Below are 72,089 nucleotides of genomic sequence, written 5' to 3'. Positions count from 1 at the left end.
TGCCTGCTGGGTCTTCTCACAACGGTCAGGGCACAGAAACGCAAGTGTCCAAATGTTGGTTGTAGTAAAGCGGTGCCGACCCTTAAACAATGGCTACGAGAGATGGCCTACTGCAAAGATAGATTACTTACCTACGAAGAAGAATTGCCGGCTAAATCACGCCCAAGAGACTACTGGTGTTATCTCACTGACTTCTTGCAAAACACGGACACAGACACAGACTCGATACCATAAGCTGTTTACATATACATAACACACATGCATGGATAATGAATGCAGTACTGTACTGGCTTTATTAGTTTTTTACTGTTTTTTCCGTTCTCTGAGTTTGTTTCATAATGGTTCTAGAAAATGAAGTTCTCTACCATTGCCTTACAAACACAGCAATTGTTGGTGAATCATATACACACGTCTCTCCCAGTATTTGCCGCCGAGCCCCCGGGATGTCGACATGATGGCTGTGTTACCCTAAAATGACAATCAACAACTACTCGCTGCTGGGCCCCGGGTTGTAAGCAACTGGCTGTGTTGGATATACTTGCTTCAATAAAGGTTTTTGAACGTCAAAAAAAAATAAACCTTCATTTACCTCCAGACATTTCCACCATTAAATTATTTCTCCCTTTTCAGACATTCCATTGATTGCCTCAAGAAGAGCGGAGTGGGAGCTGACCCCGCAATGATGCCCTGGGCATTCTGACACCTTCCATCGTGGTATCAAGACAACATCCCCGACCGGAGACCTGGTCTACCGTACAAACGTACCCGGACTCGGAGCTTGCACCAACACGTTGTGGTACACACCAGTGGTGGCAGGTGAGCAGTGAAGCCTCGGTGTGCAAGACCTACAATTGAGCATAGTGCGGGTGAAGGTGCTGGGGTGGAGCACCCTGGGTGCACGGGTGCATGCAAGCGGTTTCCCGTAGCTAATAATGTATGACTATATTATCAAAGAACGACGATAACATTATCATCACTTTATCGGCAGAAAACTGCCTCGAAAGCGCCTTTAATGGGCTTGATAATATGCCCTTGTGAATTCCCATAGAAGCCCAGGTTCACACCACAATCTGGGCTTCTATGGGAATTCACAAGGGCATATTATTAACTTCTTATCCCCGCTTTAGCGGCAGTTTCTGGCCACTAAAGTGGCGATAATGTTATCGCCATTCCTTGATAATATGGCCCATATTCTCATGCCTCATATGTTTTATTTTAAGGACTTGCTGAAACACACTCTTTCTCGTGGACCCCAGCAGAAAGGTTAAGACCAAGGGCTGGGTGCAGTAAAGACCCCAGCGTCCTAGACCAAGAGGTGATGGGAGGGGAAACACTAAGGGCTGGGTGCAGTAGGCCGACGCTCTGTCTCCTCCGCCCTCTCCTTTTGACTTTCCATCCCCTTCTCCCTTCGACCCACTCCCCCTCCCTTCCATTCTCACTATTGTCCTTTCATTCGCACTACCTTTCTTTACCTCTTCCACATACTTTTGTTTGATTTTTGTCTTGCAGGTTTCCTACGCTGCTTCCACTATAGTCCAACCCACATTTTTTTTATTATACTGTTTCTTCTATTAAAGTTACGTTTCTATTTATTTGTATTTTAATAAAGGTTACTTTTTTTCAAATAAATAACTGAGTGTATAGGTCTTCTTTTGCTGACAACACTTGTCTATTATTTATTGTGAAAATCATCTGTTTATAGGAGATTTTAAGGACAAATTTATCTAATATTAGAGTGCACCAACCAAACATAATCTAACTGACTATTAGACAAATGAAGCCTGGGTAATTGTACAACTGCAAGAGCTATATGAGAGTCTCACTTTATAACACACATAAGTACTGCCCGTGCGATTACCAAACAAATAAGGCACTGGCTAGGACCACCGAGGCTTCAGGGACTGCCGAGGCCCACCCTGCATGCATATTTAAATAAAGCCCCAGAGTGTGGCGATCCCCGGACTTTAGTTGGTCTCAAACCCACAATTAGTAAACAATACCCGGGAAGGTGGTGGTCCCCTAGGATGACAAACGTCTCTGTGCCCTTCTGCGCCTAATTTACATGTGACATTAAGATCCCCAGTCCTACAAGGACCCCTCAATATTATAATTGGATTGGACACAGAACATTACCCACCAGGGGCCTCATTTAAAAGAAAGGGTGAGACCCCGCTTTTATTTTTTGTTTCTCTTTTTCTCTCCATTTTCACCATCCGCATTCCCCTCTATTAAAGCGATACAAGGTTTTCCTCCTCTCGCTTCAAGTAGTCGAACAAGTATTTGCTATCACAGGGTGGAAGCCATGCACCAACCCTCTAATAGCAAACACAAATGTCACGCAAATGCACACCACCGGGACAATGTATACCTTGCGCCTGACATGTCACCCTCCCTAAGACTATGATGCATTTGTTAGTATAAACCCATACTACCACTACTTACACACGTGTAGTACAGCGATCAGAATGTAGTGAAGAAGCAGAGGAAACGCAAAATATAAATTCTACCAGAAGTCGAATGACAGTTCAATGAGCTGATGACCTTGGCTTGAGTAGAAACAGCTACACGGAAAAAACGGGTCTTTAGAGCAACGCAAGAACCCTCGAAATATTGGTGAGTGCAGCCTTCTTTTTACCTTCTCCCGCTAGTCACCAAATGTATGTACTGAAGAGGCAGACAGCAGTGGATCGGATAAGTAGATTTATTGCAGGAAAACAAGACAGCTTAAACAACCACCAACAGGAGCAGACAGCAAGGCAACCGTCTTCTCCAGCACCGTGTACAAACTCTACAAGGTTCCCCTCATGACAGCCCTACATTCTAACATTACATACTTAGATTCTAGTAGAATTACATACTAACATTCTACTATGACTTACATTGGAATACTACACAGAGCACATGACTTTACATCAATGAGTTCATGGTTTCATCCACAAGTCTTGAGACCGGTAGGGGTAAGTATTTTGCTTCCCACTCCCTATATTGTATAAACGTAAACTAACACTTCTTCCACAGGTATGCTAAAGCGCCCAGAGCACATCATTTTACAGCAATGAGCTCACAATTTAGGCTCACAGTTTAATCCCCGAGTCTTTACACCAGTAGGGGTGAGTAGTTCGGTTCCCACTCCCAATATACTATAAACGCATACTAACACTACTTACACACTTATACTACAGCGGCTAGTATCCTACCGCAGCTAGAGCCCATCACTTTACAACAATCAGCTTGGTTTGATCCTTGAGTTTTAACACCGGTAGGCGTGAGTACTTCACTTCCCACTTCCAGTATAGTATAAACGCACGGTACCAGTCAGTAGTTCGCTTCCCACTCACTGTATGGTATAAACGCCTACTAACACTACATATACGTGTATACTACAGTGCCCAGAGCTCATCCTTTTACAGCAATCACCTCGATTTCATCCCCAAGTCTTCACACCGGTAGGCGTAACTACTTCACTTCCCACTTCTGGTATACTATCAACACACAGTAGCGGTCAGTAGTTCGCTTCCCACTCCCTGTATGGTATAAATGCCTACTAACACTACTTGCACACGTATGTTACAAACACCAGACCACATCACTTTACAGCAATGACCTCAAGGTTTAGACTCTCGGTTTCGTACCCGAGTGTAGCACCATATCATATCACCACCATGCCATTCTGAGCAACACCGCACTTTCAGACCGGTAACAGTGATAACTGCCTACTGGTGACCGCCTGTAGGTAATAAAGAGCAAATTCGAATAGTTCCTTCATTATTTTAGCTTTCAAAACCTCTCTCCATTACTGTCTTTCTAATTTTCCATATAAACAGTTTTATTAATATTCAAGTACACATATGAGTCAGAAATGCAACGTATTCTATCAACACGCTTTCTAGAACATTCTACAACACGTGGAGGTTAAAAGTTCATCAATTTTTTTTAAACCTGACGATATTTTTTTGCAGCATTTTCTCGAACATTTAACGGCATGTGCAGGTTAAAAGTTCACAATTGTTTTAAGTTTGAACAGTGCCTTCCAAATGCAAGTAGCAGGTGTGGTTGAGTTGAGCAAATTTTATCCTATAATATGTACTGCACATGCAAACTGCTTTTTCTTAACCAATCACAAAGATGAATTTTCACAAAACGAATGTGCACCCTACTTCTAAAAAACTTTTCATTTCCCAATCAGGTACCGTTTTGTAAGTGAAAAGAAACTAGTTCCACATCTTTAAACATATCTCCTATTCTACGAAGGAACTGCTTGAGCTACAGACATCTTTCCATACCTTCCAGCCATACCTTCAAAATGCTAGTGTGGATCATAGGACATAGCTATGTTTTCTGGTGCAAGAGGTATGCAGAACAGAGACTTATTGACTTAGATTTAGGTTTACATAATGTGGATATTAAATGGTTTGGACAGAGAGGATTGAAGTGGCGCCAATTGTTGCCTTTGGTTAAAACCTGTTTGAATCTTCCTGACCTCATGATTGTGTACTGTTGTGGAAACGACCTAGGCACATTGACTGAGGTAGGTTTGGAAATGCTTATGAAGTACAGCTTTGGACAATTGATGTTACTTTTGCCTCAAACTGTCTTTGTATATTTCAATATATGCCAAAGACAGAAGTGGAAATGGTCCAAACAATTTTGTCCTCAGATTGAAAAATCTCAGAAAAAAGTCAACAAAGCTGTCTCTGCATACCTCAGAGACCACAAAATGGGGTCCATATACAACAACAATGTACGTTTTGATATGGCAGATATATACAGAAGTGATGGAGAACACTTGACCAATCAGGGAAACTGAGTTTTCCTGAATAACTTGAAGATGTGCATCCGTGCTTATATGTAGCTCCAACTAATGAACACTAGGCCTCTTTTTAGAGCCACCCTATAACTGACAACTTAGGCCCGCTATTTTAGAGCCAGATAACGGCAACTCCTGGACCCTCACCAAAATGTATTCTTCACACAGCTGTGGCGCAGCAGCCAGACTATCTCACTTTGCAGCACAGAGCTCTCGCTTTGAACCCCGGCTCTACTCACCCATAAGGGTCAGTAGTTGGCACTTTACAAATACCATATTGATTTACCTTTGCACTCTCTATACAACATCACCTAAGCACCATATACAAGTTGAACACGTGTGGCACAGCGCCCAGAGCACATGACTTCACAGCATACCACACACAGTTTAGGCTCACGGTTTCATCCCCGACTCCAGCAGCAATTCCATTTAACAGCATGACACTCTAGGAAATGCCTGAATTAATTTCCGTACCCCGCACTTTCAGACCGGTAGCGGTCAGTAGTTCAGTGACTTTACCCCGAGTCCGTTAGCATCTCAGCTTTCGCCCCCAGTGCCATCACACCCGTAGGAGTGAGTAGTTAGCACTTCACAAATACCAAATTGATTTGATACACACAAATTTACCTTCGCACTCCCTCTATAACGCCTCCTAAGCACCATACACAAGCGACAATGTTCAAAACAAAAGTTCATCCAAGTAGCTATAACTACATGCTCACACTACTTGAACAGGTATGGCACAGCGGCCAGAGCACATGACTTCACAGCATAGCACACACAGTTTGGGCTCAGACTTTAATCCCCGAGTCTGGTAGCAGCTCAGCTTAGCAGCATGAGACTCTAGACAATACCTCCCATATTTTTCATACCCCAGGACTTTCTGACCACTACGAGTCAGTAGTTCGTCCCAGTAGTTATAAACACATGCCAACACTACTTCCACAACTGTAGTGCAGCGGCCACGGCACATGACTTCACAGCATAAGACACACACTTTGGGCTCATGCTTTAATCCCCAAGTTGCACACCAGCTCACCTTAGCAACACCACACACTAGGCAATACCTCACTTAATTTCCGTAGCCCAGCACTTTCATACTGGCAAGGGTGAATACTTTGCTTCACACCCCCTCTATAGCACACCCTAAACAGCCCACAGAGGTTACAGTGCTCCTACCTTCCTCTTTCCCACTTTTTTCACCCTTTTTACCCCTTACTCGCTTCCACGGAATCACAACATGGCGGCCAACACATCCTAGTTGCAACCGCTTGCAGCCAATCAGCAGTAAGCTCGTGCTCGTAACGCCTCAGCCACTCATATGGCAGAATTCCCAAATACAGATATCTGTAAATTTCGATATTTCTCAAATACTACTGAATGGATTTACGCAAAATAAACAAGTGTGCTTTTTAGACCAAGACCCTTCTGCCTCCCAAATTTGGGGTAATTCCATTCACCCGTTCGACCTGTAGCCTTGTCTAAAGTTTCCTATGGAAATTAACATTGAAAAAAAAACACATTTTGGGACCCCCCCTTTTTTCTCGCCCCCCCCCTTGATGAATCAGCCCTAAACTTTCAACATAGGAGCTGATATCAACAAAAGATGAGTTTTGAAAATTTGTCGAAGATTCGTCAATCGGCGCCAAAGTTATTGGGAATAGAATGTTGCCATTTTCCTATGGTAACTAGGTCCTAATTATAACTACCTAATGGCGAACGCTTAATGCACGTGGTGTTTGTGTAATAAAGAAATTTGAAACTTAACTCAGCTGCTGTGGTGCCGTGACTTCTGTGGTGACTACGTGAGCCCAGGGGATCCGAGGTGGTATATATATATATATATATATATATATATATATATATATATATATATATATATATATATATATATATATATATATATATATATATATATATATATATATATATATATATATATATATACCTACTGGCGGTCGCCAGTAGGTATATATAGTTAGGACGGTTTCCCATAGGAAATCCCCAACATTCTATTGGGAATAACTTTGGCCCTGGTTGATGAATCTTCGCAAATTTCTCAAAGAAGATGGCTCGCTCCGCTCCGCTCCGCTCCTTCCCTGAAACTTTGGGGGGGATTCGTCAAGTGGGGGCTGAGAAAAAAGGGGGGTCCCAAAACGTGTTTTCCCCATGTTAATTTCCATAGGATCTTTAGACTCGGCTACAGCTTGAACCACTGAAGGGAATTACACCAAACTTGTCAAAATAGTAGTGTCTGGTACGCAGATCACGCTTTTGGTAAAATCGTGTAAATCCCTCCAGTGGTTCCTGAGAAAATTAAAAGAGAATCAAATTATATATCTGGGCGGAGCCTAACGACATATCTCTGATCGTTCGATCTGATTGGCTGTCAGCATCTCATCGTGAGATTTGATTGGATGTCAGCAGTTCATCCATGAAGTGTTGGCACCCCGCGATTTTGCGCTGTATTTTGCCACTAGCGCTTTGGGAGCGCTTTATGCTTTATGCATCTTTCAGGCCGGTGCCCACCGGCATTGCCCGCTGAAATTGTCCCGCTGTCCCCGCTGTTGCCGCCCGGCCGCGACCAGGAAGTCAGGCAGGCTGGGGGCGGAACTGCGGGACATCACGTGACCTTATTCCCCGGGCCGCGCTCTGATTGGCTGCCGGCCCGGGACACGTCAGGAATGAACAGTAAAAACATCGCGCATTATAAGGCGACATTGGCAGGTTAAAAATCAGTTGTATTTAAACAAAATAAAGTAGATTCAAAGGCTGCAGAAGTCAAGTTTTAAGTTAAAATGTCTAATTCTTCAATAGAAAGATGAGCGTCTCCAACCCAAAGTAATATTTCATAGAGAACTCATGGAAAAGATTACGTCCCGTAAATTCATGTATTTCTTCGAATAACAATTGTTTAATACAGATTTCAGTCGTGGGAACTCGCGTGTCCTTCCAGTGGGAATGAAAGGGGAAGTCGCTCGCTGGTTTAAAGCAATGTCTGCAGAGAGTTTTGTAGGCGCGTGACCTTATTCCCCGGGCCGCGCTCTGATTGGCTGCCGGCCCGGGACACGTCAGGAATGAACAGTAAAAACATCGCGCATTGAAAGGCGACATTGGCAGGTTAAAAATCAGTTGTATTTAAACAAAATAAAGTAGATTCAAAGGCTGCAGAAGTCAAGTTTTAAGTTAAAATGTCTAATTCTTCAATAGAAAGATGAGCGTCTCCAACCCAAAGTAATATTTCATAGAGAACTCATGGAAAAGATTACGTCCCGTAAATTCATGTATTTCTTCGAATAACAATTGTTTAATACAGATTTCAGTCGTGGGAACTCGCGTGTCCTTCCAGTGGGAATGAAAGGGGAAGTCACTCGCTGGTTTAAAGCAATGTCTGCAGAGAGTTTTGTAGGCGCGGTATAGGGTCGGAGTCTCTTATCCAAATTCACTCAGCCTTTCATCCGCTGCACGTCTGATGAAATTAGTAACACGTAGATGAGGAATCTTACTAAAGCTTCAGATACAATTCATATTAAAACGAGTGCTGTTGCCGAGAGAGCCGGCTCAGTAAATGAATACAAGCGTGTTGTGAGCAGACCTTGAGATGCCCACCGATGTCCCCTATACTTTGAAAGTTGTGTTAACCCACTCGCCATTTGTTCGTATCAATCCATAAGCCTCACCTCCCCTTTCCCTCCTTTTTAGCTGGAGAAGTTCTGTTCTTACCCAAATTGTCGATGCTGTTCAACCTGTAGTTTGCAAGTGCCATGCATGCCAATGGGCAGATATATCAGACGCCCTTCCATTGAAAATGCGGATGTAATGCAACGGGTGCTCATGTAAAGCGCTTTGATCCCTACGGGTCGTATTCACGCTATATAAAACAGCCCAAGAAAAAAAAAACACACACAGACACATGCCTGTCTGCTGCGTGCCCAGAAGGCAATATACACGATTTACACGTTCCTATGCACTCCAAAAGTAATTAATTATTTGTTTATTAAAGTTCTTCTCCTTGCACGCACACCACCAGTTTTCGATGATGGACAGAGTGAATGGCCTGACAGTCCTGCACTAACCGTATTTCTTCTTGGCACTAGTACACGCACGTGCAAAACCAGACCTCAGTGATGGACCTTGTGCATATGTGCACAGCCTTGCGTAAAGCTTATTTATTTATATTTATGGCACTTGTGAGCGCACATAGAGCACCAGACATCGATGGTGCACAGTGTGCACAACCTTCAGTCTTGTACAAAAGCTTATTTGTGTATTTATATATAATATTTGTGAGAGCACACACAACACCAGACTGCAGTGATGGTCAGTGTGCATTACATTTTTAAATGTATTTATTACACATCTATATATATATATATTCAATGAAAAAACCATAGGTTATAGGCCATATATAGTTAGGAATTAGCATTTACAAAACCTTATTTTACTCGCATAAAACCATTGAAATTCCATATATAGTTAGCTAACTATAAGCGCTAACTATATATCGCGCACCCGCAATCCACTGCTGATGATGTCACATATTACATCATTCATGACATGGTCAGTGACATCACTGATGACATCACTGATTACAACATCCAGTGACTGTATGTTTCTGTAAAGTTAAAATATGTTTCACATATTGAAGAATGAGTGGATGTATAAGTGTCTGGATGAAGAATTTAGTAGGTGCATGACTGACTGTATGAGTGAGTGATTAAATGTGTCTCACTGAGTGCATGGGTTAGTGACTAAACTGTCTTAATTCGTGCATCAGTATGTTTGTTGTTGTGTAAACTGCTGCTTGTGTTGATCAGTAGCTATAAGAGTAGCCATATGGGTTATTGATTGGTTGCCCAAATATTTGAATGGGAGGCTGAGTGTGTGTGTGGGTGGCTGGGAGGTGCGTGACTCTGTGCATAGATGTGTAAGCAGTTGATTCACTAGGAGTATGAGTTCAAGAGTGCATGTGGAAACAGCTATATGAGCGGTTGACTGTGCATGGGTGTGTTGGTGAGTGAATGGATTTCTCATTGCTACATGTGCAAGTAAGTACGTATGTAAAACACAATACATGTGAGAGTTGAGATATATAAATAACTGAACATAAGAGCCAGTGAATGTGTGAGTGGCTGTATCGATCACTGTGAGCTTGTATCAGGGATTATATAAGAGAGTAAATATGTGTTATTATATGTTTGAATAAGTAAGATGTGTATAACTGTATAGTTGAGGAAATGGAGGTGTGATTGATTCTTTGCATGACTGACTAGGTGTGTGAGTAAGTCCATGGATGAGTGACAGTCTGTGAGTGTCTGTTTATACTGAGTGTATGTAAGGTTATATTAGAGTCTGAAGAGGTTCATTGTATTATCACATGAGTGATGTGATCAGTGATGACAAATGAGATGTCATCAGTGATGTCATTTGAGTTGTCATCAGTGATGTCATTTGAGATGTCATCATTGATATCATTTGAGTTGTCATCAGTGATGTCATTTGAGATGTCATCAGTGATGTCATCAGTGATGTCACTGACCATGTCATGAATGATGTAATATGTGACATCATCAGCAGTGGATTGCGGGTGCGCGATATATAGTTAGCGCTTATAGTTAGCTAACTATATATGGAATTTCAATGGTTTTATGCGAGTAAAATAAGGTTTTGTAAATGCTAATTCCTAACTATATATGGCCTATAACCTATGTTTTTTTCATTGAATTTTCAAGGTTTTGTAAATGCAAATTCCTAACTATATATCCACTATAACCTATGGTTTTTTCTGTGAATTTCATTGGTTTTTTAATAGCAAATATGAAAAGCTTTAAAATGTCAAGTACGTGATAGATAAAAACATTTTCGTATTTATGCACGCTGATGTGCTTTGAACGCTGCCCCCCCCCTCCCCTCTTTTGCCTTTGTTAGTACTCTCTCTTTGCAGATACAGAAGGGTAGTTAACGCAGGCCTTTACCCCCGTTGTAATCCGTCGTACCTCCTTGTCTCTCCATTTGATTGATTGTTGTCCAAGCATTTACTGTTTTAGAATTGGTTCTCTTTGGATCATTCTCTATTTACAAACAAGCACAAAGTCGCAATACTCTGTTTAGTCTTTGCAGATAGTGAAAAATCGTGTAAAAAAATAAAAGTAATCGAGCAAAATCAGTAGGCCACTAATTGGATCTCTTTTTGACCTCGCTAAAATAGAAATATTAGGAACAACCCTTCTTGAGAAATACGAAAATAGTGAGATGAACTGAGCTCCACACCATGAGGGCTGCAAGACAGCTCGGCTCCATCACCCATCCCGCACAAAATAATGACAAACCCTATGCAAATATTAAAAATATAGACAACACACCAGCAAAGAAATAGGGTAAAACATTTTATTAAAAAACTATTTACATAACGTTGGTTTATAAGATGATGTCAGTAGTGGACCGATGTGTGAATAGATCGAAAACAGCACAAGGCTCCAAGATCCGGATAGCAAGCTCCTGGATGTTGGGTGCCATAGTTTAGAGTTCTGAATTTCAGCCTTTTTCAATGCCTGTGCTTTGTTGAATCAAAATGGCGGCTTGACACAAAGCTGACTCAAGCGTTGTTACTGATGCTATGCAGACCAAAACTGGTTTTCAGTTTGTACATTTTTCTAGATTTTTCAATCCAAGTTTGGTTGACTTTGTAGAACGATGGCTTCAGATTTTCAACATACGGTGTGGTGGCGCTGACTGGGAGGGGGCGCTTCGCTCCTGCCCCCTCCCCAAGTAAGATTTTCATACGTGAAAGTACGTTAATGGTTTTGGTCCCCGAGATGCTTCGATGTCACTACCATTCTCAAATAGCATAAGTTCTGGATGTTGGGTGCCATAGTTAAGAGTTCTGAGCAGCGCTTGTAACACTGTCTGAAGCTTATTTCCTCCTACTGCAGCTTCACTATTCTCAAAGTAAGTGAGTGTCGTTTGTGGACCTGACTGCATTAGAAAACAATATGATATGTTACCTTCCTAAACAGCTTGACGGAGGCCCCTGAGGGGCGCTGTGATGGCCATGGACTCGGAGAAGACGCTTGGCTCCGACACCCTCCCCAAGTCTTATAGCACTGGTGTAGCCTGAGATCGCCCCCGACATAGGCGGCCGGCTCCCGGGGTCCGGCGGTACTTTTTGCCTTTTGATGACTCTTCAATTCTGGACCTTGTCCCACAATCCGTTTGACCTGAAGACAAGCTGTAGTGAGGCGCCCCTTTATCGTTTTAGTTGCCATTCCGCCCGCTTTTGCTACACTGTGCCTCTTCCGCCATTCAGCTGTTTTCCGCCCGCTCTTGCGACTACAGCGTCTCGCTCACCATGTAGTTGAGATGCGCCCGCTCTAGCGGTGCAGCGATAGGCGGCTGCCACAGGACTCTCAAAATGGCGGCCGGCTCTTCGGTTTTGGGCCTGGTCCACTAAAATGGCCCTGGGACACCTTGGAACTCGGACGCTTGTCTGCTAGGGCTTGGATCCCATTCTCGAAAAGCGTCCCCTCAGCCGTGAAGATTCTACAAAAGTCATGGGGGCCTCCGACTCCCGCAGGCTTCTGGTGGGGAGCGGCTGCCATGATTGCTCGTGGAATGGCCACGACGGAGCTACGAGATGGTAGTGGTCTCATGCTGACGCCAGCTTTAGTCTGAAACATCCAGAAACACTGTAGACTACCAATTCGATCAGTTCCGGTAGCGCCCCAACATGACCCGGAAGAGAAGAACTTGCCCTCCCCTCTTTGACTGATGGTTCTTGTTGCCTGTCCCCTCTGTTGTCATTTAACAGAACTTTTTGGACTGCTGAAAGGGGTTGTGTTCTGAACGCTGGTTGGTGGAGACATTTAGACTATATTCTTGACCTACGTTGTCGCGTAATGCGTTTTATGACACGCCGCGTTAGCGCACCCGGAAGTGATCCGAGGCGCGGCGCGCAGCACGTAACGTAAGCATAACAGGTCATGTGACTTGTTAATAAAACTTTTCATTGGTTCATTTTACTTTTGTTAATTTAATGATGAAAAGCTTGGTCATATGACCTAAAAATTACGCTTTTTATTATTTTCGAACAATATTTTTTTTTCAAACATATGTTATAATATTCCAGGCTAATGTACTTTCCCGGAAAATTTACAACTGTCTGGCAAGTAAAATATATTCCTTTTTCGAGAAAAAGGGCGTTTCTTCCTTCCAAGACGGAGCCGTTGAGTAAAAGAGATTCGGCCTGCTGTCTTAGTCGCCGATGCGCCTGATTATCAGATTCTTATCGATCACTTTATGTTGCAGACATGAAAAACACAACTGCCCTTGACCATTTATCTTTACTGCGTTCCTACATATTATACCTTTTATCCGTCATGTAATTGGACTGCTTTATTTCACTTGCCTTTTACTGATTCGAAAACAGTCACTAAAAGTAAAAACTTTACAAATGAAAATACTACTACCGTGTTTTGTTTTAAAAACCTTTATTGTGAAAATGTCAGTATACAAATACGGGCCTATAACCACGTGGGCCGGCCACGGAGCAAACTCAAATCGTATATGATGAGGAGACATTTACACTGTAGAAGAACGTAACGAGCGGGCCATTAGGTGACAAGAACAAAGGTGTCTAACAGTTGCGGTATCGGTGGACGTACATTTTGTAATTAAAATACGACAGGGCCACTTACAATAACATTTTCTAGATATACATTTGCGGGCAAAGAGTTACGAGTCCCATTTATACCGGCGCCATTTTGGGCGAGGCCGGGCAGGTCCAAGATATAGTCAAAATGTCTCCACCAACCATCGGCCAGACCAGAACCCCTTTCGGCCCTTTATGTTACAAGATGATGTCTTCCATTCAGAAAATATTGGTGGCAGCATTTTGAAAGGAAACAGAAACAGCCGTTCTCCTAGTGAGTTTCACATTGTTACATTTAGGAAGAATGTTGAAGAGTAGTATGTGGAAAATCTGAAGCCATTTTTCTACAAACTCTCAATCAGACTTGGATGGAAAAAAAAACCTGAAGAATGTACAAACTGAAAACCAATTTTTGTCTGTATAGCACCAACAGTAACGCTTGAGTCAGCTTTGTGTCAAGCCGCCATTTTCATTCAATCAATAGCGTCCCCCTGCACACATTCAGGGACCTGGTCGTGTCTTCAGATGAAACGCATTGTAGGAAAAGAAGCAGAAAGGAAAAGGAAAAAAGTTCCGCCGGACCTAGTGAAGCTGCAGCAGGTGCAAATAAGCTTCAGACAGTCTTACAAGCACTGCTCAGAACTCTCAACTGAGGCACTCAACATCCAGGACTTGCCATTCGGATCTTGGCGCCTTGTATTTTTGTTTTGTTTTTGATGGAAGGGAAAGAACAAAAAACAGACATTGAAAAAGGCTCAACAGTGCAGGGCGCCTTGTGCTGGTTCCGACCTATTCACACATCGGTCCGCTACTGACATCACCTCATAAACCAACGGGGCACCCCACGCCGACTTTCGGCGCAGCATTGTAGGATGGACACACCAGTGCGGCAATTTGATGGACACCACCTCGGTGCCATCCAGATCTCGGCGCGTTCATTCATTCAATAGCGTCCCCCTGCACACATTCAGGGACCTGGTCGTGTCTTCAGAAGAAACGCATTGTAGGAAAAGAAGCAGAAAGGAAAAGGCAACAAGTTCCGCCGGACCTAGTGAAGCTGCAGCAGGTGCAAATAAGCTTCAGACAGTTCTACAAGCACTGCTCAGAAATCTCAACTGAGGCACTCAACATCCAGGACTTGCCATTCGGATCTTTGCGCCTTGTGCTGGTTCCGACCTATTCACACATCAGTCCACTACTGACATCACCTCATAAGCCAACGGGGCACCCCACGCCGACTTCCGGCGCAGCATTGTAGGATGGCCACACCAGTGCAGCCACTTGCTGGACACCACCTCGGTGCCATCCGGATCTCAGCGCGTTCGAGTCACTGTGCCGGAAGAGTGACCGGAACTCAGCTGAACACGCCGTCTTTCGGCGCAGCATTGTAGGATGGCCACACCAGTACGGCAATTTGCTGGACACCACCTCGGCGCCATCCGGATCTCGGCGCGTTCGAGTCACTGTACCGCAACAGTGACCGCAATTCAGCTGGACACGCCGTCTTTCGGCGCAGCATTGTAGGATGGCCACACCAGTGCGGCAATTTGCTGGACACCACCTCGGTGCCATCCGGATCTCGGCGCGTTGTGCTGCCTTCGGCCTATTCGCACATCGGTCCGCTACTGACGCCGCCTCACGTGCCAACGGATTTTCTACGCTTTTTGTAGCCCTATGTCGCATAACAGGTCATGTGACTTGTTTATAAAACTTTTCATTGGTTCATTTTACTTTTGGTTTCCTAAAGATGGAAGGCTTGGTCATATGACCTAAAAATAACACTTTTCATTGGTTTAGAACATTTTTTTTTCCCAAACGATGAAAGCCCCACCTTGTTTCTGGATCATTCAGACTGAAGCTGGCGTCAGCATGAGAGCACCACCATCTCGTGGCTCCGTCGTGGTCATTCCGCGAGCAATCATGGCAGCCGCTCCCCACCGAAAGCCTGCGGGAGTTGGGAGCCCCCAAGACTTTTATACAATCTTCACGGCTGAGGGGACGCTTTTCGAGAATGGAGCCCAAGCCCTAGCAGGCAAGCATCCGACTTCCAAGGTGTCCCAGGGCCATTTCAGTGGACCAGGCCCAAAACCGAAGAGCCGTCCGCCATTTTAAGAGTCATGTGGCAGCCGCCTATCGCTGCACCGCAAGAGTGGGAACAACTCAACTACATGGTGAGCGAGACGCTGTAGTCGCAAGAGCGGGCGGTAAACAGCTGAATGGCCGCCACCTGGGGAGGCCCGTTCACGCCGCCTCCCCCCCCCCCCCGGGCCGCCGCACGCCAATTTTTGGAGCAGCATTGTAGGATACCAAAACCAGTGCGGCAGTTTACTGGACATCACCTGGGTGCCTGTCGTACATGTTGTGTCAGCCATGTGACACTGGACACAGACCGCTACTGACGAGGCCTCCCCCCGCACCACCCGGGACGCCCCACGCTGTTTTTCTGTGCTGCATTGTAGGATCCCTAAACCAGTGCGGCACCCAGGCGACATCACCTGGGTGCCGTCCAGAACTCTGCACGTTGTGCTGCCTTGGGACTATTCGCACAACAGACCGCTACTGACGAGGCCTCCCCCCGCCCCACCCGGGACGCCCCACGCCAATTTTCGGAGCAGCATTGTAGGATCCCTAAACCAGTGCGGCACCCAGGCGACATCACCTGGGTGCCGTCCAGAACTCTGCACGTTGTGCTGCCTTGGGACTATTCGCACAAAAGACAGCTTCTAACCATTGTTGCTTTTTGTGTTAATAAATGTTTAAATGTTTTTAGTTTTTGTTCTGTTCATTATCGTTAAAAGTTAATAAAGTTTTATAACCTTACTTTGTTGGAGTGTTATCTATTTTTTGAAAAACGGGTGAATGGGGCCTTGAATCGGGTTATTGTCATGTGTGGGCTTTGGAAGTGTGCTGCTGCAGGATCGGACATTTCAAACTCAAATGCACGTTCTTTTTCTTACCTTTCCGAAGCATGGAGCGCAATAGCAAGCAGAGAAAGGGTGATGCACGTGTTGAACACTACCTGACCTGGCAAGTTGCTGGCAGTGCCCCCCCGCCCGCTCCTGAAAGAGGGCACACACACACCGCCGCCCCGAGTACTTCAGAAATCTTTAAAAGACCATGCGCTTGTTCATGAGGCTTAAATGGTTTATCACCTCTTCTAGAACCCCTACATCGACCCTCTGACGTTTCATGGAAAAATTACCATGTAACACAATACCAAGCCCTATCAGCTGAAACCCCCAAGGAATCGTGGGGCATATTAGCAAGGGGGTTTATCTCCGCTTTTTTGGCTTTAAAAACCATGAAAGCGGAGATAAAATTATTTCCCTATTATCAAGCTGTCGCTAACACCAGTTAGTGACACCTAAAAGGAGATAGCGACCATCTTGGGCCCGGCTTTGCATGTCAGTGATACTTATCACTAATGACATGCAAAGTGGCGTGCCAAGATGTTAGCGACTGGAAACAGTCCCTAACATCGCTACCTTCTATTACCAACTTTTGGAGATATTCGCACTAAGCGCGAATATCTCCAAAAGCTAACACCTGCCCTGAGCAGGTTTTAGCCATGTTATCCAATGGGAGGTGGATAACATGGCTAAGAGCATTAGGTCGATAATACATGAATATCGCTGACTTTTCTGCGATAATAGCAAGGTTTATCTGCGATAAAAATCGCCGATGTGCGGCGATAATTTTTGTCTCTAAACAAGTTATAGACAAAAATTATCGCTAGTTGTTAGTAATATGCCCCCGGGTTTTTGCTTGCAGAAATCGGGAGGCGGGAGACTAGCACTGAAATCAGTACTCACACGCCTGAATCAGGAGGATTGGCATGTCTGAATTCTCTACAGCTGGGGCCATAAACTACATCCGCAGGGGTAGGTGATAGCCTGGGACCAGCCTGGCATCTAAAATGGCTGCCGTGCACGACAAAATTGTGGCATTCGAAAAAAGGCAAGATGGCGCAGCCGCTGGAAGAGATATATCAACATATATCAGCCTCCTCAGCCACCCTCAGGAAACATAGGGGATTAGGATATGTCTCCCGCACCCCCTTATACCTAGTACTTTAATTAACGAAGCACAAAATGGCGAATTCCCGTTTCGCTACCAGTTTGCGGCCCAGTTCGCGGCCCGTGAAGCGCTTCTACCGTGAAAAATCATTTTTTTTTTATTTTCCCCACGGGACCCTTTAATAACCCCAACAACATTCCTAGGGGGTCAAGAGGGGGATACCTTGCCCCCTTTCATTAAATTCCCCCTTAGTTTTTCACCTTTTCTTCTCTCTCGATCCTACCGAGAGACAAGATGGCGGCCGCTCCGGACTGTCACGCAGCAAAAAAAAAAAAAAAGCTCACGCACAGCCGCTGGAAGAGATGTATCAACATATATCAGCCTCCTCACCCACCCTCAGGAAACATAGGGGATTAGGATACGTCTCCCGTACCCACTTATAACTAGTAATTTAATTTACGAAGCACAAAATGGCGAATTCCCGTTTCGCTACCAGTTTGCGGCCCAGTTCGCGGCCCGTGAAGCGCTTCTACCGTGAAAAATCATTTTTTTTTTCTTTTCCCCACGGGTCCCTTTAATAACCCCAACAACATTCCTAGGGGGTCAAGAGGGGGATACCTTGCCCCCTTTCATTAAATTCACCCTTCGTTTTTCACCTCTTCTTCTCTCTCGATCCTACCGAGAGACAAGATGGCGGCCGCTCCGGACTGTTTAGAATGTTGACAGACACCGGAGAGCCAATCAGCTTTCTACGCGCAAAGTTCCGATAAGCGAAAAGTAAGCGGACCGGATCGCTGCCCAGAGCGCTGTTACAGATATATATCTTGATTTAAACGTTAATTTCTCAAAAACTACTGGAGCACATATATTGAGACCTAGCAAAGGCACATCGGGCTAACAGTCCCTACAATTTTGCCAAGTTTCGTGCAAATCCATTCAGCCGTTCGAGCTAAAAGTGAGTCCAACCGCCCTATGGAAAACTCAATGCAAAAAACGCGTTTTGGGACCCCCCTTTTTTCTCAGCCCCCCCTTGACGAAACCCCACCAAATTTTCAGGAGCTGCTCAGAAACAAAATGTGCCATTTTCCTGAAAATTTCAGCCGATTCCATCCACAAACGCCAAAGTTATTAGACATAGAATTTTCAAAAGTCCCATAGGGAATTTATCCTAACTATATATACCTACTGGCGAACGCCAGTAGGTAATATATATATATATATATATATATGCTGAAACGCGTCTGTTGATTTGAATTTGTGCGCAATAAACCAGATATATATATATATATATATATATATATATATATATATATATATATATATATATATATATATATATATATATATATATATATATATATATATATTCACTGAAAAAACCAAAGGTTATACACTATATATAGTTAGGAATTAGCCTTTAAAAAACCAATGAAATTCACTAAAAAAACATAGGTTTTAGGCCTTATATAGTTAGGAATTAACTTATAAAAAACCATTGAAATTCCTCCTATATAGTTAGCTGGACATTTTATTGACATAAAACCCAATGAAATTCCATATATAGTTAGTTGCAATAACTATATATCGCGCACCCGCAATCCACTGCTGATGATGTCACATATTGCATCATTCATGACATCACTGATGACATCTCAAATTACATCACTGATTATATCACTGATGACATCATCCAGTGAATGTGGTTTGGGTTGTTATTTAAATATGTATTATATATACACCAATCTGCATTGAAGAATCAGTGGATATATAAATATCTGGATAGAGGAATTAGAAGCAGTGTAATTTATAGTGTCTCACTAAACATATTGGCTAGTGACTAAACCGTGTGAATATCTGTATTACTTTGTCAGTTGTTGTGAAAACTGTTGCACCAGTAGGTTACTAGCTATGTGAAAGTCTATATTAGTTATTGATTAGTTAACTGATTATTTGTATGAGAGAGTTTATGTATGTGTGGTTCGGTGGAAGATCTGTGACTGCCCAAAGATATGTGAATGCTATAGTTAATTCAGTACGTATATGAGGTTAAGACTACATTTTTTAAAATAGTTTGGGTGAGCAAATATCTTGATGGCTGAGGTGATGAGCCAATATATTTCTCAATCGTACATGTCCAACAAAGTAGAAAAAATAAAAGGCAGTGTATGTGACAGTTGTTGAATATAAATAAGTATACATAAAACTCACTCATTGATTGCATGTGTGACTGTATAGATAAGTGTATCCTTGTACTAGTGATTTCATAACACACTAAGTATGATTTACTATCTATATGAATAAATAAAATGCTGTTTTTATAAGTGTGCAGCTGGGTAAATGTAAATAGGATATGTTGTATTTGCTAGTGCTTTTATGTTCATTCCGTGGAACTTTAGATGTTGTCATGGTGCTACTGATGTTCTGGTTCTGCAAATTGTCAGTTGATGTTTCCCTGTGCCAGTGTATGGTGCGGTGGCTCGTTTCTCTGAGAATAAACTCTCCAACCAACTTTACTCAAGTTTCCTGTGTCTACTTGTAACCCACAACATTATTTTGGCGACGAGGACTTGTGGTCAACAAGAAAGCGAGCCACTGCTTCGAGTCTTTCGAAAAGATGAAAGATGAATTTCTGCGACTAAGAAAATTTCTCCTTTCTCTCATCTGCTGTTTAACCCCTTGACCCTACTTCCTTCTCCAGCGGCTGTAAGTTTAAAGGGAATTGACTTTCCCCAGCGGCAGTCTCCTCAGTTACTTCTAAAAGGTGAGGAGGTTGTAGGGTGGGTCATCTTTAATTGGACTGTGGAGACGCTATCAGATTGGTCTGCAGAGACGCTACAGTGTTTTTCAGCTGTACAAGAGTTTCTCTTTAAAAGTGCCTGCCCCGCAACTCTTAAGTTTATCGTTTGTACGACTTCCTTCTCATCTATTCTTACCTGAGGGGCAGTGACCATTATCGAGTGTTTGTACTGCAGCGAGATCGTCTCTGCTTGAGCGCTCCCAGCAACTGATGACACTTCAGAATGTTCAAGAGGAGTTGGTGATTTGACAGCGCGTCATAGAGGCTGTCAGTGTATACGCACGGCGTCATATGGCCGGGATGCCCGCCACCCCCTCCCAACACCAATTCCCAATGGGAGTAGACAGACACAGGTTTGAACTTTTGGAAGGCGGGGGGGAGTTACCCCCCCGGCCGTATTTATTAAAATATGAAACAAAATTTAAAACATTAAATAAAAGTTTCAAAAATTATGTACAATTTTACATTTATTACATTTCGATGAAGACATGTTCTTTGGCTAACCTTAACAGATCTCTAATACAAAGGTTTCCTAGCCGAGTCTAGCATCCTGAAAATGCATACATTCTAAATTAAAATTGTACATCCTAGCGTTAAGGGCCAACGGCAAGGTCTTAACCGGTGTCAGATCCCTACTATCAAAATCCCGCCCTCACGGTGTGAGTGGCGCATGAGCAGAGGACTTTACCCTCATTGCCACCTGTAACTTCCCTTGTCGTGGGGGCCCCCTTTTCACTCGACGCCATCTTAAAGGTCGTCCGAGTTCCCGTGTGAGGTATCTGTAGGAAGGACAGCGTGGACTCCCCCCCATCCCACACTCTCTATCCGCCGTCGCGGATATCCGGCCCCCGGGAAATTCGTCGGAGGGGCATCTAGCCACCTCCCCCCTTGGGAGGGGCCTATGGCCGTCTCCCCCTAGGCGACCCATCCTTAGTGGGTGCCGCCTCCCCGTGGAAGGGGCCAATGGCCGCCTCCCCCCGGGCGCTCCCATCCATTCTGGGTGGCGCCCCCCTCTAGGGACCTTGAAATTACTGCTCACCGATCATGACCTTACCGTCACAGGCCGGATAGTTGACCGACTATCCGCCCCCCCCAATCCTCCTAAAGGTCATGCTTCCTCAAACCCCTTAGCCATGCTATGAAGTCTCCAATGAGTAAATCATTTCCCTCCCTGGACAGGTGAACCCCATCATTCAGATACATGTGATCACCCCGAATACACCCGTGAGGAATGCTATGCAACTGCGCTGAGCGAAACAATTTCCCTATTTTATTGTTAACCCTTTTCACAGAGTGGTTCAACGCTGACATTGAAATGCCCCCCCGCCAACTCTTCCTGGGGATCATGTGGGACCAGGCAATCGTGCCCCCCGGGAGTTTCTTAGCCAACCAGCTAACTGCTGACAGGATGTGTTCTAATAACACTCGTCTTCCCAGCTTCACTTAGTCGTTGCCTCCCAGGTGTACTATGACTACAGATGGCGGTGACCTTTGCCGCCCTAAAAGACCCTCAAAGAACGATTGAAATTGGTCAAAACAGAGCCCGCCCTTCCCATGGAAGGTCACTCTGTACCCGTATTCCCCAGATGCGTGAGTCGCGTCACCTGCCTCGAATACGTCCCCGGCGCGCCTCACATATGAGTGGCCCACGACCCATACCACTCTTTCTCCAGTCGGTGATCCTCGACCGCTGGTCTCCTGGTGCTGGGTCGACTTCCAATTCCGCCCCGCGTGACAGGCTCGCGAAACTGTAATTCAAACAAAAGACAAGAAGCGTGAGTGCATGTCAATTGATCTTTACAACATGTGCAATCGCACATACCTTTTGAAGCAATTCGAGGGCCAACGGCCCAGCTGCTTTACTTCCTCTGCACTCTGACCCCGGGCTGTAGCCTCAGTAGCAGCCCCTATCCTAAATGAGTGGGTCCCAAAATCGCACGGGTCCATGCCCGCGGCAGCGATTGACAGTGCTAACACCCTCTGAAACTGAAACCTCGTCAGTGGGGTGCCATCCTTGTGCCTCAGCAAGCTACCCCCCCACGTAGCCGTCCTCAATGCCAAGTATTCCTCTACGCATTTTATCGGACAAGTGGGGGACCCTTGTGCGCGCTACATGATAACACTATCACCCATGGCTCCCTGGTCAGTCTTGGACCTGGCTATCGAGATTACCATCGAATCACCCCTTATTTGGATGTGATCCCTGCCCAGGCCTCCCTCTATATCCTCCTTGTTCCTTGCGGCCAGTTCGCTCACCCGCATAGCCCCGTGGAATGCCAAGGCGAAAGCTGCCCAGAACAGAACTGCTTCGTAAAGGGAGGAGCACGTCTCATCTAGCTTCGCTGAGAGTAGAGACAATCTATCTAAACCAATCGGGTGCCTCGTATCCTGCTTGCGGCCTTCGAGGCGCTGCCAGCCGCAGAGTGCCTTCCTAACCAAAAAGGAATCGGTCAGGTCTCTTATGCTATGCACCTGTGCCATGAACGCAATGGCCGCCGTATGTCTATTGGCCGTTGCCGATGATCGGCCTCCTCTGTGCTGCGCAACCAGGAACCCCAGGAAGGAGTCCTCCTGACCCCAGCTCTGTCTCCCTGATGGACCCAAAAATGTGCAGTAGGAACGAAACGCTCCTTCGTATGCCTTCCTTGTTCTGGGCGCTAAGCTGGCTGCCACAAGGTCTTGTAATCCAGGGCACCGATTAGCCATAGTGCTTCGGGGAACGGTGCCGCCACTAGGTCCGCTGTGGGTAAATAGCCCCTGAAAGCCTGCATGTGTGAACGAGAGAGTGCATCAGCTGCATAATTCAGTACACCTGGCACATGTTTTGCCCTGAACTGTACATTCAATTTCATGCAACGTAATACGTTTCTTTCAATAATCTCAAGATCCACCTGCAGCGGGCTGCCTGCTGGTTAATGCACTCAACCACAGTCATATTATCAGACCAAAACACCACCGAGCGGTCCCTGAAGTCGTCAGGCCATGCCATCAGAGCAATCCAAATGGGGAATAGCTCCAAGAACCCAATGTTACCTGTCAGACCGCTGGAGTGCCACCACGTCGGCCATACTTGCGCCGACCATCGGTTACCAAAATTGGCGCCAAATCCCACGCTCCCAGCTGAGTCAGTCCACAAACCTAGTTCATCCGAAGATGCTGGCGGCTTGTTCCACACAACTCGACCGTTGAAGTCCGCCAGAAATGCCAACCAAATGCGCATATCCTGGCGAACCTCTGCCGACAGTCTCGTACGGTGGTGTCCCTCCTTGAGACCAACCATAGCTTGTGCAATAGAGCGTGAGAAGGGGCGGGCCATTGGTATCACCCTCAAGGCAAAGTTAAGCTGACCCATTGTTTGCTGTAACTGGTGTAGGGTCACTTTCTCCTTGCCCAGGCATTGCATCAGGGAAGCCCTAAATTTAGCCACCTTTTCCATCGGTAAACGGAAACACCCTTCCACCGAATCAAGCTCAATTCCCAGAAACTCTAGCGAAGTAGATGGTCCGACCGTCTTACCTGGTGCCAGTGGGACTCCGAACTCCCGCATGAGGATGCAGAAATCCCGTAGCGCCTGCGCACATTCCGTACCGCCGCCTGCACCCAAAAACAAGAAGTCATCTAGATAGTGCATCACATGCTTATGGCCCGTGGCCTCGGTGAATACCCACTCTAAAAAACAGCTGAACATTTCAAAATAAGCACAAGAAATGGAGCAACCCATCGGCATGCACTTATCCATGTAATAACTCCCCTGAAATGCAAAACCTAGCAAGCGCTGATCCTGTGGGTGTACCGGGAGCAACCGGAACGCCGATTCGATGTCTGATTTCGCCATCAGCGCCCCGGGGCCCAGGTGATTTAACATGGCCACGGCATCATCGAACGATGCGTACCGCACTGAACAAACGTCTGGGTCAATGGCTTCGTTCACCGAAGAACCCCTAGGGGCAGACAAGTTGTGAATGAGTCTAAACTCCCCCGGGTCTTTTTTTGGGACCACCCCTAACGGGGAACACACGAAATCCACCACCGGCGGGCAATGAAAAGGCCCCGCCACCCGCCCCAAGTTGACTTCTTTTGCAATCTTCTTTGCCGCTACACTTGGGTTTTGTTGGACAGATAACTGATTTTTACAAAAAGAGTCCCCCCGAAAATTCCCTGCCGGGATGTTGAAGCCATATAGGAATCCCTTCCTCAACACCCCGGCGGATATATGATCAGGGTATTTGTTCAACCAAGGAGTCAGAGCCATGATATCGACAGGTGTCGGCAATTGGTTACAAAGTATTACCTCACTCTTCTTAGACCCCCCTTTTCCTCCCGTAACGCTGTTTTTAGATCTACAGCTACTCTCCGGGTGTGAGGAGTTCCCACAGCCCGCACACGCATGCCTGAACCTACATGTTCCCTGGGGCCTGTTACAGTTGCCTCTATTGAAGCCCCAACAAACCCCCCGCTTGCCGCCATTTCCGCCGGTCTTGGACTGATAGTCCCCACCGGTGCCCGCTCGAAAGGGCACCGCGGGCTTTTGGCGAACTGACCCCGACCCGCTCCCGCCCGGCAAGGACGTACCTGCCGCCCCAGGCAAGTGCTGCTTGTGCCATGACACCGAGTCGAGGCAATCCCAAGTCAAGGTAGCATCAAACTCTTTCGCTTTACAGAATTTCATATCGTAACCTTTCCATTCATCCCCCTCATACATGGTGTAAAAATCCATAATCCTATTCTGATAACAGGTCAACTCGGTCATGATTTCAGGCTTCCGTTCCCCCATGACTGCCGTAAATATGGAAAAGGCCTTAACCCAATTTGCTACCGTCTCCTCAACCCTGAATTCCGCCATCTTGGCGCGCCATACACTGGGGTGCCATAAATCTTTCTGGGATTTTGCATACTCCATCTCGCGATGGTCAGTCAATAAAGAAAGCATATTCACATATTTCTCCCCCCAAATCAGTTCTTTTGTGGCCATAGGGATGTGCTGTGCCACCCTTTCGCGCCTTGAAGGTAATGAACCCTCCCCTGCCATTGGCAATGTGTGCTTACCAGGTTCGGCCGTTGTGTCTGCCCCCTTTTCCCGGCTAACTGCAGGTCCTCCCGGCGCCACCTGTGGGGGAACAAGAGGAACATTCGCCGTCGCGGCCTCTCTCGACTGCCGCAATTGCTCGATTATTAGTCTAGCCTCCTCGGCCGGGTCCCACGCGGCCACTGCCCCCCCCGCTTTCTTCTTGAGCCATGGCAACACCGCCGCTAACTGGATGGCCAACTCTGGAGGCATCTCCTCATCGTTAACAGGAGTGTTTACAACCGGGATCGGTAAACCTATATCTGGGTTTGGTACCGGGCTGTCTGCCGGTGTGATGGGGGCGACTGGGGGTACCTCAGGAACCGGAACCTCCCCAGAAACTGCCCTCCTCTTAACACGCTTCCCCCTACCCTCTGGGACGACTCCCCGCAAGGCCGGGCCTATTACCTTCTTAGGACGGCCTGAGTTGTTCTGGGCCGCTAACTGTTTCTTAACCTCGGCCAAACCTCGACCGATCGAGTCAACTTTTCCGAGCTTCCGGTCCATGCTCGCCATTCGGTTCGACAAATGGCGCAATACCTTCTCCACCTCGGAGCCCTTTCCTGCTTTCTTGCCGGCCATGGTTTCGAGTACTCTGCTCTAGTTGTTCGACGAGGTCCTGGATCCTTCGTACTCCAAATAACTGAAAGAGAAACAACAAGATTATAAGTTCTCAAAATTGCCGCTTGTTCCGTCGAGGGCTCACGAGCAACGAGTTGTGCAGCCTTCAGAGCACAGGAACAAGAGGACGCTTCTTCGGATTCCCGCTCTATTTATCCATCTGCGGGAGGGTGGGGACCCTCCTCCGGTACGCCTACTGGGCATGGTCTTCCGTGCGGGTATCTAGGACAACCCCTCCTGGGCGGGAAAGGGCGCGCCCCGGCTACGCCACTTCGGGCATACCAGCCGAGCCACGCCTCCCGCCCAAAATGGTTTCCCGAGGGGATCGGGGCACCCAACCATACGTTCGGGGGGACCGAGTGGTCGCCCCTTTCCATTCGACGTGGGCTCAGAGTGTCATTAGAGGAAGTGCTCGAATTAAATAAAGTGTCATTCTGGTTCCTGTAGCGTCTTTCGACGAAGGATCAAAGCGTCATTGGAGGGAGTTCTTGGGAAAAAAAAGCGTCATTCCTGTTTCATCATGTTCACGGCAAGTGTGTCATTGTTTATGACACGTTTTGTTATTTCCATTACGTTTTTTTCTTTTAACTGCTTTTCTTCACAGTGTCGCATCGAATCAAGAAGGGGAATCGGCAGTAAGACTGTATTATTCTAATTCATTGACATTTATTCTTCACTTTGTCCTGTTTGAAAACATTTTAAGCTTCACATTTGATTTATTGTGAGTGAGAGTTTTGTTTCTTCTTTCTCCTTTATATTTCGTTTTGAATTATATTTTGTTCAAAATGCAAGCTGTGAACCAACCTCCCCCTGTCTTAGAAAATCCAGGTACGCCACAAATTCAGTGGAGGCAGTGGTTTGATGGGTTTGAGACCTACATTGGTGCCATTGGTGCTTCTAGGTACAGAGCAGAAAGAAAGAAATTTTTACTTTTAAACTGTTTGGGATTTGAAGGTAGGGAGGTCTACAAGCATTTGCCTGATTTGGTTCTTGCTGAGGGAGAGGTAATTGATGAATATCAAGAAACTATAAAGAAGCTTGTTATCAAATTCGATGTGCAACCAAGTTTGGTTGTATTAAGGCACAAGTTTTTCAAAAGAGCACAACTCCAGAGTGAAGACGTTGATTCCTATTTAAGCGCATTACGTAAACTTTGTGCAGAATGTCAGTTCGGTGTTTTTAAGGATCAATTGGTGAGGGATCAATTCATTGCACATTGTAGTGACAAACATATCCAACAGAAACTACTTACCATGGGTAATCCTTCCTTAGAAGAAATTATTAAGGTGGCTAAGAGTCTTGAACTGGCTCAAACTTCTATTAAGGAATTGTGTAAAACTGATGTGCATAAAGAGAATGTAAATGCTGTTGTTTCTTCAACATCTAGGTCTAGCTTACCTAAGAAAGAAAAGTTTAATGAAAAGAGTTCTTTTAAGAAAAACATGTGCTATAGATGTGGTCATTCTCCACACTCCAAAGAAAATAGTTTTTGTCCAGGGAAAAATGCCAAGTGTTATAAATGTGGGAAATTTGGTCATTTGGCGAAAGTTTGCCAAGCCAGTTTGAGTAAACCTGAAAAGGTCAGTTGTGTGTTGGAGAATGAGCATGTCTCGGAGTGTGAAATGGTGAAAGAATTTAAGGACATGATCGTTACTGTCACTGACGATGGCGTTGTAACTGGGAATCCTGAAGAATGTATAGATCCTTATGTTGATATTTTTGTAGGTGATGTTTGTTTAAAACTTCTTGCAGATTCTGGAGCCAGGATAACCATGATTTCTTTAAAATTATTTAAGCAATCCTGGTCTGACAGAGAGTTGTTTCCCCCTGACAGGGCACCGGTTTCCTATGAGGGTCGCAAGATAATTTTGGAAGGCTACATTGAAGACATTTTGAAGTTTAAAGATAGGAAAATACAAGGGAAGATATATGTGGCAGTGCGTGGATTGAACATTTTGGGATGGTACCATCAGGGTCTTTTTGGTATGTTGTTGAGACCTGGTGCAAAAGAACAGGTACTTGTTGTGCTGGATATGCCTGATTCTTTTCAGATTCACTTGGTGAAATTGTTGGATTTAAACATAGGATCAAGGTTAAGAGTGATGCTGTGCCTGTGAAACATAAGGTTAGATCTGTACCTTTTAGTTTGAGAGCAGATCTTAAAGCTGAACTTGAGAGATTAGAGAGAAATGGTATCATAGAGCCTATTGAATCTAGTTTGTGGCTTAGTCCTTTGGTGGTCCCACGCAAAAAGAATGGGGAGATTCGTCTTTGTTGTGATCTCAGGAGTCATAATAAGGAGATTTGGGTGGATGCCCACCCACTTCCAAAGATTGGTGATTTGTTGGAAGAGTTGAGAGATGCGCAGTGGTTTTCCAAGATTGATTCAGCCTCCGCATACCACCAAATTGTGCTGGAGGAGGAGTCCAGACATTACACTGCTTTTAATTCTCCCTTTGGGACTTTTCAGATTTGCAGAATGCCCTTTGGCCTAGCCTCTGCGGCTTCTGTTTTTCAGAGAATCATGCAGAGTGTTCTGAAGGATGTCAAAGGAGTGGTGATTTTTCAAGACGATTTTTTAATCTTTGACAAATTTTTAGATCAACACGATTTCACTCTCAGGTCTGTTCTCAGGAAATTTGATGATAAAGGTATTGTGGTTAAAAAGAACAAATGTGAATTTTGGAAAAGAGAAGTTGAATTTCTGGGTCATTTGGTGTCTAGTTTGGAAGTTTCCCCTAGACCTGGGTTGGTTAAAGCTGTTGTGGATTGTCCTGTACCCAAAAATAAGGATGAGTTGCGGTCATTTTTGGGTTTATGTGAATTTTATTCACGTTTTATCCCAGACTATGCCAGTAAGATGAAGTCTTTGTCTGACATGCTCAGGTCCAGTGTTTCTTTTGTTTGGGATGAGGTTTGTCAGTCTACTTTTGATTTGGTTAAATCAGAGTTAGTTAATGCTAAGACTTTGAAGGCTTATGATCCCAGTGTCAGCTGTATTATCACTGTCGCCGCAAGTAGTTATGGTTTGGGGGCAGTCCTCACTCAAGTCATTGAAGATAAAGAAGTCACTATTAGTTATGCTTCAAGGGTTTTAAGAGATCCTGAAATTAATTATTCAGTGATCGAAAAAGAGTTGCTAGCATGCTATTGGGCTTCTGAAAAGTTTCGCACCTATATTTGGGGAAGGAAGTTTGTTATTCAGACTGACCATAAGCCTCTGGTCTACATTGTGTCTTGTGATCGCGTTAAGTATGCCACACCACGTATAGCCTGCCTTACTACTAAATTGTTGCAGTATCAGTTTGTTGTTAAACACATACCTGGGAAGGAAAATTGTACAGCAGACATGCTCTCTAGATTACCTTTACAAGAAAATGAAGGTTCTGATTTGGACGAAGATAGAGAGGATTGTTTTATTGCTACTTTGGACGCTGTTGATAGTGTTGGTTGTTCTGAAAATGAATGGTTGGATGCCATGAACTCTGACGTAACTTTGTTGAAGGTCAAAGATTATATTATTGCGGGATGGCCTAGAGAAAGAAGTCTCCCTTTACATATTCAACCCTTTTGGAAGGTTTCTGATGAACTTTCTATAGAACATGGAGTTGTCATGAGAGATGACAGATGTATACCTCCTCTGAATCTTCGTGTGAAATTGATAGATAGGGCTCACGATGGACACCTTGGGCTCATTATGACCAAGAGACGATTGAGATTGCACTATTGGTGGCCTTCAATGGATGGTGATGTGGAGGAAAGAGTTATGCTCTGTTGTGTTTGTGCTTCTGCTGAGAAAGGTTTGAAAGTTTCTGTTCCACCTTTGCAGCCTATTCCTTTTCCTTCTAAACTCTGGTTGAAAATAGGTATTGACATGGTTGGTCCTTTCAACGTTCTTCCTTCTCACTTAAGGTTTGCTTTTGTGCTTATGGATTTTCATAGTAAATGGCCTGAGGTTAAATTTTGCTCTAATCCCTCTGCCAGTTCTGCTATTCTCTTTCTGAGAGAAATTTTTATGAGAGAAGGTTTTCCTGAGTCACTTGTTTCTGACAATGGCGTTCAATTTGTTAATGCTGAGATGCGTGTCTTTTTGTCTGAATCTGGTATTAAGCACTTGAGGAGTTCAGTGGGACATCCTCAAACAAATAGTCAAGTTGAGAGAATGAATTGCGTGCTTGTGGAATGTATAAAGTGGGCCAAAGGGAACAATTTTGATGTGGAGAATGCTGTGAGATCCATGATTTGGTTCTATCGCACTACCCCACATTCTGTAACAAAAGTTGCTCCTTTTGTTTCCCTCAGAGGCAGATTGCCTACGTCTACACTTTATCCTGCCTGGCTTTTGAGAACTGTTGCCCAAAAGGTTTCTCCTCATTTTGTTGATCATGATGAGTTGCAGTTGCGTGTTAAAAATGCTCAAGACAAAATAGCCTACAGGTTCAATGACAAAAAATCCACAAAGTGTGTGAACATTTCTCCTGGAGATTTGGTGCGTGTGAAGAATTATAGGTCTGTTAAGAAAGGTTCTGACTCTTTTGGTGAACCTGTTCGTGTTGAGAAACTGTGTGGAAATGCCGTCATGGTGGAAGGTGGTCATTGGTGGAATCTCTGTAAAGTTATTAAGGTGAAAGTGAGTGACTGTGGAACTTGTCCTGATCATGTGTCTCAACCAGAGTTTACCTGTCCTGTGGTGAAGCCAATACCTCCTTCTCTGGGTTCTAACTCTGATATGTCTCCCTTGGGAGGTGGTTCTGTAAGGAAGTCCACACGTGTAACCCGTCTTCCTTGGAAATGTCGTTAGTTTGAGTAACTGCTTTTCCTTCTTTCTTTTTCTATTGCCTCTTTTTATTTTGCTTTTGTTTTCTTTTTGTCTTGTTTTCCTTTACTTTTCTTTGGAAAAAAAGAGATAATGTTGTATTTGCTAGTGCTTTTATGTTCATTCCTTGGAACTTTAGATGTTGTCATGGTGCTACTGATGTTCTGGTTCTGCAAATTGTCAGTTGATGTTTCCCTGTGCCAGTGTATGGTGCGGTGGCTCGTTTCTCTGAGAATAAACTCTCCAACCAACTTTACTCAAGTTTCCTGTGTCTACTTGTAACCCACAACAGATACATTGTTTGCAAAAGTGAGTAGGATGACTGCATAACTGAGTAGGATGTGTGGTGGTGTGTAATGTCGATATAGGTGTATAAGTATAGTGTTCTATTGATCATTAACAACATCTTGAGTGAATCTATAGGTAATTGATTAGATGTGTGTGTAGATCTAGGAATCACTGGGTGGGTTTTTAGATACTTGTATTGTTGTGTCAATAGATTCAAATATGGTACTCTATAATTTACAGTGAGTGATGAAAGGTTATACTAGTGTATTATGAGGTGTATCTTATTGTCACATGGGTGATGTCATCAGTAATGTCATCAGTGATATCATTTGAGATGCCATCAGTGATGTCACTGACCATGTCATGAATGATGTAATATGTGGCATCATCACCAGTGGATTATGCACGCAAGATTTACAGTTAGTACAACTAACTATAACAGAGAAATTTCAATGGTTTTGTATGAGTGAAATGTCCAGCTAACTATAACACCCCTGAAACCTATGGTTTTTTCAATTCATTTCTAAGGTTTTTTAAATGATAATTCCTAAATATAACCTGCCTGAAACCTATGTTTTTTTCATTGAATTTCAAAGGTTTTTTAAATGATAATATCTAACTATAACCTTACTGAAACCTATGTTTTTTTTCAGTGAATTTCAAAGGTTTTTTAAATGATAATTCCTAATTATAATGTTCATTAAGCATATCTGTTTTTTCTTTCTTTTTTATTTATCATCCCAATCTGAACCTAGTAAAAACTGCAAATATCACCACCCTTCAATTGATTCCTTCTGCCAACAAAATTGCCACAAACCATTAAAAAAACAGGCGATAGCTCCACTTACCAGTAAAAAATTGACATCAACATTTAACTGGTGTATGGAGGTCGACTATCTACTGCATGAATTACACCCAACTCACACCCATATTTAAAGACGAATATGTGATAGAGGTACTAATTATGCACTTCCAACGCCCAACAAAATCACACCTAGCGCCACAACCACTACAACCACCCCTCCTGACCCCTCCCCCTCTACTACCTCAGAGGCAGCGCAAAACAGGACAATGAACCTTCCCAAAGTAATATATCCCTTCAACAGCACACTAACTTAATGTTCAGAGATTTTATTTTTATTTATTTATTTATAGAGTTGTATATATAACGTGAACAAGATCCCGAAGGATATCAGAGCGCTTTACAATAAATTGGTAGAGAGGACAACATGAAATAGACCTAGTAATTGAGAGAAGGAGAAAAAAAAAACTAAAACAATAAACAAAGGAACAAACATAAGGTATAATATTATGCAGAGGGTACATCTGTGACTGTTAGTTGTGCCATTGAGCGAGGAACATAGAGAAATACGCCTTATAGGTGCACCATCCCCTTATGGCAAGAATTTGCTCATTAAGAATTTTTGGGCTTCAACTTTGAAGGCTGTCTTTGAGGAGAGTATACGTACATCCGGAGGAAGAGAGTTCCATATTTGAGGGGCAGCACCAGAGAAGGCTCAGAGACACGTTCTCTTTTTACTGAGGATGATAGGTTTTAGGAGGAGAGTGAAGGCGCTTCTAGATACCCTCTCCCCACATGATAATTCAAGCTTTTGCACTAGGTATGTGGGAGTATTGTAGTGGAGGGCTTTGTGCGTCAGGATTGCAATCTTTAGCTGAATTCGTGCTTCACAGGGTAGCCAGTTGAGAGATTTAAGGACTGGGGATATGTGCTCATTTCGTTTGGAGCCTGTAATAAATCTTGCTTCAGAATTTAGCGAGGCCCTAAGTGGAGCCAGGGCAAATCTAGGAAGGCCACAGAGAGTTGCACTGCCATAGTCTAACCTTGGTAAGACAAGAGCTTGTACAACCTGCTTGAAATCCTTTTGTGGCAAGAAGGGTTTGATCAATCTGAGAGTCCTCATCAAGTGGTTTGCTCCCTTACAAACGTTGCTGAAGATGAGACTTCATATTCAGGTGACTGTCCACTGTGACTCTGAGCGATTTATCTGAGTCTATGATGATCGGAGTACAGTTGAAAGCTGTGAGGTGTGGCATCCAGAGGTCGATCTTGGGGGTGTGGTTCAGTGGGTAGATGAGCAAGAATTCAGTTTTGGAGGCATTGAGCAGGAGATGGTTCTCCGTTAACCAATTTTGAGTCAACATGAGGATAGAATTAAGCGCAATGATGTTATCCGGGGATGACTTTTATAAATAGAGTTGAGTGTTGTCAGCATACATGTGGAAGAGTATTTTCATTGAGTTAAGTAAATTAGTGAGAGGTTCCAAGAAAAGGTTGAATAGATGAAAGGGCAGATCCTTGGGGGACCCCCATAAGTACTGGGGAGGGCTTATTGAGAGAGTGGTTTGACTTGAATCTTTTAGATCTGTGTAGAAGGAATGATGAGAACCAGCGGAGCACCTGCTCCGAAAAACCCATTCTGTTTAGTAAGATAGATAGGAGGATGTCATGATTGACTGTATCGAATGCAGAGGAAAGGTCAAGGAGGATCAGGGGGCAGGATTCGTTTTTTATCAAGCATTTTCAGAATGTCATCAAAAATGTGTACAAGGTCCAATTCAGTGCCGTGACCCCTCCGGAAACTTGATTGATGATGGTCTAAAAGTTGGTAATTCTCAATGTGAGCAGAGAGCTGGGATTGGACACATTTTTCAAGAAGTTTCGCAAGGGTGGAGATGTTGGAGATAGGTTGAGATCCGATTTGTCAGCGTTGTTTTTTTTTAGAATAGGTAAGTACTGGGCTGCTTTTAGGCAGTCGGGGATCAAGCCTTGACATGCGGAGGCGTTAACAATCCTGGTCCAGGTGGGGATGAGAGCGCTCTTCATTTCCTTGAAGATAACTGGAGGCAGCGGGTCCCCGAAGTGGTTAGACGGTTTGATAGTCTGGAGAATTTTTCCAATGTTTTTTTCACTAAAAGGGGAAAGGGAGCTCCAAGATGCATTATTCTTAACATCAACGATGGTCAGGAAACGCTTTTCAAGGAAGTCAGAGGGGGGTGCAGCTAATGAAGGGGGCAAAAGGGCCTTCTTAGAGGCGAGGTCATTGGAGATAAGACGTTATTTCTCCAAGAAGAATACGTCAAAGTCATTACAAAAGGGTAGGATGCCATTCAAATCAGAGAGGCTTGGAGCAGTAACATATTGCTGTTTGACCAGTTCAAATAGTTTCTTGGGGCGATTTGCCACTTGGTCTAGTTTTAATCTGAAGTAGTCAACCTTAGCTTTCTTGATCTGTTTGTTGTAAAGGCCTCTGACATCTCTCAGAAGTTTTAGTTGATCGGATGAAGGATTTAAACGCCAGGATCTTTCAGCTGCTCTAAGATTGTGAAGTTCAGAGTTTAAGTTTTCATAAGTTTTCATTGTACCATTGTATCATTGTACCAGGGTTTGGAAATTTATGATGAGGTATTTTTAAGCTTGAGTGGGGCAATGTCGTCCATGATTTTGGCGATGCTCGAATTGTAGTGGTCTGTGAGAGATTGAACCTCAACCAGATCAGCTTGGGAGGCAAGGACGGATTTACAATGAGTAACTAGTTTGTCATGGTTCATTGATCTGAGATCTTGTTTCAGAATCTTTGATTTGCCAGGATGGGCCTTCCCCAATATCACCTCCCTGTTAATGTAGAAAAGCATGCTGTGATGGTCCGACGAGTTACGGAGTCTAAGGAGATGGTCTGATCCTAGGAGATGATAAGGTCAAGGTTTTCCCCTTTTGTGTGGGTTGGTTGGTCACAAAGCTGTGATAAATCGTTATCATGTACAAATGATTTGAGGCAGGATACCGCTGGGTCATTGTGATTGGACCAGTGCAGGTTGAAATCCCCAAGGAAGATTTGTGATACTGCAGAATCGACATTGCTCGAGATGATATCCATTAAGTGCTCAATGAAAGGAAGATTATCTCCCGGTGGGTGGTAAAAGGTGTGAAGTTTACAGATTGATAGGTTCTTTCTTGAAATGTTGAGACAGAGATATTCGCAGGAGGAGGGGGAAGAGGACTCCACCAGAGAGATCGAGAGAGTATTCCCATAAATACAGGCTAGACCACCACCCAGTTTCAGAATTCTGTCAAGCCTGATTATATCATCAGAGGGAGGTACTAGGAGGTCTAACATAGGAGTAGAAGCTGGATTTAGCCAAGTTTCGGTGAGGATGATAATATCTAAATCGTTGTGCTGGATGAGGTCAAAGATATCAGAGGCGTGTTTCTTAGCTGATCTGCAATTTAATAGCACACACTTAAGACTAGGCGTATTCGTGGGGGAGGAATTCTGGTTGATGGTCACCCTAGTGAGGTTGTCAGAGTTGCTACATCTCAGGTTGCGGGAAAGGTCTCTATTCGGGTTAGGGATGATGGAGTGTATTTGCCTCGGCGGGGTCAGGTTAGCATTGGACCTAGTCGGGCTTAGGGCTTCTGGGGTGGGTGGTCAATTTGGGGCGGGAATAGATCTCGATATGGAGGGGACTAAAAAGTGTTCAATGTGATCACCATGACCTGTAGAGACTCTGGGCCAGTTAGTACTACTGAGCATGGTGAGAAGATCTTTCGAGAGGGCCTTCACGTCATGTAGCTCTGTGGAGAGATTTAACAGTTGTAGAGATATATCATCAAAGCGAGCCGCCAGAACTAAGTAATGGTCGGGGGAGGAAGGGGGTGCTGGAGAGACTGAGGGTATCAGCGAGTCATGGAGAAGAACTGTGGGGTCCATTATGACGGAGGGAGATTCATGACTCGGTGTTTGGTCGGAGAGTACTAGAGGGCCATTCATAGGTGAGATATTGAATATTGCAGATGGGGGGCGGTCATTGATCGCAGGGTTGGCTTGAAAAGAGGCCAAAGGGGAACGTTGCCCAGAAACGGGACGGGACTAGCTGGGGGCAGTGTTATAGGGGAGGAGGAAAGGCTATCAACTGGAGAGCGCTGAGATAAAAATGGATTGAAGAATCAACCCCTCGCGATAGTCACCCAGATTTGAGCAGACAGTCAATGGGGCGAAGGAGACCACATGATCGTCAGATAGCGTAGGTGGTGAACTGGGAGGATGTCGCCGGTCAACCGAGGGTGAAGCGTTTCTAAGGTTGCCAGACAGGGAGGGATTCAGTGAGGGAGAGGGACTCGTAATTGCTAATGGGGGTGAGCTAGCTAATCCTAACAGAGAGGTGGTGGCAATCAACTACGTATAAGGGAAGGAACTTCAACAATAATGTATACAATCCTAACACTACTAGTGATATGCTATACACAACTCACTATACACACCAAAAACTTTTCAGTGTGTAGATATACTAGTGATACGTGTAGTGTACTGCACAGTGGACGCAACCATATTATCTCAGACACTGGGGAATATCTCGGTCATGTAGCTGTGTTGTCTCCCCCCCCTTGTAGCAGAAGCAGAGTGGGCTGATCCAACGTACGCAACTCCAGCGTAAGACTATAAATAATTAGCCTGCGCCTTGGGCATTGTTCACTTCTCCAAAGAGAAAAAAGTCTGCCACAGCGAAGGTCCTCACCCTGCCACGTGGCTCCCGCCATGACCACGTGCCTCCTCAATACGGGCCCATTGCGAACTCACCGCCATAGCACGCAGACTTATGTTTGTATCGACTACTGCCTTCGATCTACACAGCCGACAGCAGGGTTCACCACTTGAATTCAGTTTTGGATCTATTCTATGCACAGCATTGAAGTTAGCCTTGATTTATGTAAGGCAGAGACAATTGTACTCTATGTCCTCAGACTTTGTTAAAATAAGTGACAAAAATTCTTTGTCGATATCTGTGCTGACTACTGCTTTCCATCTACAGTGCGGACAGCAAGGTACACAACTTGAAATCAGCTTTGGATGTACATTTCGGACTGCATGAAATTCAGGCTTGTTTTTTTTTAAGGCAGAAATAATTGTACTCAATGTCCTCAGATTTTGTAAAAGGATCATACAAAAATAATTTCTTGATGTCTGTGCTGACTACTGCCTTTGATCTACACTGCGGACAGCAGGGTTCACAACTTGAATTCAGCTTTGGATCTGCACTACGGACAGCATTGAATCAAGCCTTGCTTTATTTAAGGTAGAGACAATTGTACTCTATGTCTTCCGATTTTGTAAAAGGATGTGACAAAAAGCATTCATTTATAACTGTGCTGATGACTGCCTTCGATCTACACTGTGGAAAGCAGGGTTCACAACTTGAATTCAGCTGTGGATCTACACTACAGACAGCATTGAATTTAGCCTTGCTTTTTTTAACGCAGAGAAAATTGTACTATATGTCTTCAGATTTTGTAAAAGGATGTCACAAAAAGCATTCGTCTATAACTGTGCTGACTACTCCCTTCGATCTACACTGCGGACAGCAGGGTTCACAACTTGAATTAAGCTTTGGATCTACACCACGGACAGCATGAGATTCAGTCTTGCTTTGTTTAAGGCAGAGACAATTGTTCTCTATGTCTTAAGATTTTGTTAAATGATGCAACAAAAAATATTCCTCGGTGTCTGTGCTGACTACTGCCTTCGATCTACTTTGTGAGGGCTCAAGATTCAGGTGGAATGGCGATTGCATATGACGCATTGCAGTAGGCAAGAGACATTGTAGCCCGCCCGAACCACAAATCATCACAGGGTGCACACACGCTGAGTTCTTCAGGTACCACTAACTCACTGCACCACAAGTCATCTCCCCGTGGCCTTATTAAGGCAGAATACACTAGGCAAAAAACATTGCTTCGAGTGCGGCCCCCCCCTGGACCCACCATAAATGCAGGCTATGTACAAGCTGAGCACCAAAGATACTACTAACTCAGTGCACCATAAATCATCGCAAAGAAGAGTGAACAGTTTTATGTCATAGTCAGGCATACTATCACTTTTAAATATAATTTATGCAGAATTCAATTAACCAAAAACATTACTCCAATTACTGTGCCTACCCCCTCCCCCGACCACGCATCATCTCAGGCTCCACAGAACCTTGTTGTTTCAGGTGTCACTAACTCAGTGCACCACTTATCATCGCTGGCTGCACACATGCTAAATTGCCAATACTGTGCAGCTCTAGTCAACCCCACGTGGCCGTGGGCTCCTGTTAACCGCTGCCTCCTGTCTACACTGTGGTCATCAGAGCTCACAATTAAATAGACTGTTGATTCATTATTTGCAGAGTACAATGCCAAACTAAGTATAACACCTACCAAACCTATACAATATCCCTTTAGTATGCTTCCTTCTACAACTTCTTTTATATGACTATAGATTTAGTCGCATAATAAAGCTCACGCTGCAAGTGCAAAGGCCCACTTAATGACAGTCTACACTGCGGACAGCATAGGTCACAATTTGAACCTCACTTTTTCTTCATTGGAAAGTTGAATTTCTTTTTTATATGCAAAAATGGCTACACCACTGGAAGAATTATCTGATTCTAATCATTATGTTACTGAAGAATTGATAAGCATCGATGGTACTCCCCCCCCCCCTCAAAGTACATGCAGTCCAATATGCAACAGTCAATGCTTTGAGAGCAGCCCGTTCAGACCACGCATCATCGTAGGGTTAGCACACGCTAAACACCATACGTACCACTAACTCAGTGCACCATAAATAATCACCACATGGCCTTATTAAGGCAAAATTCACTAGCCAAAAGACATTCTTACCAGTGCGGTCTGCCTGAATCACGCATCAACACAGGTTCCACACAAACCGATCCTACCTTATTGCACCACAACTCATGAAACCAATCTTCACATATAATGCTCCTACCATTGTACAGCAGAAGTTATAAACCGTTTAGGATTGAATATCTGTGTATGATATCATGATTACTATTCTACTTGTTACCAACAGCACGTAATAAAATGGAGTTGAGCACACGTGCCCGTACCCACTTTAACTATCTATCTGTGTCTGAGTATTTATTATGTTTGTAAAATGCTGCTCCTGCACCCTACCACATTATATTGTACAGTGAACAGCATATGCAACAATCTTACCTCTGCCAGTAACAAAAACTTTGATTATACAACTTTCTCTAGCTCATTCTACAAATACAAACGTACAAACTGGATCATTACAATACTGCAAAGAAAGTGTATAGTAAATTTATATGTGTGTGCTATTTCTTGTTTTTTTAGCATATTTTTATAGCGTGAAGTCGACCCAAAACTATATCAGCAATTTACTTGAGCACCGTATTTACAGTACCTTTTCACTCATGTGTAGATTACGTAATTTCTCTACAATAACAGGATGTGGACGCGCCTCGAACACTGACTTCCAGCACCAAGCACCAAGTTCGACAGTATACCTGAATGAGTACATACGTATATATATTAACTGCCTTTCATGTGCCAAAAACTGCAACCTAAAGCTTTCACAGCCCTGTATTACTACAGCTACAACACTCCACTGAATGTACAACAAACATTCATATTCTCAGAAATGCGTCATGTTCACCATCTTTTATGTGTGCAACTAGGGATGAATATAGGGTCAGTGATACCCCGTACCTTCCATGTTGGCCATGTTGTGGGACTTCACAGACATATTGACACATTTGCGTTTAAGACCCGGCTGACGGCAGCACTACAACACGGACACCAGAATCAGCTCATGGCGGACCCACGCCCATAGCTCCGAAGTCATTGTTCACAGCCTCGCGCGGCACTGGCATACGTCAGGCCAGCCCACTCCGCTTACACTTCCAGGAAAATACAACAACGCTACATGGCCCAGATTTCCATTGTAGTGATTTCTTACTTCCAGGTTTAGTTGTCAGAATGGCACACACACACTCCCTCATGGCTGGTATACACCCACACCCCACCCATCCAGCAAATGCGTCACTGCACACGTGACCTTATCAATAAAAAAGATGGAGCGCACTTTTTCTACGCCATTTTAGAGTTGCTTCTATTGCAAACGCTGTGATGACTCATTCTGTGATGAAGAAAGGTGCATGAGTATGTCCTTTGCCATAGTGATATCAAGACTCAGCACCAAATCTGAGACTTCATGGTGGCAGAGCGGGACTGCATGATGTAGAACATACCCTGTCCACGAAAAGGTGAGCAGTGAGGCCTGGGTGCGCAGCGATTTAGGCGTACGCAGTCCTATACACAGTATCTTATTGCATTTGTATATTTTTTTCCAATAGCAAGTACGTTTTTATAGTGGATCAAATGTCCGTCGCTCGTGATGATTGAAACCACGTGTATCATTGCGCACCACTTGATTTCACAACCGAATGAAAAACATTACTACTCTACTAATTCTTCATAAATCAAAGCCCATTAAATAAGTCGGAACTGTACAAATAGTTGTATTTTAAATGCGGGAGGGAAGGTGTGTGAAAGGGCGATGTTATTCTACTCCACATTAAGATAGTGACAATTACCAATCATAACATCTTTCTTTTATAATCTTTTAGTTGTAGAGCTTCAGGGTGCACTATGTCCCGGCACGTGGTGGAAGACACACCGGTGAATGAAAGGTGAACTGCGAATATTCTTTTCAGTCACTCTCCCACTTCCTCTCTCCTTTGATAAAGAAATGGCGCACAATCTTATCTTCTTTTTTATCTAACAGGTTGTGTTTCACAAATTGGCGTCACCCCAACACCTCCAAAGCTCAACGTTTGAGGATTCTGCGATGATGCGTGGCCATCGTAACAACGCCTGAGAAGGCTGCTTCCACACGTGGTGCACCCTCTTTGAATCATGGCAATGGCACAAGGTGAGCAAAGAAGCTTGTTTTCAAAGCAACGAGAAGTCATCTGTGGGCGGAGAGAGTGGGTAGTGTGCAGCAGCTTGACTGCATAGGAATGTACAATTACCTCCGGGCAGTGAGAATGAATAGGTTGGATGCGCAAGAAAAGGCACTCACCTCTGGACTCTGGGAGTCAATGGGGTGCAACAGTCTGGGTACACAGTAATGAGAACTCACCGCTATGCAGTGGAAGTGCATGGGTATAGTACTCTGGGAGAAAAAAGCGCATAGATACCACCTTGCAGTGGAAGTTTGATGTAATACAGTATCCTGAGTGTCCAAAGGCATAAATCAGAAATATAATTGTGCAGTTGTATGCACGCTGCTATTACTAACTTTATACTATCTTTCAGATCACTAAACTTGAGGGTGCACTATGAGCCAGCACGTGCTTGGACACACAACGGAGGCAAAAAGGTGAGCTAAAAAGATTTTCTCTACTATTAACACTACCTCTCCCCTCCATCTATTACTTTCTCTCTCTCACACTTTTAATCTCATTTTTTCTCTCTTTCTCTCTCTACCTCTCTCACATTGTTTCTCTTTCTCTTTTCAAGTTATGGACGCTGCTGTCCCCTCTGCAGATAAATAATTCAAGGCTGAATTTAATCCAGTCTGCTGTGTACAAACAAAGCAGTGTTCAAGTTGTGAACTCTGTTTGACACAGTGTTTACAAAAGGTAGGCAGAGTGGCCTAGATACACAATGCCTCCAATTAAATGCGTTGCAAATAAACAATATTGTCCTGGATAATGCTGTGATCTCTCAACTAATTCTGTCTCATCTCTGAATCATTTTAAAGACCTGCTGGACCATACTTTATATCTGACGCACTAGGCACTTCCCTACAGATGATGCAAGAGAACTGGGAATTTAAGGAAAAATCTGCACTACTGTTGAAATATGTTATGTTATGTTATGTTATCCTGATTTATTGAGCGCACAGCTGCCCCAGCAAAGGGGCGTCCTGGCGCTAGTGCAGAACAAAACTGGACAGGAGGTGGGAAACACAACACGACGGCAACAAGAACTAAGGGGCTAAGGGGAAAAGAAAAGTTTTAACCGCCTTCCTAAAAGCCAGGAGCTCATCGATGGCACGGATGTGGACGGGCAAGGAATTCCACAGTTTGGCGGCAAGGACTCGGAAGGAGCGGCCGCCAATCCTGGATCTCTTGAAACGGGGAACAGTGGCAAGGTGGAGAACAGAAGACCGCAGAGAACGAGCTGGAACATAAGGAGAAATGAGTTGCTGCAGAATCTGAGGAGAGGAAAGCCATATACTATGTAGGAATAGAAGGTGCTATGTCCAGACACGTGATTCCCACACGGGCCTTAAGGAGGATAGGAAACCTACCACACAAGAAAGCTAATTTTGGAAATAGGACAGCACCCTTCAAGAATTATACACCATTAAAGAACATAAACAGGAGTGGTAACAGCTAACAGGAGCGCACAGCACAACGTCAAGGTTAATGTAACAGAACAAAACAAATGTCAAGTTAGTGCTCAGGAAGAGGTGGGAGACTGGTTACCACAGTCCCCAAGGCAAACCTAGGTCCAAACAATTATTGTAGTCCTCCGAGCACTCAATGTTATCAAAAAAGAGAGTCTTTATGTAGTTTTCATTCTTTTAATGTCCACTCTTCATCCAAATCAAAATCCAAATTTCCATCAAACGATTGCTTGCAGCCAACGCGCGTTTCGTCAAGTCCGTGTAGGACAATTTGACTTCCTCAGGGCTGCAACCCAAAGATTTACAATCAGTCTCATTCCTCCACATAAAAGCACAGAGCAAAGCAATTCATACATTGTTTGCATATTACCGTAAATCATACAAAACAAATACTGTTCTAACCTAAGTTTAGGTCCAGTGTATAATTACTATATTAACACACTAGTCTCACAAGAAGGAATATTTTTACCAAAGACCTAACTTCAATATTAATTTAGAACAAAAACTATTTCAAACCATCAAATTTCATACGAGTCATGTATACAGCGTAATAGGTTTAAGACTGTGGTTCCCGAGAACGCCAATAGTTAACCTTACACTTGGTGAAAGAGAAGCCTTACGTGAGCTCATGAATAATAAAGCCATAACGATACGGAATGCAGACAAGGGTGGGAATATAGTTGTATTAAATACTACTGACTATAATGATGAGGTCCACTCTCAACTTAATGATACTTTGTTTTATGAGAAGTTGACTACCAACCCTATTCCGGACATAACTGTTAAAATTAACAGTGAAATTAAACTATGGTATGACCAAACACTATTAGATCATGACGAATACCTTTACCTTAAGTTGAGCACACCTAGATCACCGTGTTTATACACTCTCCCCAAAGTCCATAAATGCCGAGACAAGCCACCAGGACGGCCCATTGTCTCCGGCATTGGTGGCCCGACGGAGAGACTATCTGAATTTATCGACTGTTTCTTGAGACAACATGTCTATAACTTACCATCTTTCATAGAAGATACTAAGCATGTACTAAATTTACTTGAAGATACTATTTGGGAAGATGGTATGTTATTAGTTACACTGGATGTGGTATCCCTGTATACCATCATTGATCACGATATGGGCATACGTGCTTTGGACCACTTTCTCAGTGTAAGACCAGCTGAAATGTTTGATCACACCCAAATGCTACTACATATGACTAAGTTGGTACTGGAAAATAATGTGTTTTTATTTGATGGCCAGTGGTATAGACAACGACTTGGGACAGCAATGGGTTCTAGATTTGCTCCGTCTTTTGCCAACCTGTTTATGGGTTGGTTCGAGGCGGAGCGAATCTGGGGCCCTGAGGGAACTGAATGGACGCCATATATACACTACTGGGGTCGCTTTATAGACGATTGTCTGATGATATGGACGGGAACGGTAGAGAAACTTAAAGGTTTTTTTGACTACTTGAATGACAATGCGTATAATTTGAGATTTACGACCTCTTATGATAGGCAGAGGATCACTTTCTTGGATGTAGAGCTACATGTGGAGGGAACAAAGATTCATAGTCGAATGTATCGAAAACCTACAAGTTGTAACTCAATCTTACATGCTGAGAGCTGTCACCCTAACTATCAAAAAAGAGCCATACCATATGGGGAACTTATTAGAGCTCGACGTAACTGCTCAACGGATAGAGAGTTTGAGCACAACATAGCAGACATGACATCTAGATTTATTAATCGAGGATATAGACAGAATGTGATTACCAAAGCTGTATCAAGAGTGAAGAAGGTGAGAAGAGAAACTACATTGGTAAGAGACAGTAAAGATGGTAGAACAACTGACCAGAAAGTAAGAGTAATAACTAATTATGGAACTGACAGCTCTAAATTATTTACTATTCTGAACAGACATTGGCACCTGCTTTGTATAGATGACGATTTGAAACCATACATCTATGACAGACCTAGTGTGACATTTAGGAGAGGAACGACTCTAAAGAACATGCTAAGTCCTAGTTATCCGACTAAACAAAATAAAACTGACTGGTTGAACAGTTTTAAGGGGTTCTACAAATGTGGTAGATGTATATCTTGTAGATGGGCAATGAAAAAGGTATTATGCTTTGAATACAACAATTCTGGTATATATACTATTGGCATGTTCATCAATTGTGACACAACATACGTGATTTATGTGATTTCTTGTACATGTGGTAAAATCTACGTAGGGAGTACCAAGAGAAGGCTCAGAGATAGAATTGCTGAACACTATAGAGCATTGAAGAATGGTGACACACGGTATCCGATTGCATCGCATGCAATTCAGAATTTTGAAACTAAGGATCAACATGTTTTCTCCTACCATGGAATTGACCACATAAAACCCGACCCACGAGGAGGTAACAGAGTATTAGCACTGAGGAAACGAGAAGTACTCTGGTTGATTAGACTGAAAGCGGTTGAATGTGGTCTCAATGTAGATCATGAGTATGAGTTCTATCTTGGTAATTGAGGGATGACTTTGAATATTAGAGTGAAAACTGTAATTGACAATTTTGGTGCCTATATTTCTGTTCTATGTCTAGTATTTACTATTTTCTCTCTAACACTGTACACTCTATTGAAAAGGAAAGGATTGGAAGAAAATTTTTTTTTTGATTGAGTACATGAAACGGGTACTCTACTAAGAGTAAGGTATAAGTGATTTTAAAAATAATACTGTTGAACCCACTGCCCCTCCGTTATGTTTTATGCTTTGAGTGAGCAGACATGTTAGATAATGCATGATTTTGACAAACAAAGAAAGGGAAAAGATTGTGGTTAACCTGAGGACCCCAGCGGTTCACAGGACTAGAGAATAATATTAAGATGCATCTTGCCACATAGGGTGGGAATTTATCTAAATGATTAGTATTGCAATAGGATTGACTATTAAGATTTAGAGTAGTAACACGGACTTATAATCGTCATAGGTGTCTACTTGAATATGAAGGGACTATTATCTGTTTAGCCCAAAACTACTTTCACAAGTATATGTAGACATTACAAGATGGCGCTCACTCCGATAAATCTATTTAAAAAGCGCTTATACGGAACGCCGGAGTTGGAACTCTCAAAATACATGTGAGACTAACAGTATTAACAGTAAGTAATGAGTTGTGGCAATATCTAAACTATGGCGAATATATGACCGCTTTAACGTATTGGCCGCTTTTGCGAGTGTACTTAGACACTACAAGATGTTGACCCTTTATTTTACTATGAATTGCCACTAAAAGATGGCGCCCGCGCGGAAACGCCGGATTGAGAATACTACGAAATAGACTACACACAGACGCAGTGTAATGATACTGTCATAACTTATTGAGGCAATATCTAAGCTATGGCGAGTCTATGATCGCTTTAACATATTGGCCGCTCTTGCGAGTGTATTTAGACACTACAAGATGGCGCCCGCTCATTTTTACTATAAAATGCCACTAAAAGATGGCGCCCGCGCAGAACGCCGGATTGAGAAAACTACGAAACTGACTAAACGGTGAGCTCAACAGACGCAGTGTAGTGATACCGCCATAACTTTAGAGCTAATAATTGGGAATAACAGGAGACTTACTATTGTACTTTTCTTTTATTAGACACTGACTCGTGTCGCTGATCCTTTTAAATACGGAGGATATTTGAAGATATAGTAAAGTAAACGCTTATATACAGATACTGGAATATAAGGTGAGGTACACATAACGAATATATGTACTGGGCTAAATAACTCGTAGAGACCATTACTGACACAAGTATTAATTTACTTTAGGAATTGATTGGAATAATACACTGAGATTCGGATTATAGGTGAGGACTTGGGACAGAAACATACACGCTGGAGAGATATATATAATAATCCTGCAACTACATGGTGAGTGCATATATTGAACAGGAAACAATCAAATAGGTTGAACTCAATAAGCACTGCCTAGCTTGCAATACTTACCCAATGTTACTGATTTAGTATTGTCAAATCGACTATATATATAATTTTATTATAGATCAAGAACGTGTAGAGAAGGAAATTGACCCAATCTTCTAAGGATTCTCGCTTGGATGGTCCTAGGGTAGACAATTACCATTAGCTAGGTGAGTTATTTACATATGACCTGTTAACTATTGGCGTTCTCGGGAACCACAGTCTTAAACCTATTACGCTGTATACATGACTCGTATGAAATTTGATGGTTTGAAATAGTTTTTGTTCTAAATTAATATTGAAGTTAGGTCTTTGGTAAAAATATTCCTTCTTGTGAGACTAGTGTGTTAATATAGTAATTATACACTGGACCTAAACTTAGGTTAGAACAGTATTTGTTTTGTATGATTTACGGTAATATGCAAACAATGTATGAATTGCTTTGCTCTGTGCTTTTCTGTGGAGGAATGAGACTGATTGTAAATCTTTGGGTTGCAGCCCTGAGGAAGTCAAATTGTCCTACACGGACTTGACGAAACGCGCGTTGGCTGCAAGCAATCGTTTGATGGAAATTTGGATTTTGATTTGGATGAAGAGTGGACATTAAAAGAATGAAAACTACATAAAGACTCTCTTTTTTGATAACATTGAGTGCTCGAAGGACTACAATAACCATTAAAGAACAATTGTTAAAAATGAACATACAAATAAACAAAATATTGGTTTTCCCAAATGTTCAGATAAGATACACAAAAATTGTGACTTTGATTTTCTTTCTTTTATTCAGTTTTTATTCTTTCTTTTCTTTTTTTTGATAGTTGCGAATAGCCGACGCGTTTCGTCCGTTGCCGGACTTCTTCAGGGCTTAAAATAATCTGTCTGATACGCTTTTTACATCCGTCTCGGTCAGGCTTTCATGGAGTTTCTTTTATTAATTGGAAAAATGTGAGTGAAATCACAGATCCTAGTGACAGTCGGTGTTGACAAAAGACAAAAGCAGGCCCACAGTAGGTCTAGGGGCTGGAACATACAGGAGCATCGCGTTGTGGCCTTCTGGTTCAAAATGGTGTATAATTCTTGAAGGGTGCTGTCCCACTTCCCTACAGACACCTCTTCAACGCGGACCTATGAGAGGGGCGGGATGTATCAGGCATACTGCAGACATGCAAATAACCAAATATTGCCAAGTGTTATGTTAATTTGTGATCTTGACCTCATTCAGTCACATCGATCCAATTTTAAATACTTATTTTCATTTTTGTTTTTCAGGTTACCTACCCTCTTACCATTGGAGTCCATCTCACATTTTGTTTATTATATTGTTATGTTAAAGTTACGTTTCTTTTTATTTATTATATTGTTATGTTAAAGTTACGTTTCTAGTTATTTATTTTTGTTGTAATAAAAGGTTAAAAAACATTTCACTATTAGTTAGTGTGATAATCATATGCTTAGAAAAGATTTAACAATTAAAGTAGAAATTATGTTTATAACTAGAAGTATGATACTGAGGCTAACTCTTTACCACCTCTTTTCTAGAGTCTGTAGCTGCGATTCAAGGTTCCTATGGAAAATGTTAAAAACTCCAACACAGTTACTGTTTGGATTAGCAACATTGTGTGGTGAACTTGTGACCTGTGTGCTCACGTAAGTGTTCCATGAACTGTTACAATGGTAACAGGCAGTAAGCAGTCTGGAGGTAGGGTTGAAAGGTACTGGCTGTACAGAAACCGTTATATTTACCCAGGATCCTCTACATGACAGAGGGGAAAGCCAACTGAGACAACAGAACACTGCGGAGCAGATTTACAAACCCCTTGAGCCACTTTTGCGTCACTTTACCCCTGTTAAAAGTGGCGCAAAAGACTTGTAAATCTGCCCCTATGTACATTACGAGCAAAAGAAGTACACAACTCTTCTAATTCTTTATCGATCACAATTGGAGAGTGTTGCTTCACGATTCACAATGCACTTCACTAAATACTTTGCACCTATTTAAATGGGAGACGGGATTGTCGACATTACAAAACTTAGGGGCATATTTACAAAGAAGGCATTAAAATTATCGCCGCTTTATCAGCAGCAAACTACAACTAAACTCGCAATAAGGGACTTCAAAATCCTTTGTTATCTTACAGGAAGATTTTTTCAACACTGCTGGTAGCTATGGCAGGGTGAGAGCTATAGAAAACTTAGGGGCCTATTACGATTGCGGATTTCCCGCATCCTCCAGGCCGGCGGAAGCCACCGCCGGCCCGGAGGATGCTGGAAAACCGCTGCGGATGCTTGAAAGACCCACTGCCAAATTAGTATGGCTGGTAGGTCTTGGAATCTGTCCACCGCTTTTCCGCCGCGGTTGCCTTCCGACCGCGGCGGAAAAGCATTAACATGGCTAGCGGTGTCTATCAGACACCGCCAGCCATATTATGATGGAGTAGAAAGTATGCTTTTCCACTGCGGCTTTTCCGCCATGGAAAAGCATACGGACCTGCACTTTGGGGGCCCGTTGCGGGCCCCCTGGGTGAAGGGGGGGGTGGGGTGGGGGGTGCACATGGGGGGTACCTATGGTACCCCCCTGCATTTGCGTGAACAAAGCGGCAGGCACCGCGCGGTGCCTGCCGCTTTGTGCACCAAATGCCGTGCATGCATTTTTAGCATTGCGGCGTTGCAGCTTGAAGCTGCACCCGCCGCAATGTTAAAAATAGAGGATGTGACCGCCACCCTGGCGGTCACATCCTAATCTGCACGGAGGGACTGCCGCTGCCCCTGCGGATGGTCGATGGTCCCTCCTACTCAATGGTGGCGGACGGACTCAGGTCCGTCTGCCATCATAATCGGCCCCTTAGTTTGCATTTTGAAAGAGAGAACACAAAAGCCTACCCTCTCTTTAAAATGCAAAGCAGAATGCTTTTCCCCACGCGGAAATGCATATTAGCAGGTCCCCGTGTGCAAAAGAAATGGCGGCTTCCGAAGGACGCAGGGAGCTAACTGGGACCGTAGGGACATTGGGGCTGCACCAATAGTCCCCAATGTTGTATCCCATGGGATGGAATCCCGAGGAAGAATACAAATTAATAGGTGATATTTTTTTTACGGTAAAATTAGGAGTCAGTAATGGGCATATTTAAAAGGACAGCATTAAAATGTTCTGGTGTAAACCTGGGCTTCTATTGGAATTCTCACGAATTCTCAAAAGCCTAATATTAAGCCCATTATGGACGCTTTAACAGCACTTTCCTAACGCTAAAGCGGGGATAGTTTTAACGCTGTCCTTGTAAATATGCCCCCAATATCGCGTGAAATACAGCGATAATTCATGTTCGCAAGTGAAAAGCTTGTTAATATTAGACTGTGGACTTAATATATCAATCCACCTCGCATATTAAACATGCTTAAGACTACTTCAGAACAGATGTTAAGATCCGACATAAACAGCAATTAGCAAGACTTTTGCTATTGGTCCTTAAATCCAGGGCCGCCTTGTAAATACAACGCTGTTGTCAAACCTTCCTCTTCCTTTTTATATTGTCATAGGAACACCTACCTTGCCACTGAGAATGCCTACATTGCAACTCATTGGAGATACAAGGCGAGCCCTTAGCAAACCGGCTGCTAACATGCATTAATGTATCTTAGCATCGTCTAGTAAATAGGGCGATATAATTTTCACTGCATTTTTGGCTTTTTTTAAAAAAATTGCAGCGAAATGGCACTTGTGAATAGGCCCTCAAGTTTGCTATGACAGAGCAGGGAACCTCGACTCCCGCCCTGCCATAGCAAACAGCAGTGTCCCAGGGTAGACACCCTGAGACACAGAAGGAGCCGCTCCTGGGGGGGTGGTGTTCCCCAAGGCTTTCGACTGCTCCAGAATGCAGACCACACGGCCCCCTTCCGAAACATAAAAAGCCCCAGAGGGTGGTAATCCCCGGAGCTTAGACGGACCTTGGAGCTCCCTCACCCATTTCTTTTGTAGCACCAAAGAATGCCGGTCCCCGGGCTACAGGGCCCCTCGAAACCCCCATCAAATGTAATATTTTAGACCCCGGGATTTGGCCCTCCCAGGTAGCTAATTTTTAAACAAGCTCGGGAGCCCGCGCTTCATTTTTATTTTTATTACGGCGGATCCATGCACCCAGCGCACATTTCTCTGTGGGGTGGCCCTAGGGGTCCTTGTGGGACCCTCTAAGCAGGTCTAGAGGGTCACAATATTTCTTACCTGCCCCCTTTATACGTTTTGAACACTTGTTGCACTAATTTCTAGAGCCTCGCTTCTACTGAGGCACAAAATGGCTGCCAACACTTCCTGGTTTCGAATGTTGACAACCACTTGACAGTCAATTAACGCGTGATCGGGACAGTGCACTTAGAGTGCGCACAAGATGTGCGGATCCACCGAGGTCATAGATATATATGTACTTTTAATTGCAATTTTCTCAGAAACTACTGAACAGATTTACACCATATAAGCAAAAGGCACGAGTCTGAACCAAGGACTACCACTTTGCCAATTGTGTAATTCCGTTCAGCCGTTCGGGCTGTAGCCAGGATAAAAGGTTCCTATGGCAAATTACTTGGGGAAAACACTTTTTGGGACCCCTCTTTTTTCTCAGCCCCCTGCTTTACGAATCACCCCAAGACTTTCAGGATAGGAGTGGAATGGAGCGCCCCACCAGTTTTGAAAATTGCGCGAAGATTTGTCAACCGGCGCCAAAGTTATTCCAAATAGAATGTTGCTGATTTCCTATGGAAAATAGGTCCTAACTATAAATACCTACTGGCGAGCGCCAGTAGGTTTTATATATATATACATATATATATATATTCACTTAAAAAAACGTAGGTTTCAGGCCTTATATAGTTAGGAATTAGCATTTAAAAAACCATTGATATTGCTCCTATATAGTTAGTTGTACTAACTATATTTCGCGCACCCGCAATCCACTGCTGATGATGTCACATATTACATCATTCATGACATGGTCAGTGACATCACTGATGACATCTCAAATGACATCACTGATGACATCACTGATGACATCTCATTTGACATCACTGATGACATCATCCAGTGACTGTGTGTTTCTGTAAAGTTTAAATATGTTTTACATATTGAAGAATGAGTGGATGTATTAGTGTCTGGATGAAGGATTTAGTAGTGCGTGACTGACTGTATGAGTGAGTGATTAAATGTGTCTTACTAAATGCATGGGTTAGTGACTAAACTGTCTGAATGTGTGCATCAGTATGTCTGTTGTTGTGTAAGCTGCTGCATGTGTTGATCAGTAGCTATATGAGTGGCTATATGGGTTATTGATTGGTTGCCCAAGTATTTGAATGGGAGACTGAGTGTGTGTGTGGGTGGCTGGGAGGTGTGTGACTCTGTGCATAGATGTGTGAACAGGTGATTCACTAGGTGTATGAGTTCAAGAGTGCATGTGGAAACAGCTATATGGGCGGTTGACTGTGTGCATGGGTGTGTTGGTGAGTTAATGGATATCTCAGTGCTACATGTCCAAGTAAGTACATATGTAAAACACAGTGCATGTGAGAGTTGGCATATATAAATGACTATACATTAGAGCCAGTGAATGTGCGAGTGGCTGTATGGATCATTGTGTACTTGTATCAGTGATTGCATAAGAGAGTAAGTATGTGTTAGTATATGTTTGAATAAGTGAGGTGTTGTGTGTATAACTGGATAGTTGAGGAAATGGAAGTGTGATTGATTCTTTGCATGACTGACTAGGTGTGTGAGTAACTCCATGGATGAGTGGCAGTGTGTGAGTGTCTGTATAGGTGTACGAGTGCATATGATAGTGTGTATTGATGAGTGACTGTATGTATGAGTGATTCTATGGGTGAATGAGTGAATGTGTGTGTAGACCTAGGAATCAGTGAGTGCGTATGTAGTAACTGGTATTGGTGTGTCAATGGTTTCAAGAATGGTAGTCTGTATTTAACACTGGGTGTATCAAAGGTTATATTAGAGTGTGAGGAGGTGCATCGTATTATCACATGAATGATATCATCAGTGATGTGATCAGCGATGTCAAATGAGATGTCATCATCAGTGATGTCATTTGAGATGTCATCAGTGATGTCCTCAGTGATGTCACTGGCCATGTCATGAATGATGTAATATGTGACATCATCAGCAGTGGATTGCGGATGCGCGAAATATAGTTAGTACAAATAACTATATTGATGTGTTTTATCTAGGAACCCGATTCAATATTGTGACTTTATGCTCCTATACGGCTATAATCAATAATATCCCTATAATGGCATAATAATCAGATCCATATTTCAGTAAATCGCCCTTGCAGTCCAAGGCACAGGAAAAGCTACTTCCTTGGATTCCTAAAGAGCACACCGAGTTCTTTCGACACACCAAACCTCCAGCAACCTGGGAAAGCCCCGCTTGCTTTGCTTTGATTTGTAATAGAACTCCTGCGAGCACTGTAAGAACGGCCAGTTCTTAGTGACATCTTTATTGACGTCTTATGTCCAAACCTTACGTCAAACTCGGCACCTTTCAGGTATAAAAATACGAACGTTGCCTTAAGCAAACACACGGTGGTGATTCTGGAGCAGAGCAGCTAATCTACTTTCCGAGAGCCCAGCAGAAGCGAGAAGCCCACGGACGCTGCCCCTCCTCTTTGACGCGCTAAGAAAGACGCTGTCTTTTCTCCTGCCGAGAAACTCCAGCTCCGGCGTTTCCAGCCTACCCTTGCGGGTGACTGGGATATCGGGTCCTGAGAGAGAGATACCAGACTCCTACATTATATTCCCAAGGTACAGTGCTGACTAAACCCTTAGAGAGAATTCTTGAACAGATCCTTGACAACAAACCTACTTAACTTAAACTGCTACTTACTTACTCCTTCCCACATATTAGGCTTAGGTCAGGTACACCGGGGTAGGCTCAGTTTAGAAGCACCAGTTGAGCACGTTAGCCTATGTATATATGTATATATATTTTATCCATTTTAAAGTGTCTTATGGCTAAGAAACCATATCAATGCTTTTACAGTATTATCTCATAATACTCCTTTTACTGTACGTACTTTACTTTACATTAAATATTGCAATTGTGGCAATTATTTTCTCTTGCATGAGAAGGAAGACTGCTCAATAAATAATACCTTTTATTGAAAACGCCCGTCTCTCTATTTCTCTGCACCCTGGTGAAACTAAGTATGCACAGCTGACTGAGTGAAATAAAAGTCTATTGTTTCACACGACTCTAGAGATTGACTCTTATTCTGAGGGAGCAAATGCCATGTTTATGCGGTTATCGGAAGCTGAATCCCTTCTTGTCTGAGCCAGGGAAGCTGATCACTTCCTATTCAGTCAAGAAAGTTTCCAGTGACCTCTGAGCTAGCTGGCGCAAACCTAAATTAAGCCTAACATAGTCAGTAGAGACCTAGAAGACCTCAGTCCTACGTCTACACTGCTGTTTATGTTATTCCAATGCGCAGGACCTATAGGGAAAATAGGAACTACACTACATGGCGCCCAACGTTTGGTAAGGCGATAAAACTAACGCAAGACGTTAGAGTAACTCAGTCGTGCTTTTTCACACAGACCATTTCTCCCGTAAATACTCCAATAGACGTCTGGAGTGGGTAAAAGGTTAAAATCCGCCGGAACTTAGTAGGAAGAGATTCCTATGTAGAGTTTTTGGTTTAGTCAACGTTGAAGGATACAGTGTTCCAAAATATTGTGCACCTAATCTTTTGATTCCTTGAAACCTGATCTGCAACAAAAAAAACCAACAAAAAAAACCTTTCTGACAGTAAAATGCCAGATAGTGAAGACGAAAGGGAAGCAGCTAGATTAGCAGCCCGAATACTAGAGGAAGACACGAGTCTCCTACAGAATGACCAGAATGCTATCCTCATTCCGGTCAACATAAGAAAAAATATAACTTTAAAACTTATAGAAAACGGACTGACATCACAAGATGATACAGTCATTTTCGTGATAGAGGCACACGAATATCGGCAGACAGAGGTATTCTATTCATGGATATACTTTCCAGCGGCAAATTCTACAACACACGAATTCCACTATTACAAAAATAGAGGAACCACCGGAAGAATATACACCTTTCGAGAATATTGAAATACCACTAAATTACCAAGAGCACCTGCTCTGGTTTAAAGGCGCCCTAAAACATAATGATCACATCACCACGCTCGGTCCACTAGGTAGACCAGGAGCAACGTGGCCGGTTCTAGCCAGCTACACACCACATCCAGACATTGATAAAATGTCAAGAGAAGAACTTTTAGCACAGCTAAAATTACTAATTAAAATTCACAGACAGTTAGTCCAATATGTAATGCGGACTGCAACAGTCCAACCAGCTGTTAATATTCCACAGCTGACCCCTCATCAGGGGAACACAAATAAAATTACACCACAGAACATCCAATCATGTCTAGGGAAAACACCCGCAAAACGGGAACAAATTCCGTTCTGTCTAGCACAGAAAATAACTCAAATAGAGGCACTATTCCCGAATACTACCCCTATTAAGAAACACAGAATTCTGACTATCTGCCTTCCAATGGGGGTCACACCACATGCGGAGGACTGTGACACTTGGGGCACAGTCTTTGCTTCCATTTACACAAAAACACATGGTGTTACGTCTCTGGCGGTAATACCAGAAGTGCTAAAACAAATTCAGAATGAATACTGTCCAGAACCTGCTTTAACTCTTGGTATGAAATTACTGAAAGACTTCAAGCAGGTCTCGGCTATATTATTAGCCAACATAAAAGGAGAAGCAGCATCTGTGGCGATCCGCCAAAAAGTTAAAGAAACAGATATAACAGATCAACCAATGGAGCTTGCCAGAATCATAGAAAAATGCTATGAAGAACTAGGTAGAGATAGTTTGGGTGGGAAACCAGTAAAACCCCAACTACTTGAAAATCCTGAAAAATTATTTATTAAAAATAATCTAAACACTCCTAAAAAGAGCTGGGATGGAAATAAACAATCCACTCCCAAAGAAAAAGGTTTCCAGTCCAGAGGAAGGTCTCCTCAGCGGAGAGAAAGAGCTCTGAGTCGAGAACACCAGTCTCCCCAAAGGGAGCCCTCTGAAAAAAGGCACAAGCTTAGAAATAGGGATAATTTGAAAAAACCTGATAGATATCAAGATATTGATACACGTCCCTCTTGATCTTTTTTGCAGATATCGGAAAGAAGAGGACGGTCAGAACAAAGGGAAGAGCACGCCAAGTCCAAAGACAAGGAACCTGCTCAAAGTAAAAATTTACACTTTCCAAGAAAGAAGGTAGCCAGTATTAAAGTAATCAAACATGCCGAGGATACTAAGGACACAGCTGAAAAACGGAGAGTGGGCACAGACAATGCTAGACAGCGCAGCAGAAATCCGCATAGCTCGCAAGATCCTGATGAATCATCTGGAGACAGTAGACACGAATTAATACATTCAAGTGGAAACTGCAGATACCAGAGTTAGCGAACCTCATAAGATATACGAAATCACATTGCGTATAGAGGGAGATAAGACTAGAAAAATAAGGGGTCTATTTTGGGATAACCTCTCAAAAGGCTATGACATCCTGTTAGCCGAGAAAGACTGGCCACCAGAGTTTGTAATTGATTGATTATGCCTGCCTTCTCAAATCATATTCCAATTCACAGAAAATATATATATGCAAGAAAATGGGCAGCAGCTCAAGTACCTGCATTATATAAGAATCATGTAGGATGGGATGTGGACTCTCCTCCTCACAAAATCCAGTTAAAATGTCAACCTACTGCACAAAGACAGTACCCAATTAAGCAAGAAGCTAAAAGACAGGTCAGGGAGATTTTAGATCAACTTGAATACCAACGGGTGATTGAAACATGCACCTCTCAAATGAACAATCCTTTGTTTCCTGTCTCCAAACCAGACGATACATATCGTCTAGTCTTGGACTACAGACATCTTAACTCATGTTGCAAAACATTTGCGGTACAAAATTCGCACAGTGCGGCACTACTGAATAACATAGTTCGCAGAAAATACAAAACAACATTAGACATTTCTAATGGATTCTTTTGTCAAAATATTGCACCGGAAAGCAGATACTTGACCGCTTTCTCAATAATGGGGTCACAGAAATATTTCTGTAGACTCCCACAGGGTTTCAAGAATAGCCCAGGATTATTCTCAGCCAGGGTAACAGAGTTACTACAAATGTATGATGATGAGGCATTATCTTATGTCGATGACATCTATCTCACAGACAACGACTTGGATACTCACTTGAAAAGAGTGAACACCATAATACTTGGGTTCGCAGCAGAGGGTTACAAATTCAACTTTAAAAAGTCACGAATTGCCCATCTAACTGTCCTATTTTTAGGATACGAATTATCAAGTGAAGGCAAAAGCCTAGCAGACAACTTCTTAGAGAAGTGCGCTGTACTCCAAGCACCAAAAATGCTGAAGAACTTACAATCGATACTAGGCTTCCTGAATTTCGGAAGAACTTACATTCTAAATTACGCCGAGAGGGTTAAACCTCTCTACAAATTAATAAAACCTAATTTTAAACCAATCAACTGGACTCAGAAACACACAGAAATTTTGAGATCATTGCAAACAGACATGTTAGCTAAAACAAAATTGGAAACACGTGACAATACACGCAACCTTGTAATCCGAGTCATCCCAGGAAGATGCGGATTCACGTACCTGACCTCTAATGAGGGAGAAACGGTACTGATAGCATACAAATCACATTTGTACACTCAAGCAGAAAAAAACATTCAGTCCTACAGAAAATACTGTAAAGGCAGTTCAAACTGCTGTAGCAAGAGAACGAGCCCTAGCCCAAGGCAAAAGAATAACTGTTTTTACAGCAGAATCAGCCTTCGAGGCGCTATTCAGCCCAGTAAATCTAAAAACAGTGGCACTAGATCAAAAATGGACACAGTGGGAAAATTCTCTTGATACGGAAAAAGTGACATACTAATATGTCCCGAACATGAAAAAACTGAATGATTTGAAATGTGAAGAATATCCTCTGCCAATCGAAATTCTCCCTCTCCAACAGTACTCTTGTATAATCTATGCAGACAGATTTGTACAGCATTACAATGTAGCTGATAAATCCTACAATGCAGCCTGTGCGATTGTTAAAGGTCGCTGGCTCTGTGGTAAATTCAGACCGAAAATAACAAAAACTGAATCACTGAGAAACTGTTCGTCTCAGTGTGCTGAAATCAGATCTTTAAAGATGGCGCTTGAAAATGCTGAATGTGAATTCCCGACACTAATAGTGTGCGATTCGCATTTCTGCGTCAAATCTTACAATAATGATTTGCAGAGCTGGGTTCAAAATGATTACAAAGACGACACAGGTGTCACAGTCAAGCATAAAATGCTTTAGAAACAGGTAGTTCTTCTACAGAAAGAACTACAAAAGACTTACGTGATACACACTCTGAGTCATCAACGTGATGGCGTTCACGTTGCAGGGAATTCATTGGCTAACACAGCCACAGCGGAAGGACCTCAACGGGCTTCCGTAATCACAAAAAAGCGTTCAGAAAAATACATAGACGGGGAAACCATGCTGGCGGTAAAAACGTCTTCAAAATGCAACTGTGCAGCACTACCCGTGAACTATCCACTCAATTATACATACATAATAGACGCAAACTCCGTTGCTTTTGCTCGAATCCCTGGAGTGGGGGATAGAGTGATTCCAAACAAGAAACGGAGAGTCTTATTAATAGCAGACGCACACATGGGTGATGGTCCAAGGCACAAATAGATGAAGGAATCTCTGAAAGAATTACAATCAGAATACTGGTGGCCGGGGGTGAGCCTGCGACATTATAAATTTGCGAAGAGCTGTCCAGACTGCAACAGAGACCGCAGTAACGAGCCAACCGGAGTATTGCCATGGCCATTTCTGTAGTTAGCATAAGGCTATCTATACATAAAATCCAGTGTCCTTTTAAGACTAAATTCACTTAAGAATGTGGCCCCAGCACTTGGCTGACGCCGGAACTGTTATAAAAGATTTGCGAGTCTTTATCGGCACATACGCAATTGCCATGCTTCATTCTGACCAGGGTCCTGCTTTTAGCTCTCGAGCTTATAAGGAGGCCATGACCAGCATGGGCATTGAATTGCGGTACTCTTGTCCGTTCCATCCTGAGGGAAACGGGTTTGTGGAAAGAAAAAACCGAGACATAAAGCAATCTATAACGGCAAAGGTATTAGGTTCGGGTGATGGGTGGGTCCAGCATTTAACAAGTGTCCAACTTAGTCTTAATAATCTGCCAAGAAATTCTCTAAAAGGTTTCAGCCCGTACGAACTATTGTTCGGAACTAGAATGTATGTTCAGGACTTAGATAGTCACGCTTCAGTGGTAGAAGATAAGAAAAAATGCTTTGACATCAAAGATCGTTTGGCTGTTTTACAGGACTTAAATGAAACAAGAAAAGCCCTAAGCAACATATAGTTAAAACAGCAGCCAACAACCACTGAAGACACACCACCTGTCCCAGCAAGACCTGTCTGGATTCCAAAGATTGGGGATCTGGTCAGAGAGAAAATAGCGGTGAAGAAGGAATTTGGGCCTTCTTACAGAAAAGCAGTACCTGTCTTAGCAATCAACGGAACAAGATTAGTTGTACTACCGCCCCTTGCTGGTAAAAAGGAGAACCGAGCTGTATCCATCGACCTGGTAAAATCACAATCATGTGGCCAATAATAAGTAGTAGGCCCAGTGGACTCCCAAGAAATAGCAGAATACCAAAATTTGCTACTATCCAAGAGGTTCAAACTGAGAGACTAATCACATTCGATAAACCTGCAGTGAATAAAAAGGACTATGCAACAATGCCATGGAACTTGTGCCTCTTGAAACCCTAATTGAAACAGTTTGTCTAGAAACACCAGTCTACTATGATGTAGCATCAGAATGTGCAAATGAAAGGCAAATTGAAAAAACAATTCCAACAATTGACAGAACGGCATCTGGCTACTTCATCAATTTCGATAACTTTTCTGAAGATCAAAGCGAGCCAGAAGTAACGCCAGCAACAAATACTTTTAAAGACAAAGCAACAGAACTGTTTCATCAACTCAAAGGAACTTATCTTGTTTCTCCATGGATAGAATTTTGGATTGTGCTAGGTATATTTTTCTCCTGCTTTGGCTCATCATGGTACTTTGTTTGGGAAAATTCATTGAGGGGAAATACAGTACAATGGACACAGCAAGTCAGAACATCAACTTAGTTCTGAAGCCACACAAGTCATCTCACATCGAGAAAAGAGAACTGTCATCAGTGAATGTCACAGCCATTCCAATACCCGGAGTGGTAGTTTGGGACGAAACAGATTACGAAATAAATGGACCAGTCGAACTCTTGAAATATCCTCATCAGTTTAAGGTTTCATTAAGTGACTTTGTAAAACCAAGTACATTCTCTGATGATTGGGACTTTGAAAGCATAAATAATATGATGTCAGATTTAGTATTATCAGCAAAATTTACAGAACATGATTATTTGCAAGGTTCATCGAATTATGAGCAGATGTATTGCTATGCTCACTATGCAGACCACTATTTGCATAAATCTGCTCAACCTAGAAATGTGTTTAAATATAATTAATGGGAACATTGTGCAACTCCACCTAAAAGCAGTTCGAAAACATTCTATGAGAAATTCCAATACTTCTCAGGGTTTAACACAAGTGATGCAGAAACATATTACAAACTGTTAGATAAAACAGGGACAAAAAACATGCTGACAAATACCAAACTGATTTACTCTGAAACATTTTATGAAAAAATGATTACATTTGGTTTTGATTTCTGGAAAAAGAACATTGAAACAAAAACCATCTGGGGTACAAAAGAATGGCATGTACAAGGCCTAGAAGCATTATTTCGAGCCTGCATGATCCCAGAATAAATAATGTTCTTGAATGACACCATTCAACAAACTTCCTGTCTTGGCCTAGCCAAGATAAAAGACTTAAACAAACCGTCTTTTCCCAAAGCCAATACCTGATAACACAACCACAGATATTGAGATAGACGTATCCCAAATTTTACATCAAAATAGAACACATCCTGATTGGAAAAAGTGGTTAATCTGGCCAACAGACACAAATAAATGTCAAGATAGATTCCTGAACAAAACACAGGGGTTAAAAATAACTAGACCAGACCCTAGATACTCGAGACAACATCCAGGGATAGTAACAACATACAGTGTAGGGAAACTATGCCTTGAATGGCTAAAAACATCCACACTGGCAGAAATTAAGCAACACCTTACTTTACTTAAAGACGGTGCTGACTTGCCCGATTTCATAATGGGACCATGCAAACAGCGCCAAAAGCGTTTCATAGCGCCAGTATATACGCTGCTTACAACGAGGCATGGAAAGTGACTCAAATTAAGACAGCTGAGAAAATACAAGAAATTGATCATATTAATTTGGAAAAATCACTTTCTGTTGCGGACAATGGGTTAATGACTCTGTCCTCCAGAATATATTCACTGGACAGTATTGTATCATCTGCTATATATATAATACATCAGGACTTGCTAATGTTACAACATGGTCAGTCCCAATTACGTTCTATTGTACAGCTAGGCTGGACGTTGCAAAACCTGCGTTCAGGCTATGTGCCTTGGCGTTTAATCAACACAACGTCATTGTTCTCTATCTTTAACCTTACTGATAAACAAATCAGTTTGGCACAGAAAGGAGCAGACTATACGATTCTGAGCATTGAAAAACTTGAGAGATTACCATTGACAATGTCAGAAAGACCTGTCATTAAATGGATAATACACGGATTTATCACAATTCCGATAACAGCTTTCCAATTTAAAAAATGCCAAGAGTATATACCAGCAGGCCAGTATGAAAGGTTGGGTAAAGGGTACATTAAGTCATCATGGAAATTACCTTATACACACATATGTTATAGTGACAAAAACCAGAATGTATTTCTTAGTGGAAATAATTGTAAACAATCACTAAGCGGTATACTTCTGTGCCAAGGTTTTAATTTACATGGGGCCTGTGAGGGGACTTCAAATAACCTTTCATGCCACCAGCACAGCACACCTGCAACACAGATAGAGCCATTCTTTAGACAACTTTCTAACAGGAGTTACGTTCTAATAACGGACCACAGCTGTTGTGGCATGGTTCCAGGGAAAGCATATCTCATAAGCGTTAGTTCCATGGTCACTTGCTGTATGCAAGCATTGTATCCAAACGGCCCTGGAGACTCAGAGGCGACGATTAGGCCTCCGTTGAATATCTCTTCTATACGAATTGATACTTTAAGCAGAATGAAGTCTGTGCTTTTACAGACAACAGTGCCCATCACGTCATAAAAAGAAACGTATGATCTTCAAGTTGCAAGAACAACGGCAGAGATACATACACTTTTATCAACTAATTGCCCGGTGCATTTCGTGGAAATGCTAAGCCAAATCCTAAATATGTCAGATGCCAGTGGTATCGCAAATGTATTTAAGACAATTTTTTCGGGACTGTTAACACCCTTCGAAGCAGTCCTGGGCATCTTTCCCAATTTTGTCCATTCGGTCTTTGGCGGCCTACCACTACTTTTGGGACTCGTAGCAGGAATCTTATTTTTGACCATCTGCTCCAATATGGCAAGCCAAAACACAGACATGACTCCGGCAACAATGGAAGAAACGATCCTAGCAATACGCTACCGGGACCGCATAACTAAAGTCCTTGGATTAGCCTGGCTAAGAGATCTGAATATGACCTGGTTTCTTTCATTCAGACCTATATGCAGAACTGCATCTTACCTGTGCTACGATGTAGCTATGCGGAGAAGAATGCGTGTTAGACACCTGTCTTACACTACAATCAGCAGTGCCAATGGATGTTGATACTTTGCTAAGTCCAGTAACGGCTCATGCATCGTGTTGTCCCCAGCGGTTACCAATCCTGATGACGGCATTCATTGAGACTTCTGCACTACGATTAGGTGGTGGCAGTGAAGCAAGAAATGAGAGCAACAACACCCAGGTACGACCTTCTGTGAGCATTGCTGATCCCGACACCGATGATAGCAATCATTCTCATGACTGCCCAGTTACAGCATTTTCAACCATGGTCGAACTTTCACCTGAAGCTGTAGACTGTTTTTTTTGTACATCTATCTGAAGTCCTGTTCTCCCCTGAACCAAAAGAATAACTTTTAAGCCAACCGGCACACAGCGTTCCCATGAACTCTGAATTTGGCCTTCAGCTTTAAAAAACAAAGCTACTGAAAACATTTGGAACTATTTTTTCCCCTGAAAACGAAATAATTTTTACCAAATTCCAAAATATTTACTTTTTTTTGGCACACATACTCTGCTTACAGTAGAACTATTCATAAAGAACAGAGCTTCTATTTTTAGCAAATCTAGAGATAATATGTTACCGCAGCCTCTAGCACTCTCACAAGCAATTTCATTTATATGTGATGAAATAGTCTCAACCTTCTTTTCTGTAATTAAGAGAGATTTCATGTGTAATTTTCGCAAATCGTTCAGCTAAAGATATATGCAATTTTTTTGAATGATTACACTGCTTAAAAACGTACAGTACCTATAACGTTCCGTGTATTTCGCATACACCATTTCAAATGCAAAATGTATTTTGGGGTGGGTTGGAATACACATGCATCTTTATTGCTTAGTTTTTAGTAATTGATGGACATAAAACCGTGGAGTGGTTGATGTGTTTTATCTAGGAACCCGATTCAATATTGTGACTTTATGCCCCTATACGGCTATAATCAATAATATCCCTATAATGGCATAATAATCAGATCCATATTTCAGTAAATCGCCCTTGCAGTCCAAGGCACGGCAAAAGCTACTTCCTTGGATTCCTAGAGAGCACACAGAGTTCTTTCGACACACCAAACCTCCAGCAACCTGGGAAAGCCCCGCTTGCTTTGTTTTGATTTGTAATAGAACTCCTGCGAGCACTGTAAGAACTGCCAGTTCTTAGTAACATCTTTATTGACGTCTTATGTCCAAACCTTACGTCAAACTCGGCACCTTTCAGGTATAAATATACCAACGTTGCCTTAAGCAAACACACGGTGGTGATTCTGGAGCAGAGCAGCTAATCTACTTTCCGAGAGCCCAGCAGAAGCAGGAAGCCCACTGACGCTGCCCCTCCTCTTTGACGTACTGAGAAAGACGCTGTCTTTTCTCCTGCCGAGAAAATCCAGCTCCGGCGTTTCCAGCCTACCCTTGCGGATGACTGGGATATCGGGTCCTGAGAGAGAGATACCAGACCTCCTACATTCTATTCCCAAGGTACAGTGCTGACTAAACCCTTAGAGAGAATTCTTGAACAGATCCTTGGCAACAAACCTACTGGGTGAGCACGTTAGCCTATGTATATATGTATATATATTTTATCCATTTTAAAGTGTCTTATGGCTAACAAACCATATCAATGCTTTTACAGTATTATTTCATAATACTCCTTTTACTGTACGTACTTTACTTTACATTAAGTATTGCAATTGTGGCAATTCATTTCTCTTGCATGAGAAGGAAGACTGCTCAATAAATAATACCTTTTATTGAAAACGCCCGTCTCTCTATTTCTCTGCACCCTGGTGAAACTAAGTATGCACATCTGACTGAGTGAAATAAAAGTCTATTGTTTCACACGATTTTAGAGATTGACTCTTTTTCTGAGGGAGCAAAGTTGTCATGTTTATGCGGTTGTCGGAAGCTGAATCCCTTCTTGTCTGAGCCAGGGAAGCTGATCACTTCCTATTCAGTCAAGAAAGTTTCCAGTGACCTCTGAGCTAGCTGGCGCAAACCTAAATTAAGTCTAACATAGTCAGTAGAGACCTAGAAGACCTCAGTCCTACGTCTACACTGCTGTTTATGTTATTCCAATGCGCAGGGCCTAATAGGAAAATAGGAACTACACTACAATATAGGAGCAATTTCAATGGTTTTTAAATGCTAATTCCTAACTATATAAGGCCTGAAACCTATGATTTTTTAAGTGAATCTGCAAGGTTTTTAAAATGCTAATTCCTAACTATATAAGGCCTGAAACCTATGGTTTTTTAAGTGAATTTGCAAGGTTTTTTAAATGCTAATTCCTAACTATATAAGGCCTGAAACCTATGGGTTTTTAAGTGAATTTGCAAGGTTTTCTAAATGCTAGTTCCTAACTATATAAGGCTTGAAACCTATGTTTTTTTCAGTGAACTTGCAAGGTTTTTTAAATGCTAATTCCTAACTATATCAGGCATGAAACTAAGCATGGGCGAATTTTGCGAATCTCGCGTTCGCGAATTTTGCGGATTTGCGAACTCGCAATCCGCAAAATCCGCGAATTCTCGCGAATTTGCGGATTTTTTTTTGTGTTTGCGCGGGTTTCTGCCAGTTCGCGAGGGTTTTGTACAATTTCGCAACCGCGAACTTACCTGTCGGGTCGCACGTTTTGCGAACTTGTTGTTTCTACGTGTCCAGCCTGTTTGGGACACTCTTCTTCATCACTGCCACTCTCTGTCACCACTGCCACTCTCTGACTACTCATGCCACCCTCTGGCCCACCCATGCCACCCTCTGTTTCATCACAGCACCCTCTGGTGTACATTATTGTGGCAAAGCAAAGCACACCTTCCCTGCCTCAAGTGACCTGAATTAATTTGGGGCTGATTAATGTGTCACAGAATATTTTTTTAGCTGGCACCTGCTTCCTTAGTGCTTCCTGATTAGTGATCTTTTGCACTTGCTAAGTGCTTTCATTGTTGCAAAATTAGTTACAACACCTGCCCTGCCCCAACTGACAATAATGAATTAGGGGCTGATTAATGGATTTGAACTTCCAGCCTGGCTCCTGCTTGTCTCCCTTAGCTGTAATTCAGGACCTTTGTGGCATATGTGTAACTATTCTGAGGTTCAGAGCAGGGTCACATAATAGTTGCAACTGGCAACTGAACTCTGGAGGGGCCCCTCAGGAAGCACTACAGGAAATGGCTACTAATGATGAGACTGAACTTTTGAACCTGGTAAGTAGTTTCAGTTTTGCTAAGATCGTATTTCTGCAATTTAGCGCTTATTCGCGGGGCGCGAAGTTGTACTGGGAAGCCGCGAACTCACGCGACAAGTGCGAGCAAGCCATAAATTCCGCTGCTCGCGGATTTGCGGATTTTGAGGGAGATTCGCGAATCTCGCGGATTGCGAATTTACCGAAAATCCGCAAAATCCGCGAGCGAAACGGATTTTCCGCCCATGCTTACATGAAACCTATATTTTTATTCAATAAATTACAAAGGTTTTGTAAATGCTAATTCTATTAGCGGATAACGTTTGTATATGTTATTATCCTTCTGGGACCACCTGAGCAGCCATCTTGTCTCTCAGGAGAAGTGAGGCACAAGAGAGCACACAACAAGAGTGGAAAACGCGAAAAGGGGGCAGGGTTGAGACCCCCTAGCCCTTCTCAGGGGGTCCCAGAACGACCACCAAGTGCAAAGAAATGATTATTTTTTTTAAGTTAGGGGTACGCGCACGGTACACTTACCGTACGGGTACAGTGCGCGTACCCCGCGGTTTTTTTTTATTTGGTTTTTTTTTGCCCTTGGGGGTCTTTTCGGGACCCCCTGAGAAGGGCTAGAGGGTTGGGGGGTCTCTACCCTGCCCCCTTTTTGTGTTTTCCACTCTTGTTTTGGGCTCTCTTGTGCCTCAGTTCTCCTGAAAGACAAGATGGTGGCCAACACTTCCAGGTTTGGACAGTTTGGAATGTTGACAGTCGACTGCCAGCCAACCAGAAACTCACTCGCGCACGTACGCGTACGGTAGGCATACCGTACGCGTACAGTGCGCGCATATAGATACATAATTTGCTCAAATTAAATTTTCTCAACAACTACTGGAAGGATTTTCACCAAATATAGAAAAGGCACTACTGCATACCTATCCCTACCATATTTACCAAGTTTGGTGTAATTCCATTCAGCCGTTCGGGCTGTAGCCGTGTCTAAAGGTCCCATAGAAAATGCCATTTGAAAAATTTCAAATTCAATTTTCTCAAGAACTACTGGAGGGATTTTCATTAAACATAACAAAGGCACATCTGCATACCAGGCCCTACCCTTTTGCCAAGTTTGGTGTAATTCCATTCAGCCGTTCGGGCTGTAGCCTTGTCTAAAGGTACCTATGGAAATTAACATGGGGAAACACGTTTTGGGACCCCCCTTTCGGCCCCCGCTTGACGAATCCCCCCGAAACATTCAGGGGCGGAGCGGAGCTGGCCAAAATTCTGGAAAATTACACACAGATTCCTCAATCGGCGATAAAGTTATTTCCAATAGAATGTTGAGCGCATATAGATATATAATTTGCTCAAATTCAATTTTCTCAACAACTACTGGAGGGATTTTCACCAAATATATAAAAGGCACTACTGCATACCTGTCCCTACCATTTTGCCAAGTTTGGTGTAATTCCGTTCAGCCGTTCGGGCTGTAGCCGTGTCTAAAGGTCCCATAGAAAATGCCATTTGAAAAATTTCAAATTCAATTTTCTCAAAAACTACTCGATGGATTTACACCAAACATATAAAAGGCACTGCTACATACCAGTCCCTACCATTTTGCCAAATCTGGTGTAATTCCGTTCAGCCGTTCGAGCTGTAGCCTTGTCAGAATGTCCCTATGGAAATTAACATGGGGAAAACACGTTTTGGGACCCCCCTTTTTTCTTGGCCCTCGCTTGACGAATCCCCCCGAAACTTTCAGGGAAGGAGCGGAGTGCAGCGAGGCAAATTTTAGGAAAATTACAGGCAGATTCCTCAATCGGCGCCAAAGTTGTTCCCAATAGAATGTTCGGAATTTCCTATGGTAACTAGGTCCTAACTATATATACCTACTGGCGACCACCAGTAGGTAATATACATGTTTGCTGTTTGCTTCGCAATAAATTGATTCAAACGGCCCCCGCAAGTGCTTTTTCCCTGTGGAGGAAATCTACTTTTGGGTACTGGAGCGGTAATAGTTATGCGGGTCCACCCTCGCATTGTTTGCACCGCCTGTGAGTGCCTCGTATTCGTGAGCAGCGATAGATATATATATATATATATATATATATATATATATATGAGATATGTGAAGCTCCAAGGTCCGCAAGTACAGCAGGTACAGCCACACGAACAGACAGGAACCAGAAAGACCCTGGATGGTGCAAAATGTTTTCTTTATTTAGATTTCAACCCAGCACCAGTCCGCCATGACGCGTTTCGGCTAGAGATAGCCTTGATCACATGACAACGTCATGGGGGCTGACCACCCATTTAAAGTGCAAGAGTGCCATCACATGTTATGGAAAAGGAAAAAAATACTACTATTTCCATATTGTCACATAATTAAGTCACTGCATAAATGCCAGTATTGCACACACAATTTACAAATCAGTAATAAATATTTAAAATTATCTGTAAAATACATATTACAAACCCAAATGTAAAACCTCAGTGACCAAATGTCAATGTGTGAATTAATGGCAACGACTATATCAAAATACAGTTAAAACCTCTAAAATAGATATAAAAGTTAAAAACCTTATAAATATTTATATATAATTATTGCCATTAAAATCCATCAGAACACAATGCCGTGCGTATATTAAAAGAGGCAACAATGGAAAAATGCAAGAGGATAATAGATAATCCCAATTATCATACATTCATGTCTGTTCAGAAGAAATAATGCCCGTGTGGGCTATACACTGGCACTGAGGTAAAAGATAAAATTGAATATGTGCAAATACGCATAATTAGTGCATACATGTCATGATGGCAATAAAGTGCTACCAGAGAGAAGTGCAAATTTGTTAAATCAATAAATGTTAAAAAATCTGTTACAAAAAAGGTCAGGAGGGGTCCAGGATGCATGTTAGAATATCATTTCCCTAGCCTAAATTCAAGGTTGCAGGACAATCACAGTACTGAAGAGAAAGTGCAATGTGCATATCACAGGATAAGCAGAATACTATAGATAGGTGTAGCAGTCCTCCCCAATGTTGAGCCCTTGCGGTGTCTTAGTATCTAGTGATATGATATAACGGGTCTCTAGCTTACGCAACAAGGACTTTCTGTCACCTCCCCTCCTCTGGGGAGGAACACAATCTATCGCAAAGTATTTCAGCAAGGAAGCATCTTTCCCATGAGTCTTCTCAAAATGCCTGGCTACAGGATATGCCGGATCTGCATTGGTGATCGCTCGCAGATGCTGTAAGATTCGTTTGTGGACTTGTGGCCTTGTGCTGCCCACATATCTGAGCCCACAAGGGCATTCTAAAACATAAACTGCAAATTCAGATTTGCAGTTTAGTTTTTGCTTGATTTTAATGGGAAACGGGGAAAGTGGTGTGCTTACCTCAGACTTGCTGGTGCCATGTTTACATGCTTTACAAGTAAAACATTTCAAGAAGCCCTTGCTATCGTCTAACCAGGATCCCATGATCACCTCTGGGCTGCTCGAAACCAAGCTATCTTGCATTGACCGGGCTTTACGATAGGTTATACTAGGGTATTTGGGCATGGCAGGGCCAATGACAGGATCACTGGATATAAGGGACCAGTTGTCCTTGATTATTTTGTGAATGCTTTTGCGTTGATTACTATATCCAATAATCAACCTAGTCTCCTCACAGGATCTATTAGCGGGAGACTGCACCCGTTTAGCTCCTGAGCCCAGGAGTACTGTCCTGTCCATTCTATTGGCTCTCTGTATGGCACTGTCTATAGTTTCTGGTTTGTAACCCCTTTGAAGGAATCGGGCCCTACAATGGGATTGTGCCAGCCGGCATTCCTCTTCACTGCTGCAAATTCTCCTGACACGGAGCATCTCCCCGTAGGGGATACTCCGTATCAGGTGTGCTGGATGGTGACTACCAGCATGTAGCAGTGTGTTACCCGCTGTGGGCTTGCGGTACAGCTTGGTGTGGAGGCTACCATCCTGGACGAAGATTTCCACATCCAGGAACACAATGGACTGAGTGCTAAAGCTACTGGTGAACTGAATATTGAGATTGTTAACATTCAGTTCTTTTATAAAATCGCTCACTTCAATCTCGGTGCCATCCCATACAAGGAACAAATCATCAATGTACCTTAACCAGAGTTTCACTTTGGTGTTCATTGTGGCAGCATACTCAGTCATGAGGACCTGCTCCTCCCAGTACCTCATGTGCAGACAGGCGTAACTGGGAGAGAAGTAGGCCCCCATTGCCACACCCCTGGTCTGTAAAAATAGTTGCTTGGCAAATAGGAAGACATTATTATCTAAACATATGGAGATCATATCTAACAACATTTTCGAATGTTCCTGGAAGCAACCCTCTCTCTTCCCAAGAAAATGTTGAGTAGCTTTAAGTCCATCTTGATGGAATATACTGGTGTATAATGAGGTAACGTCCATGGACACCAAGATGTAGTTAGAATTCCATCTAAAGTCAATGAGTCTCCTTAGTAAGTCACTTGTATCCAGGATAAAGGATGGCAACCCTTTTACAAAATCTTGTAGAAAAAAGTTGATGTATTTGCTCATGTTTTCCAACAAGCTGTTGCAGGCAGAGATGATAGGCCTGCCCGGTGGCTGCTGGTAGTTCTTATGCACTTTAGGGATGAAATAGATTACAGGGGTAACTGGGTAATCCTTTTTTAAAAATTTAAACTCATCCATGGTAAGCAAGCCTTTACTCCTCCAGGCAGAGAGTTTGGAATAGATTTCATTCCTGGCCATGTGGGCATCTTGCATAGTAATACGCCTGTAACAGTCCCTGTCATTGAGCTGTTTAAGAGCTTCTTCCAAATACATCTTACGTGGCCATAGGACCACGTTGCCACCTTTGTCAGATTGTCTTACCACCAAATGTTTATTTGCCTTAAGCTTCTTTATAAGTTTGTGGTACTCGCTGTCCCTATAGTTGTAGCGTTTAATTGCATGAGCATTTTTGATCTGTAATTCTTCAGTTGTGTGGTTACAAGGTCATGAAATATATCCACATTGTCCTTAATCATCAGAGGATAAAATTTTGATTTGAGTTTGAAAGGTGTAGGACACAATACAGGAAAAGGTTCACCTCCAAGTGCTGCCTGACTGTCTGTATGAGAAGGGAACTCCTCCTCCTGAAGCTCCAAAAGTTCTTGCGTTAAGGCTTGTCCCACAGTGGCTACTTCACTGGTTTCACTGGATTCATTGTGGGCAGTAGCAGCGTCCTGAGTCCCAATAGGTGTGTTAACGTTCAATGTTGTGCGTGAAGCATGATATTTACGCAGTTTTAATTTTCGCACATATTTAAACATATCTATCTTAGTTGTTGCATAATCAAAATCGCCACGTGGACTGTATGTTAATCCTAAAGCTAAAATAGATGTTTCCTTTGGAGTCAGAGCAATGTCAGTTAAATTGATGACTGCATGATCATTGGCATTGGCGTCATTGGTGACGTTTACTGCTGTGGTTGCGCTGGCTGCGCCTTGTTCCACTGCCATCTGGAGCGAGGTTTCCTTTGTCTTCCTCCTGCGTTTGCGGCGTTTGCTGCTTTTCAGCCTCTCTGCACGTTTCCTGTTGGCGTGCTGCCGGCAGCTGCCTGGGTTCCTGAGCGCAGGGTTAGCTTGCGGTCATGCTGGACCATCTCCAGCTCCTGCGCTGGGGTAAATTTTTGAAACCCCGACCGTAATTGACGCCTGGCTTCCGTGTTAGATTCACTTTCAGGTTGCGAGCTATCCCCTGAGATCGAGGACACCTCAGTCTGCCCTGTGATTGCTGTAGTGCCTGTACTATTTTTGACGGCAGTAATGTTATTATTCTGGCGCTGTTTGATGTTATCGTATCTCTTCGCGAACGTGAAAATCTGGCCATTTTCATATTCACTGAAAAAACCATAGGTTTCAGGCCTTATATAGTTAGGAATTAGCATTTAAAAAACCTTTGAAATTGCACCTATATAGTTAGTTGTACTAACTATATTTCGCGCACCCGCAATCCACTGCTGATGATGTCACATATTACATCATTGGTCAGTGACATCACTGATGACATCACTATATATATATATATATTACCTACTGGCGGTTGCCAGTAGGTAGTTCTAGTTAGGATTGTTTTCCTTAGGGAATCCGCAACATTCTATTGGGAATATCTTTGGCGCCGGTTGAGGAATCTGCCTGAAATTTTCCTGAAATTTGCCTCCCTGCACTCCGCTCCTTCCCTGAAAGTTTGGGGGGGATTCGTCAAGCGGGGGTCGAGATAAAAGGGGGTCCCAAAACGTCCCAAAAAGTGGATTTCCACCAAACTTGGCAAAATTGTAGGGACTGGTAGCCCGATGTGCCTTTGCTATGTCTCAAGATATGTGCTCCAGTGGATTTTGAGTAATTTAGGTTCAAGAAAATATATATATCTATAAGCGTGCCCCGGTACGCGCACCGGGGCGCGCACAAGCGTGCTGCACAAGTTCGCAAGCGGAAAGCTGATTGGCTCTCGGGTGTCTGTCAACATTCCAAACAGTCCGGAGTGGCCGCCATCTTGTGTCTCGGTAGGATCGAGACAAAAGAGGTGACAAAAACAAAGGGGGAAATGACCAAAAGGGGACAGGATAGACCCCCCCTGACCTCCTAGGTTTGATGTGGGGGTCATAAAAGGGGAACGTACCGGGGAGCGTACCATGGGGAAAAAAGAATGACAGATTTTTTTTTTAAGTAGCATTTTTATATAAATTGGAGGT

The sequence above is a fragment of the Lissotriton vulgaris genome, chromosome 1_1, assembly GCF_964263255.1.
Source record: "Lissotriton vulgaris chromosome 1_1, aLisVul1.2, whole genome shotgun sequence".
In the NCBI taxonomy this organism is placed as follows: domain Eukaryota; kingdom Metazoa; phylum Chordata; class Amphibia; order Caudata; family Salamandridae; genus Lissotriton; species Lissotriton vulgaris.
This window is presented reverse-complemented; position numbering follows the sequence as displayed.